Raw genomic sequence first — 72,089 nt, 5'->3', positions numbered from 1 at the left:
TCTAGTATGATAGCAGCCATGGCTAATCTATTGAATTACGATGTTTATGACCTTGAACTAACTGCTGTCAAGGATAACACTGAGCTGCGGAAGCTATTGATTGAGACATCCAATAAATCTATCATTGTAATCGAAGATATTGATTGTTCGCTCGATCTTACTGGGCAAAGGAAGAAGAAACCAGAGAAAGAAGAAACGGAAGAACTAGACCCATTGCAGAAAAAAGCTAAAGAAGAGAGCAGTACCAAGGACAGCAAGGTTACTCTCTCTGGGTTACTGAATTTCATTGATGGGTTATGGTCAGCGTCTGGAGGAGAGCGACTCATTGTGTTTACTACTAACCATGTGGAGCAGCTAGACCCAGCTCTAATTCGAAGAGGACGAATGGACAAGCACATTGAATTGTCGTACTGCAGCTTTGAAGGGTTCAAGGTCTTGGCCAAAAATTATCTGGACATTGAGTCCCACCATCTGTTTGGAGTCATTGAACAACTTCTAGGTGAAACCCAAATGACTCCTGCTGATGTAGCTGAAAATCTGATGCTGACAACTCTTACCAGGAATACTGAAACTTGCTTGGAGAACCTAATCCTGGCTCTCAAGGATGTGAAGGTGCAAACAAGTTTGAAGGCAGAGGAAGAAGCAAAAGAGAAAGAACAGACAAGGTTGAAGGCTGAGAAAAAGGCCAAAGAGAAGGAGGCCGAGCTGCAAAGCAAGGATGAAGCGAAACAGGATAAGTTAGCGAGCAAAGACGATGACAATGAAGTTAATAAAGTATGATACATTATTCAGCATAGAAGGTCATTTGATTCTGTCATGGCCCCTTGGATTATAAGAAAAGGAGTTGATGGAATTTTGTAATATTTAGATGGTGTAATTAAATTAAGATGTAATTCAGTCTCACTTTGGCACTTGGCTAAATCACAGAAAACCACTCTTTTAATTGGTACCAAACTTAGTTTAATTAGCTGAAGTGTTTCTTTTCAGCTAGTAAGTGTTCATCAAAGTGGATAAGGCCAATCTCAATTCATTAACTAAACGAAACTCATCCAACACGGACAGGCAGAACAACCTAAACACCCGTTCAACCTTTCTTAAGCCTTAAACTCAATCTACAACTAATGCTCTTTGGGATCACATTATTGGACAAGAAAAGATCTCAGCAGTTAATGATGATTCCATGCAAAGAAATTAATATCAGTCTTAAAAAGTTGAGTTCGTTTTCAGAAAAGTAGTGAGCAAATATACAAACTTTAGTGCATGATGATGTGATTATGGATTTATGGGGAACATCTAATACTACATGTGGAAAATTGGAAACGACAAGATGATCATAATCTTTTGCTTTTCGAAAAGAAAAAACTAGAAAAGTATGGCTGGAATTGCCCACCGTATCTGGTTTGAGGTGTGACCTACTCAATTAAATATTTGAATGGCTTTGATGAGGGAATTGGTCATCAGATATATTGAAATCACTGATTAATAAGGCGCTGGGAAAAAGTCACTCTCACCTTTATGTTTTGTTTGTACACCAACATAAACGCCAGAGTTGAGTTCAGTCCACGTTTGCAGACAAATGAAAAGAGAAAACCATGAAGTTGTTGCGATAAGTTCGTCCCATAACAAATATTTAGTGCTTTGTAGTATATTGAGATCTCTCGTGTCATATCCTGTTTTTTGCGCTTTATAAACGGAGAAAATAAGTGCAGATTAAGTCCAAACAGACAAAACACACATCCAAAACATTTAGCACTTGAGTAAGAGTTGCAGCAGTTTCACAGAGAACCAAAATGCCGAGTACTTTAGGAGAGATGTGGGCAAGTTTGGGAACGACCCTTGCTAGCTTCATGTTCATGTGGGCAATGATTCGCCAGTATTTGCCTTACGACCTACACCGATACATAGAGAAGTACGCTCACAGATTGTTCAGCTTCACTAACTCTCACATTACAATTTCAGTTCATGAGTTCACCGGAGACCGTCTCAAGCGCAGTGAAGCTTATGCCACGGTTGAGGCCTACTTAAGTGCCAATTCATCCAGAAGTGCATTTAGGCTCAAGGCTGAGTTGGGAAGAAACAGCAATCTTGTACTCAGTATGGATGATCATGAGAGGTTGGCAGATGAGTTTCAAGGTGTGAGGGTTTGGTGGTCTTTGAGCAAGACAGGTTCATCATTTGGGTCCATGTTTCACCATCCAGAACCGGAGAGGAGATACTACAGCCTGGCTTTTCATAAGCATTATCGTGAGCTCATCACTGACTCTTACTTGGGATATGTAATGAGGGAAGGAAAGGCAAGCAGAGTGAGGAACAGGCAAAGGAAGCTCCACACCAACAGCCCTGGCTATAAGTGGCCAAGCTATAAGCACAGTATGTGGAGCCACATTGTGTTTGAGCACCCTGCAACTTTCCAGACACTTGCTATGGATCCTATAAAGAAGACCGAGATTGTCAATGATCTCCTGACTTTCAGCAAGAGCAAGGACTACTACACAAAGATAGGAAAGGCATGGAAACGAGGATACCTTCTCTATGGTCCGCCTGGAACTGGAAAATCGACCATGATTGCTGCAATAGCCAAACTCCTTGATTATGATGTTTACGACCTTGAGCTCACAGCTGTGAAGGACAACACAGAATTACGCAAGCTTCTGATTGAAATACCGAACAAATCAATCCTTGTGATAGAAGACATTGACTGCTCACTTGATCTCACCGGCCAGCGCAAAAAAAAAAAGGAGAACTCCTTGGATGATGATGATGACAAAGAAGAGAAGAAGAACCCCATAGCAAGAGAAGTCAAGGATGAGAGCAGCAGCAGAGTTACCCTCTCAGGTCTTCTAAATTTCATTGATGGACTCTGGTCAGCCTGTGGAGGTGAGCGACTCATTGTCTTCACCACAAACTATGTGGAGAAGCTGGATCCAGCTCTTATAAGAAGGGGTCGCATGGACAAGTACATTGAATTATCATACTGCAGCTTCGAGGCGTTCAAAGTACTTGCCAGAAACTACCTGGAGATAGACTCCCACCCCCTTTTCGAGACCATTCACCAGCTGATTGATGAGACTAGAATAACTCCTGCGGATGTGGCTGAGAGCCTGATGCCAAAGTCCATTTCAGAGGATGCAGAGACATGCCTGCTAAACCTGGTTCAAATTCTCAAGGAAGCAAATGAAGAAGCAACAAGGTCAATGGATAAAAAAGAACCAAAAGAGGACGAGTCTGTCAAACAAGACACCAACTCAGTTTATTGAGAACAAACAAACTCAAAGCTGGTGAGTCATCAGGTACTAGGAAGGAGCACGGCCAAAATTATTGTAACTTCTGCAAAATGTTAACCAAAAAGAGTTTTTTATGACAATATATGCCAGTAAACTGGTAGTCTTTTTTTCTCTCTCTTTTTGACTGATGCTGTGGTTGGAGGTATTACTTCTATGTAGTTCTTAGAAAATAAAAGGTATTCACTACTCAGGTCAAATTCAAATACTGCGGATCCCCTTGTGTACTAAAACATAAATTTGAAGCTTAGCTAACAACGTGATAAACTTAGAACCAAAGAAACAAACCAAAAGTGGCATACAAAAGTTGATAGTTTGCCAAAAGTCAAGAGCAAAAAAAGGAATGAAAGAAAAGATGTGTCAGTAAGTAGCCACCAAACTTTTTGAACTCCAAAAATTACAGTCTGTTAACATCCACTGAGAAAACACTGTCAGTCATCAAAGGAAGATTTCCGAGTGCTATAGGCATTTGAATTGCTAGCATCAAAAGGTGCCTATTCCAACTGCTAATTGCTAACAGTAATAACAGTTTCAACAAGCAAATTAAGAACTTACTGCATAACAATCCAGATGGCCAAAATCCAATTTCTTCCTAATAATGACACAGGCTGTATTCAGGGAGGATCATGCAGGCAGATGTATTCTTGAAATTAGTCATGCTGCCCCCTGACGAAAGAGTCATTTTGAAGCAGATCAGCTCAAGGAACCTGCATGCAGAAGAAAAGAGAAAAAAAAAAAAACAGGACCCAAGAATTTACAAGCCATTATTCCCAGAGTTAAATTATGAAAATTTAATGGTAGTTTACAATTGCTAATCAACTTATGAAAACTAGGATGGAAGTCTCTATGTATTCTTATCCAACAGTAACAGTGTCTGCAAATACAATACAATGAAATAACTACAGTATCTACACAATACTCAGCATTTTTCATTAGTTGACGCTTCGGAAATTAACTAAATACATTACAGTGGAGAGGCTTCTCGTATCATCCATGGAAGGAGAACTCAATAACCGTAATCCCTTTCATGGGCATATAACAAAATTTAGAAACATTATTATCATACAAACAGCTTCTCTGGGAGGACATAAACCCCATTTTCTACAATAAATAAAGTGTTCCCATAGATGTAGAACTCGTTCAGGAATTCCTCGTGCATACGAGGCAAATACATACTTTACTTATATGACTTACTAAAAAGTTGTCTGTGCTTTCACCTCAGAATATTGAGTCAGGTCCATCATCAAAACCACAACCAGGAGCAAGCTCATTTAGATCAAGAAAATGTCTTTTCCCCACTACCTCAACTTCTTGATTTGAGCTAGTTGTATTTTCTGCTGGAAGTCTTTGTTCCTGATGAACTGTATCGTTGCATTCTTGAGCAGGTTGGCTGACGTCCATTTCCTGCTCATTGTCATCTCCCGCTAAATCTTGAGAACCAGTCAAATATTCCACAGTATTGCTTGCATCTGAGCACCTGTCTGATGAACTAGATTTTTCAGGTTTCATAGAGTCAGCTTCGGATTCTGAAAGCTCATACTGACGATAATTGATTTGGTTACGAGTGGCCCTCCTACTACGTCTCAAACCCGATTGGAGCTCACCAACAGACCTTAGTTTGGTTTCCCTCCTGCTACTACTAGGGAGTTTCTTAAATCTGCGGGGATCATCAATATCCTCACTACTACTCGAGGAATCATCATCATCATCATCTTCTTCTTCTTCTTGTTCTTCCTCATCTTCAGCATTTTCTTCCTCCCAATGATATTCTTCGTCTCCTTCAGAGCTGCTTACAACCTTCCTCTGTTTCCGGTTTCTCAAATACTCTTCATCATAGATTGCTTCTCCAACAATCTCATCATCACTATCAAAGTCTACGTCATTATCTGAAATAGCTTCTACAAATTCACTTACAGAGTATCTCTGAGGCCTCTGCCTCCGCCGATTGCTACACGCCATTAAGTGATACCAGGACACAGATCAGTTATCACAAAATAAGAAAATCTATATAACAAATTAGGGTGGTGTGGGGCCCCAGAAACCAACCCTAACCTTTGGAACTACTTATAATGCTTATGACGTGGCGGATCTTAGGGCTTATGGGGCGTGGACAGTATAATAAATGGCAACAGGAGTACTGGATCATTGTTTGAAGTCAACAAATGCAGCTGGACTTTTTGGGTGGGCAGTTGGGCTTTTTTCGTCGGGCTTCTGCTGGGGTTTTTTAGTGCCATACGGCACGGGCCAATACTAGTTAAGAAACAAAACAGAAAGGAGATAAATCAAACCTGCGGTCCAGCTGTCCAGGCTTATCCCCTCCATCTGTTTCTTCATCATCACTTGACCTTGGGGATGGGAAATCGTATGAAACATTCTGAGAGGCAGGTGAAGTACCATTCCATCTACCATTACTGGAGGCCTCAAATCTCCCATCGACTTCTTTTCTGACAGCATATTCCGGGGAGGATTGTCTTCGCCTAAGAAATCACAAAACACCGTGAGACCGACTTGAGGCCCCAAAATAAAATTTTGCAAGGAAATACCCTCAGAATACTTGCAATATACAAAAGGAAGTCACAAGGTTGACTTCCTCAATAATATACAAAATGAAAGTAAAAAAAGTTCACATTAAGAAGAATAAGATCCATTACTTTGTTATTTTTATTGCCTCATTGATTGAACGGTCATAATCATCTGCAAAATGTTGAAAGAAACCATCAGTTATACAGAGAGGAAGATCATGTGAGCTAACACGTTATGTAGAGAGCCAAAAGGCTAACTTCATCAGGGGTGTTTAGTTGTACACATGACCATTTATCATATCATGAGCACAATTGGTAAAATGTCACCAACAGTGAGTGACCATTGCACCAGGTTACGTGGGTGTCCAACGAACATTATGTGTTTAAAACATGACTTCAGATATAATAATCTTTCAAATCGATCACACAATTATTTCAGATAGGTCTTTAAAACTTTAACTCTTTATCTTCCAATGGCTATGTCAAAGGCTGGTAGTGTGGTATCATCATATGCTAGGTAAGTTTTCTGTTTACGACCACATGGTAACCGTTTTATAGTCTGTTGTAGTAGCAAAGTGCATGTTGTAGTCAGTATTATGAAATTAAATTCCTTAAAAAATTACAGTTACATTAATACAATAAATGCTTAAGCCTAAGGAAAAGATAACATGGAGAAAAGAACCACGCCAGGGATAAAAGGGAGAACCAACCATAAGAGAAACTGAAGACACAAGAAATTCCTTCATTTTCTACTGCGGTATAATTTAAATAACGGTTTAGTATATTTTTGTGAGAAAGTATCATAACTATGAGAATCTATTGCTGATACAATGCACTTACCAAACGTATAGGTGACAGGCTTTCTGTCGCGAAGTGCACGCCCTCCTGAGGAAAGCCCCTCTGTGGTCAAAAGGTTATCAAGAAGGATGGCTTCTCGGTGCTGTTTTTTTACCAACTTCTCCTTCTTCTGTACAAATAAGAACATCTTCAGTTCATAATCACTCACATCTCTGGAAAATAAGTCCATTTTAAACAGTGAATGATCAACCAAGCTAACAAAACAAGTTCGAGACAATGGTACCTTGTGTATCTTCTCAATTCCTGGAAGCATATCATTTTGTAACTTCTTTCCAAGTGCAGCCTCAGTTCTATTTTTACTGGAGAAAAGTTTCTCCTGTAAGCAAATGGGCAAGTTCAACTAAAGAAGGGTAAACAGGGAGAGAGCAAAATACTATTATCTTCAACTGTTTGGCCAACTGACACAAAGAATTTCCCTTTTTATATAAAAGCACTCACAAACTCAAATTAAATACAAGCAGTAGTAATAAAGACCAAAACAAAATAATTTCCCTTTATACAACGGTAAGGATAAAACAAGAATTCTGAGCCACATTGCTGCCTCTAGATGAATAGGCAAGACTAAATGTAAATCTAACTATAGCCACGATATATTTACTTTAAGAGCGATATTCGGATGCTTCTCAGCAAATACCTATCCAATTTGTTCATAAGGTAAAACTCCCATAGAGTGTTGTCAGTTGTCACCTTAGAAACAAACACCATTTGGGACAAAAATTTGGTACCTTCAAACACCAAAGTTTTGGAAAGTTTGGACAAATCCAAAAGCTAAAACAGCTTGCGAAACTCCGTGAAAATCTTTGATATTATATTGACATTAGAATCACATATCAGGTGTCTAAAGCCTAGCCAATCCATATATAAATCCTGAGGCCTCTCCACTTATAACCAATTGGTTTTAAGTTGGATGCCCACCTTCAATACGGTATCACAATGGGCTATTCCTCCGGCCCAAAGGGCCCATGTTACTCCACATCACCCGTTAAAAAGTTGTTAACGTGTTAGGCTCAAGATTATGCCACAAGTGAGGGAGCGTGTTGAGATTATAATCCCATATCGGGTGTCTAAAGGCCTAGCCAATCAATATATAAATCATGGGGCCTCCCCACTTATAACCCCAATTGGTTTTAAGTTGGACGCCCATCTTCAATATGTTAATTACATCAGCATTCAGGAAAATATCACATGTTTCGTCCTATGGCTGTCACTATCTTCACCTGTCGATTAACTTTCCTCCAAAGCCAAACTAGATGTATGTATTAGACACTATCAACAAACAAATTACAAGAGATAGTAGTTTACAGAAACTTCTTGGAATTCATCAAAGTTGGTTGCAACTGTTTCCCACTGGCAATCAACAGATGGAAGAGATTGAAACCCCTTTGCCTTCACCTTCTTCACCTCCACTTTTCTTATCTCTCGGTACAACCGATGACCACATGCAGCATCATCCTCATACCTACATCCAAGACAGCACATAGGGTATGAATTCATGTTTCAGGAATGATATATACATACAGGAGTAATGCATCACAAATCAATTATTGGAACTAGAGCAAATGATAAAAAATAAAGTAGTGAAAACTGGAAACATAATTAACAAAGGGTTAAAACAAGCTTATTAGATTTACCAGTATGAAATTCCAAGGGAGTTGCCACCAATTCGTTCTTTCCGAAATACAGAAATGTGTACACCATGTTTTAAGTTACCATCAATATAATTCCGAATATCTTCTTGCTGCAAAATGAGTATAGAAGTGAATAAAAGATAAACAAATAAATAAAAAATAAAATAATGTATAAGAAGAAACACAGCTGCTTCAAGTGTAAACAATGCAGATTGTTAGACACCTACTCTGAGGCTTGTTTATAGCGATAAAGCATAGTTACTTTCACTACTATGATATACAGATCATTGATTCCATGCCCTCTCGTAGTCATGCTATAAATAAAATACTTCAGTTTGAACTCCACTGCAATTATTCTCTACCCTAGCTACAAATACCATCCTTCGAACCTCAACACTAAATGGGGTAAACAAATATAACAAATCTAGCAAACATTAAAACAATACATAATAAGCACACCAATACTATGTAAGATGGAGAACAGAATTGCTGCATCAGAAAGTCGATGTGACATCTATTATTCTAAAAGGCCTTATTCATACCACAGAGGTTACGAAATAATGTCACTTCGCACATAATGCCCCAGAAAATGCTACTTGGTTAATATTGGCTAGCAGTGCCAGAAAATAAAGAAGTCGACAAAGCATGATACCTCCACACGAATGTCGCATAGCGCTTTTAGAATCACTAGTCGCGTACCAGGATCAAGTGTCTTATACATTTCAGCCTCCACCCTAACAATTAATATTTACAACAGGTCATTTCAGAAGTTACATCATGAGTGAAATTGAAGTATGCAAAGTAACTGACCCATGCGAGGCAACGATTGGTATTTCACTATCGGCAACCTGCATACATTACAAATATATTGTACAACAGTAAGAAGCCGAATGCACATTCCCACAATTCACAATGAAAGAACCGAGTAGAGCCGGATTACATACCCAATGCCACCAGTCCCTCAACTTCCTGCATAAGACTGTGACCCATGTGGCACGCCCCAACGCCATTCGGGTAACAGGAGGAATCGCCTACACATCACTTAGAGATTAAGGTGAATCTAAGACTCTTTGATGATTATAATAAGCAAGATGCAGTATAGATTTCAGAAACCAAAGGGTCATGTACCATAGTGCAGGCTTGACAATGAGATCATAAAAAACAACATGTTTATCAATAAATATTTGAATCAATTAGAATTTTCTGTTGATGAAACTCTTTAGATGAATATCTCAATAACAAGTGTAAGCAGAACTAAAGATCCAATACAGGAAAACTGCAACATGTAGACACAGCCACAGTAAACCGCTATCAACAATAAGATACCACTATTTTCTCCAAAGAGATAGAATAACTAAATAATCATGCTAATTAGATGGTAACACATGAACCCTATCATTCAACGATTAGCCTATCTGAGACGAAAACTAGGATAGTTCCCCATATATGGGTTCAATTTGCATTGTGAACAACATAGAAAGGGCATATCAAGTTTGTTTGTCAGATGTTCCCGATCTTGGGAGGTCATTCAACCTTTCCACCAACTCGTCGATACGGATATAGTAAATGTTGGTAAGATATCGTCTTACCAACACATTAGATTTGGAGGTAACAGGAATGGATATATCTGGACATCCACGCAATCTGTAAGCAGTCAAAACCATGATCAACTGCTGAGACACTAGCCAATGCTACAGAAATGAATAACTTTTTTTCTGGTACTTGTGATGGTATACAGACTTTGACTCCAGCACCCAATCAAAATGGTTTTAGTCAGACCTGCAAAGGAAGGCACCTCTGTTGCATGGGTATGCCCTAATTTCCTCTGTATCGCGTACCCGTGTCCTACGGACACGGACACCCGGACACAAGCAAAACAGTACCCTAATTCTCAGATCTCGCCGTGTCCAAATTGTTGTACCCGTGTCCAAACCAGACACTCCGTCCCGTACCCATGCAACAAAGGAAGGCACGTACTTGTTTTACACTGACCAAGGTTTAGGAACTTAGGAACACATGGATAGAGTTTGAAAACGAAGAAGGTGACAGTCTAGAGCTGAAAGAGTACATCATACATCATACGGTACATTATTGTGCTCTCCCAAGTTCAACCTCAAGTTAAAAAGGGTATCCATCACCTCAAGAAAGAATAAATGAATATGCCACGTAGCCTAAAACAGGATAGAGACTCCAACTGTTTTTCTTGTAGGACCTGGTGATCCATTCTCATAGTGTGGAATTGTGAAATGAGCCTGATTGGATCTGACGTGGGCAAGACACCCAAATTGGTAAATCCTAGGGTGGGAGTGATAGCAAGCTCTCCCTCTTTCCCTCTCTCTCTTTCCCTCTATCCTTCTTTTAAGTGATAGAAAAAGGCGTTCATGAAGAATTCAAATTCAAATTTCCCCTTCTTTGAATTATAAACTTTTCAGTAGCTGAGAATTAATTCCTGTATCACCTAAATTATGCAACTACATCAATATGAAGATTGAACCTACTGACCTTAATTACTATACACCCTAGGATCCTCACATCGTAGCTCATATCACGTGCTTGACGCAATATAGTCAATCAACTATCGTCCAACTAAGTGATTTTTTTAAAAAACAACTTTACATAGATTCAGTATCACTAAAATGAACCAAATTCAAAGAAAGATAAGCAATATCATGGATTCCAAATTACACCAACAATTTTAAATTACCTCACATAATCACATTCTTTCAATAATTAAGGAAAAAGTGTCACATTAAAATTAGTTTAAACATGCAAAAGAACGAAGAAAAACAGTATTGAACTCGAAACAGCTTCAGTTAACTTAAACTATCAACCATTACAGTGCAAAACATAGACGGCATTGCTCTTCCACAATAAGACATAAAACATTGCATACACATATACTTTAGAATTCAAATGGCAAGTGTGTCTATCAACATAAAACATTACTTTGGAATATAAAGTAGAGAAATAAACAACCTTTTTCACTACAAAACAACACTAACCTTCAAAAGTGGAATATGTATGTCATCCAAAGTACTATTTGGTGTAATCAAAGCAGTCTCAAGCTCTTCAGCTGAAAACTCCACACGAATATTCAAAAGTGGCCTAAAAACCTTCAAAACCAAAAAACCAAAAAACCAACAAATATTTTCAGCTCAAATTCTAAAACACAACATATATAAACAAACCACATTACTCAAAAAACAAAACTTCAAAAACTACTCACATTCAAGAAATTAAGTAGTGCAGCTAACTCCCCCATTGCACGAAGATTCTGCCTCGGCAATAACAAAGGCGAAGCCAGTGTAGAATCAATAAGTGGTGTAATAATCTTATTATTACTAGTACTACTACTACTACATTGTAGTAACTGTAAACTTTTCTCCACTTGTTCAACTTGTTCTTCCTTCTTAACAAGACTCTTTTCTCTAACAATGGGTGTAGTGGAATAAAGCTGTGGAGATGAAGTAGAAAAAGGACGACTAGTACAAGCGCGACGCGGTCTCTCTACATAGTTACTAGCTTTATCAAACTTCTTCTTGCCCTTCTTCTTCACTCTCTCTTCTTTCACTCCATTGCTTTGGCTATTGTTGTAGTTGTCATGGTTTTGAGACTGAGACTGACGTTCTTGTGAAGATCCTTCATTTGGGGATGGGTATGAATCTTCTGACATTTCCAAGAGCTTAAAAAAGCTGGGCAGGTTTGAAATTTGAGCTAATGCTTCAACTTTGAAGTAAAAAGATCAAGAGAGAAGAGTGTTTAAGGAATTGGAGTTGGAAAAGAAGAAAAGGGGTTGTTTAGAAGTGATAAAGTTCCGATTTTTAAGTGGAGAGAGCATGATTTGAAGCTTGGAACAGTGATTTTGGAGGTAATCTGATGAGTTTTGTATGAAAAAATGGAGAAGAAGAAGATGAAAAGAGGAGAGAGAAAGACAGAGAGTTGGGAAAAAAGAGGGACAAGAAATTGGAATGTGGTCTGGGGTGTGGTCAATAATAATTTCTTTTGAAGGTTATTTCGTTGTTGTTAGAGTTTGTTGTTGTTAGGACTTTTCAGGTGCCCTAGCTGTGAAGGAGCATGGGTGCCCGTATGAATGTTGTTGGGTGCTATAATAGTGAATTATGAGCCGATTTGATTAGAGGTGTCAATAAAATTATTCGGAAAAAAATAATTGTTTTTGGATCTATTATTATTAAAGTGAAGAAAAACATTGTTAGTATTATCACTATTCACTAGTAAACAATCAACTCGACATTAGTATGGCAGAGGAGACGAACAAGAAAAGACAGACACATGTTATGTCAAGAAGGAGATAGTGAAGGGAGAATAAGGAGGCAGGAGAAGAAGAGGTAGGCGATAGGCAAGAAGTAGCGACGTACAATCAAGTTGGTTTTAACCCCTAAACCAAAACACATATTAACGTATTAGGATTGTAGTTTCAGATTGTCACTAACAATAGTGAAAGTTCATCTTTGAAAATCATTATTAGTAGATTTTAGTTACAAGTGTGGCTTTGAGGGATAGTTTCCCTAGCTAGGCAAGCCTAGGACCCCATATTTAGGTCCACAAAAAAGGCCCCTCACAAGCTACTAAGCACTTATATACATATGTTCTCCAAGCCCGATAATAAACTCCATTAAATTAAACAGTGGATTTAAAACTATTCATGCCCCCCCTCCCCTTTTTTTTTCAAGAAATTGGTCTCGAGGCCCAATTTCAATTCAAAACAACTATAGAGGACAGTGTTTTGTGATAATCACTCACAAGGATAAATTTCGGGTGAAAATAACCCTGAAAACCAATTTTCGCGTGAAAATAACCCTCAAGGACAAATGACCCGAATTTGAAATAAATATTTTCTAATTTTACCCTTTTTGTCATTTTACTATGAACAATGAGTGTTCATACCTTCTGCTGATGTATGAACAATGATTGTTCATACCCAAATAGGTGAACATACCTTATACAATATATTGATGTATGTACAATGATTATTAATAAATCATGCATGTTAAGGTATAAACGGTGATTGTTCATACTCCAATAGGTATTCTTACTAATCATACATTATGTTGAGGTATGAACATTGATTGTTCATACACCAAATATGTATGAACAATGATTGTTCATTGTTCATACTTCAATATGTGTTCTTATTGATTATACAATATATTTATGAACAATAATTGTTCATGGGGTATGAACAATTATAATTGTTCATACCCTAATATATGTATGAACAATGATTTTTCATAGCTCATGTTGATGTATGAACAATGACCCAAAATATGTATGAACAATTATTGTTCATACTCCAATAAGTGTTCTTATTGATTATACATTATATTTAAGTATGAACACGTATTGTTCATATCTGTTTTAGGTATAAACATTTATTGTTCATATCTGCTTTGAGTTCATGTTTTTTTGTTGGTATGAACACGTATTGTTCATACCTAAAGTAGGTATGAACATTAATTGTTCATATATGTTTTGGGTATGAACAATCAATGTTCATATCTGTTTTGGGTTCATGTTTTTTTTTGTATGAACAATCAATGTCCATACCTGTTTTGGGTATGAACATTTATCTGTTTTGTTCATAGTCCTAAAGAAGGTATCATATCTGTTTTGTGCATAGTCCAATATGTATGAACACTCATTGTTCATAGCTAATGTTCATAATTGGGGGTATAAACAATGATTGTTCATATTTGTTTTGGGTATGAACAGTTATTGTTCATATCTATTTTGGGTTCATGTTTTCATAGCCACAATCAATGTTCATAGCTGATGTTCAACATGGGTAGGTATGAACAATCAATGTTTATACCTATTGTGGGTATGAACAATCAATGTTTATAACTAGATCAATGTTCATACATGAATATGTATGAACAATGTGTCACACCCCGATTTTCGACAAAATTGGAAAAACTATATTTGCTCCCAACTTTTCGACTTTCGAGGTGTGAAACCATTTCTAACTTTTTTTCATAACACACACCACCGTTTTAAATTCAAAACATTGTAAACCAAATAATAATTTTCCATTAAAATAAAAACTCTTATTACAATAATTCACATCTATGAGTAAATTACAAACTTCCTTCAATAATTCTTCACTGAACGTAAACCACCATCCACACAGCAAACAACTTTCCTCAACATCAATCCTGTAGAGACTTATCGACTATGTTCATATATAGGAATGCATCCGATAAGCAAACATGCAAATATGATCAACATTATAAAAATACTGGTGTGAGTAGTCTAAAAACATATACCCGCATATATATAGTCCATACGACATTTAGTTCTTCAACTGAGGCGCTTTAACTCCCAATAATAAAAATCATATCGATATGTACATACAACATGTAAGGCAGTTAGTTCCTCCACTGAGGCGTCTTAACTTCCCACTAACCACACAACAAACCATACACATAATAAATAAGGCATGTAGTTCCTCCATTGAGGCGCCTTAGCTTCCCAACAATAATACAAAGGCATTTAGTTCCTCCACTAAGGTGCCTTAGGTTCTAAATAAACTAATAACCAGCCAAGCATATTTTATAATTACCGCATTGCATGCTCAATTACAGAGTGGGTCGTCTCTGCACAAGTAATTAGTTTGACCCACCCTTCTACAAAACCATATACAATCATATATTTAAAGATATATCATTAAGCAACATATTACCCTAATTATATTATTTGAGGCTTTCTTTGTGTGTCCCTAGAATCACGTCATATCTATGTCTTACCTAGTTTCCCTAGCTACCACAATCGCTACCCAACGCCGAACATGTACATCCACTTGTCTCCCCTCACATAGTGGACCATTCCGTGAGCAATTATCCTGAGCGGGATGCCACACACCAGCTAACCCTCACACAGACTCCATTACATGAGTAATGCCACTATTCGGCATAAAATATCACGCGTCTCGTTCTGAATTTGCGAACAAGATAATCAAGCCAATATTCGGCTACGCCAGAAGGGCCATTCAAATTCACTGAAACGCCAGAAGGGTCAATCAAATTACTTACGCCAGAAGGGCCATTCAGATTTACTGAAATGCTAGAAGGGCCAATCAAATTACTTACGCCACAAGGGCCATTCACATGAGTTGTGGTAGCTAGGTTTCAGGATTTTCGTTACGTAATTTATTTGAGTATCATACGTTCATGTCTCATAATAATTCTTGTTCTATCTCATGCCAGTATACTTAATTGTACTGAAGCTAAACGTTTCTCATTATAATAAAATCCACATTATCACGTACCAACACTATTCATTGCACGATATCCAAGCATCTCTATATCAAATCTCAAAACTTATTATTTCACGTGCCAATCATATATTGCACTACACCATATGGAATATCTCAAGCTTTCATAAATGCTACAACTCATTTAAGTAGCAACTCATCATAGTAATCAATCATATAATGTATTCGTTCAATATATTTATGTGAACTCAATTCTCCATCAAAGGCACGCATTACTTCCGTTTGTGCACAATAGAAATAGTAAATAAATAATCAAAATATATGTCCATTCTACCAATGTCAAAATGAAACGACTTTAAAAAAAAAGAACAACTCAAGTCCAAATATCATGCATAATTATTCGAGTCCAAATCACAAGTCAAGTCAAACTGATCAACCGTCAAAAGCTCAATACTAAAGTCCATGAATCTAAGTCCGTATGTAGTTTAATTCTCATAAAAATGTATATATCTAAGTCTTATAAGAATTCCCCTCTTGTTACGTGCCAATATTTATATGTTTTACACACTACTCACGTCAAATCTTAATTAGATAATGACAAACAAGGTTATACAAATTTTCGACAACATTTTATTATTACATTTGTCCATAAAATTAAATATGTGAGAATCTAGAAAAAATCAACATTCCATAGTGAACGGTCAACGGTCAATGGTCAACGGTCAATGTCAAAGTCAACATGTCATTTCCAAGTTCAACAGGTTCATGGTTATAGCCATGGTTCATGGCTAAGGTTATAGTTCATGTCATGGCTCAGGTAAATGTGCATGGCTCATGGGCTCATGGCTAAGGCCATGGTTAAGGTCATGGTTCGGACCCAACTAGCCAAGCCCATGACTCAAACAAAAGATTCAAATAATGTTAGCTGGATCCACATAACTAAACATAAAAGCCAAACCAGAAACCGGCCTAAAAACAGATTTAGCCCAACTAGAAATATCTAATAGAAACAGATCCACTTGAAACAATAATGAACCAGCCCACAAAAATAAAAGGAAACCGGCCCATGTAAACAAAATTAGAACTGGTCCCAACAAACAAAAAAATAGAACTGGCCTAAACTCAAAAGAAAAAGAACTGGCCAACAACAAACTAATGTTTAGGCCCAAAAACAAAATAATAGATTTTTGGCCCAAAGCCCAACTAAGGGAACAGAGTCACTGTCTTCCTCACCAGCGCTCTCCTCCTCCACCAGCTCGAGTTCCGGCCACCAACACTCCTCTTCCTCCCCTCTCTTCCCAACGGTTTTGATCCTGATGAAAAATCCCACCACTTTAATACACACAAAACTCTAATACATAAACTTCGGAAATCACCCCCCAACCAAGATCCGACTGCCATTAACGCCTCCTTCCAGCTTTCAATCAACACTCAAACCTCCACCACCACCAATCATCCATCAACCAACCCATAACACAATACAACAGTTCAAATATACTATACACATACAACAACAATATTACAGTTCAAAATAGTATACAATGACAGAACGATGTTTGGGGATCGCGCCTCCATTGACGCTCCTTCAAACTTCAACAACCCCATCCAATCGACTAACAACCAATATCAAACGTTTAACCCCCGACATTAACCAACAAATTCAAAACCATAACCAATAAGAGTTCAAACAAAACACACAAGGGACGATTTCTTTATTTTGGGCTCACAACGCCATTAACACACATATCCGAGTTTCAGCAGTTCAAAGTTTAGAGTTTCAACAGTTTCGTTCAGCAAATCAATATAGCAATAGTGAACCATTTTTTTAACTATTCGACAGTACCGCAGAATAACTACAGAAGAAATAAACAGAGAAAAATACAAAGCGAAAATCTTTGACAGAAAAGCTATTTCGGACACACGTGAAATAGAAAAACAAAATAACTACTCACATTTATTAAAAGCTCCACGAATCCCTCATAGTCCGAATCGTTGCGCTCCAACTCTCTAGCAAGTTAGTTTTTTTTTTTATCTCCGCCTCTATTTTATTTTATTTTTCACCAAAAAACCTATTCTCTGGAAAAATATGAATATATATACTTGGGTTTGAAACCTAAACCCAACACAGACTCGGACCTAGAAATCAGGCCCACATATCCCAAATCCAATCCAACAAATTTTAAATAAAAAAAATAAATACATATTAAAAATACGGGCGTTACACAATGCTTGTTCATAGCTCAAATATGTATGAACTCTCATTGTTCATAGCTAATTTCATAATTGTAGGTATGAACAATCAATGTTCATAACCGGGTTGTTTCGGTGGGGTCAGGCCGTTTATTTTTTCTTCAGGGGTATATTTGACCTTTTATATCTACCCGAGCCGTTGTTATTTCGCGTAAAGGGTAAACTTGAACTTTTATCCACCTGGTCCTTGTGAATGATTACAAAAAAAAAAAGGTGTACTCTAGACTTCCTTTTTCAGCCGATTTGTCCTCTAGAATCGCTTTATTTTTTTTTAGCTCGCCTTGGGCCTCCCAAATTCTCAAAACCAGCCCTGATCTTGTCCAAATAATATATAATAGTGAATTGGCTGGATTAAGGGGGGAATAGAGTCAGAGTTGCTACCAAATGTGTAGCTAACACTGCTCGACCCAAAAAACTGACCAACGAGCTTATATGTCTCTCTTCATTAGATTGGAGGATAAATGTGAATCTGGGCTTTGAATACGACGTGTATGTACTTGACCAGATCACTCGGTTTTAGCCCTCCGCCCTCCGTCTCCAAAAAGGGGAAGGGATTGACCTATTGAAAAGACGGAGTCGTACGTGTGGCTGCCTATGTACCCTGCTGAGGGGATCGGATCAAGCCAGACATAGTTCCTCGCGTTAAAGGTATGTTCTATTGATTGTATGGATGTGTAAGGTAGCAGTGGTGATGAATAGACGATGGTGGTGCGCACTTCTTTTTGGAGAAGTCGGTGGCGCAGTCTAGGGCTCTAGCTCACTATGGAAATCCTAAGTATTATGTGTTCTCTTAGAATGAGGAAAAAGATCTTCTCTCAACTTATATACACTCAGCTCTCTTGGCGGTGCACTAAGGATCCTAGATCATGTTTCTCATCTTACGGATGGTGGGACTCCACATGTCACCTTCTGAACTGCGGAGTATGTCCCCTCCTCCTCGGTTATGCTCTTATACTCCGCTGTGCAATCCACTATGGTGTGTCCTCTCTTTCCCTGAGTGACAGTATACATGTCACTTTAGAGTCATTCCTACATAGAAGCTTAATGGTCACAAATATGGCTACAACAAACACAGTAAATGCATCGAACTCAAAAGATGCCATGCAAGCTTTTCAAAACTATATTATGCATATGAGAATATAGGCACAAATATTAAATTGGTATAATATCGATATGTTCTAGAATGTGATTGCCTACTGACACAAGTCTACTATCTATATACTAAAACAGAGACCTTTAAAGGAGGATTTTCTCTCTCCTATGTGGCACTCTAATATGAGAGTTAGATTTTTCTCTATCCTATGTGGCACTATAATATAAAATATAGTATTTTCTAATAGCCTACAATCCTACCTATATTGAACCTCTTTGGAGAGTTTGAATGTATTTCTAATTCTTATATTTGGAGTTCTTTGGAGAGTTTGAGTGTATTTCTAATTCTTATATTTGGAGAGTTTGAGTGTATTATCAATTCTTATATATTTGATAAAATAAAAAAAAATTGCTAAAAAATAGGTAATTTGTAGAATGTAATTTCATATTACGAATCAAACACTTTTATTGTTCTAATTTTCATATATTTGATCAAATAAAAAAATTGCTAAAAAATAAGTGATTTGTAGAAACTAATTCCATATTACAAATCATACAATTTTAGTGTCTATGAGACTATGATAAAACACCGACTTATTTCGAATATATCTTTAACACGTAACAATTATACTAAAAATAACATCACAAAATATATAATAGAAAATGAAAAAAAAAAAAAATAACGACAAAGCAATAACAAGCATTAAACTAATCTTAAAAATTAATTAATAGAAAATCGGAATATGGATACAACTACATTAAACTAACCTCAAAGAATAATTAACAAAAAATCAAAACTTGGATGCAAATACATCAAACTAACATTAAAAAATAATTGTCATAAAATCGAAAACTGGATGCAAATACATTGAGCTAACCCTCACAGATTAAATTAACAGGAAATCGGAAATTGAATACAATTGCATTGAACTAACCTCAAAGAAAAATTAATTATAAATTAGAAACATAATGCAAATGCGTGGAACTAATCTTAAAAAATAATTAACGGGAAATCGGAAACTATATGCAAATACAACTTTATCAAATAATAAACGAGAAATCAGAAACTGGATGCAAATACATTAAATTAATCTCACAAAATAATTAACGGGAAATCAAAAACTGGATGCAAATGCATCGAACTGACCTTGAAGAACAATTAACAGGAAATTGGAAATTGGATGCAAATGTATTAAACTAACAAAAAAATAATTAACGATAAATCAGAAACTGGATGCAACGGCATTGAATTGATCTCAAAAAATAAATAACGAGAATTGCAAATTGGATGCAACTGCATTAAACTAACCTCAAAATATAAATAACGGAAAATCAGAAACTGGATGCAAATGCATTGAACTAACCTCAAAACATAGTTGGGTTATATGTTGTGGGAATGTCTCGATAAATATAGTTTTGTATTTAAAATGGTGTTTATCTTATCTCTTTTCGTATTCAAGTAGCTTCAATATATATGAACTTCGTTTTATTAGGCAATCTCACAAAACATCAATCAAACTTCTATTATTAAACAACAAAATGAAGTTGAAGGATTTTATCAAATGCAAGTTTTTTTTTTTTAATGGAGAGTGAGGTTTTCACGTTATAAGAAATTTGGTTTAGTGATAAATATAATATTAATATATAATAGTTATGCATATTTGCAAATATTTTTCAGAATAATTAATATAACAACACCCGTTCGTAGATAATCTTTGAAGATCGATTCCATATAGTGAGTCATGCATAATTTAAAGAATAATTAATTGGAAATCGAAAACTGAATAATCTTCAATGATCCCACATAGTAAATTAAGCATAATTTACTTTTTATATCATGTTTGCAATGACACTACAGATGGATCAGTAGAACTTGGTATTACACACCACATTAGATAATTATAAGGAAATCGAAAACTGGATTCAAATACATAACTGAGCTCAAAGAGTAATTAACAGGAAATTAGAAACTTTATACAAATTGCATTAAACTAACGACGAGAGAAATAATTAATGGGAAATTAGAAATAATCTCAAAGACTAATTAACTAAACATTGAAAAATAGATGAAACCGACCTGAACTAACCTTAATGAATAATTAACGGAAAATTATAAATTTGATGTAACTGCATTGAACTAACCTCAAAAAATAATTAATGGGAAATCGAAACTTGATGCAAATGCATTGAACTAATCTCAAAAAACAATTAACATAAAATCGAAATCGGATGCAACTGCATTGAACTAACCTCAAAGAATAATTAACGGAAAACCAAAAACTGGATGCAATTGCATTAAACTAAAATCAGAGATTAACTAACGGAAAATAAAAAATTGGATGCAAATGCATTGAAATAACCTCAAAAAATAGTTAACTAGAAATCGGAAGTCGGATGTAACTGCATCGCACTGACCTCAAAGCATAAATGTCAACTTTTTTAGCCTTCTCACATGAATAATTACGAGTAATTAGGAACCCAAAACGAAAGTGAATTTATAAAAACAGACCCTTACATATATGTAAAATGTATAGAAATTGTAAACTATCGAACTAACCTAGAAAAACAATTAATAGGAAATCAGAAACTGGATACAGATGTATTAAACTAACCTCAAAGAGTAATTAACGGGAGATTGGAACATGGATGCAAATACAATGAACTAATCTCAAAGACTAATTAACGAAACATCGAAAATTGGATGCAACTGTACTGAATTAACCTTAATGAATAACTAACTGGAAATCATAAAGTGAATACAATTGCACTGAACTAACCTCAAATAATAATTAACAAATAATTGAAAACTTGATGCAACTGCATTGAACTAGCCTTAAAGAATAATTAATGAAAAATTAGAAACTGGATGCAACGTACTACATTAAACTAATCTCAAAGAATATATAATTAATGAAAAATAAAAAACTTGATGCAAATGCATTGAACTAATAACCCTAAAACATATTTGTATTATATGTAGAGAGAATAAATGTCTCGACAAATATAGTTTTGCATTTTAAATAGTATTTATTATAATTTTTTTTATTGTGATTGAGAATGTCTTGCTATTCAAACAGCTTCAATATTATTTTGGCCACATTGGACATTCTCACAAAACTTTAATCAAACTTATATTATTAAACCTAACAATAAAAAGAAGTCGATGAGTTTTATCAAAGTTTGGTGCTTCCTTTTTATAGAGAATGGTGCAAGAAATTTAAATGAGTAATTAATATAATTTTTATTTTTTTATAGTTATGCATAGTTGCTAATATTTTTTAGAATAATTTAATATAATGACACCCGTTCATAGGACACGTTCATGTGATAAATCTTTTCAAATGAGAGTAGTGTATTTTTTGATGATATGAAAATAATCAATCTGTTTTAGTGATTTGTACACATTAGTACATAAAATTTGAATGATGATTATTCTGACTAAATCACCATAAATCTAATAAAACTATTATACAAAGCTAGATTAAGTTTAAGATAATTCTATTTGAAAATTATGGATTAATATTCTAAACCATAAAGTGAAAAGGTTATCTCAATTTAATTCCTTAGTTTCCAAGTACTTATACACCATAATCATTTGCTCATTAACATATTTCGGTTTTATTTTAAATAAAAATATATTCGATTCAAAATTTGCCGCAAAAATCACTATAAAATCTAAGAAAACTATTATACAAAGCTAGACCGAGTTTAAGATAATTCTATTTAAAATTACAGATTAATATCATAAACCACAAAGTGAATATGCTATCTCAATTTGATCCCTTATTTTGATTTATTTTTAATAAAAATATATTCTGATTTGAAAATTTGTGTGAGACATTTTGTAAAGCTTTTTCAGCACACAAAATATTTAATAGATCCCGGGCGTATGCCCGGGTCCAAAATCTAGTCTATATACTAAAGCAGAGACCTCTAATTGAGGATTTTCTCTTTCCTATGTGGCACTCTAATATGAGAGAGTTAGTTTTTTCTCTCTCCTATGTGACACTCTAATATGAAAGATAGTCTTTTCTAATAGCCTACAATCTCACATACATAGAACCTAGAGTTTGAGTGTATTTCTAATTATTATATTTGGAGAGTTTGAGTGTATTTCCAATTCTTACATATTTTATCAAATAAAAAAAATTGCTAAAAAATAGGTGATTTGTAAAAGGTAATTTCCTATTTTGAATCAAACACTTTTAGTGTTCCAATTCTTATATATTTGATCAAATAAAAAAAAAATAGGTAATTTGTAGAACTCCTTATTACAAATCATACAATTTTAGTGTCTATGATAAAACACCGATTTATTTCGAATATATTCTTAACACGGCCTCAAAACATAGTTAAAAACAATTATACAAAAAATAACATCACAAAATATATAATAGAAAATGAAAAAAAAAAAAAAATAACGGCAAAGCAATAATGACAAATATTTTTAAAAATTGCTAAAAAATAGGTGATTTGTAAAAAGTAATTTTCTATTACAAATCAAACACTTTTAGTGTTCCAATTCTTATATATTTGATCAAATAAAAAAAATTGCTAAAAAATATGTAATTTGTATAAACTAATTCCTTACTACAAATCATACAATTTTAGTGTCTATAATAAAACACCGACTTATTTCGAATATATCCTTAACATGGCCTCAAAACATAGTTAAAAACAATTATACAAAAAATAACATCACAAAATATATAATAGAAAATTAAAAAAAAAAAAAAAAAAAAAAAACAAACAAACAAACAAACGGCAAAGCAATAATGACAAATATTTTAAAATATATATAATACTGAATGAAACTAACGTAAAAAAAAAATAATTAATGGGGAACCGAAAACTGGATGCAAATGTATCGAACTAACCTCAAATAATATTTAACGAAAAATCAGAAACTGGATGCAAATGCAAACATTAAACTAATCTTAAAAAGTAATTAATAGAAAATTGGAATATATATATGGATACAACTGTATTAAACTAACCTCAAAGAATAATTAATGGAAAATCAAAACTTGGATGCAAATACATCAAACTAACATAAAAAAATAATTGTCGGTAAATCGGAAACTGGATGCAAATGCATTGAGCTAACCTTCAAAGATTAAATTAATAGAAAATCAGAAACTTGATGCAATTGCATTGAATTAACATCAAAGAAAAATTAATTATTAATTGGAAACATGATGCAAATGCGTGGAACTAATATTAAAAAATAACTAATGGGAAATCGGAAACCGGATGGAACCTGCACCAACTAATCTCAAAAATAAACCGGATGCAAATGCATTGAACTAACCTCAAGAAATAATTAATGGTAAATAGGAAACTGGATGCAAATTCATTGAACTAATCTCAAACAATATAATAATTAATGAGAAATCGGAAACTAGATGCAAATGTAACTTTATCAAATAATAAACGAAAATCGAAACCGGATGCAAATGCATTAAACTAATCTCACAGAATAATTAATGGGAAATCAGAAACTGGATGCAAATGTATTGAACTGACCTCAAAGAATAATTAACAGGGAATTGGAAATTAGATGCAAATGTATTGAACTAACCTCAAAATATAAATAACGGAAAATCAGAAACCGGATGCAAATACATTAAACTAACCTCAAAACATAGTTGGGTTATATGTTGTGAGAATGTCTCGGTAAGTATAGTTTTGCATTTAAAATGATGTTTATCTTATCTCTTTCCGTATGATTGGGAACTCTTTGCTATTCAAGTAGCTACAATATATATGAACTTCACCTTATTAGGCAATCTCACAAAACTTCAATCAAACTTCTATTATTAAACAACAAAATGAAGTTGAAGGGTTTTATTAAAGGTACATGAGTTTTTTAATGGAGAATAAGGTTTTCAATGTTATAAGAAATTTGGTTGAGTGATCAATATAATATTAATATATAAAAGTTTTGCATATTTACAAATATTTTTCAAAATAATTAATATAACAACACCCGTTAAGTAGATAATCTTTGAAGATTCTACATAGTAAGTCATGCATAATTTAAAGAATAATTAATGGGAAATGGGGAGCTGGTAATCTTCAATGATCCCACATAGTAAATCAAATATAATTTACTTTTATGTCATGTTTGCAAGGACACTTCTGAGATGGATCATTAGAAGTTGGTATTATACACCACATTGGATAATTAAAAGGAAATCGGAAATTGGATTCAAATGCATAACCGAGCTCAAAGAGTAATTAACGGAAATTGGAAACTTTATGCAAATGCAATAAACTAAACTAAAAAGTAATTAACTAGAAATTGAAAACTGGGTGCAATTGCATTAAACTAACGTCGGATAATAACTAAAAGGAAATTAGAAATTGTATACAAATCCTTGAAAAATATTTAATGGGAAAAATCGAAAGCGGTATGCAAATACATCAAACAAACATCGATAATAATTAATAGGGAAAATCGAAACCTGGATGCAAATACATTGAACTAAACTCAAAAAATAATTAACATAAAATAAAAAACCGAATGCAATTGCATTAAACTAACCTCATAGAATAATTGGTAGGAAATCGAAAACTAAATGCAAATGCATTGAAATAATCTCAAAAAATAATTAACGGGAAATCAGAAACCAGATATAATTGCATCGAACTAACCTCAAAGCATAAATAATCAGAGACTAGATGCAGATGTATTAAACTAACCTTAAAGAGTTATTAATGGGAAATCGAAAACTAGATCCAAATGCAATGAACTAATCGCAAAGACTAATTAACGAAACATTGAAAAATGGGTGAAACTACACTGAACTAACCTAAATGAATAATTATCGGGAAATTATAAATGTGATGTAACTGCATTGAACTAACCTAAAAAAATAATTAACGGGAAATCGAAAACTTGATGCAAATGTATTGAACTAACCTCAAAGAACAATTAACATAAATTCGGAAATTGGATGCAACTGCATTGAACTAACCTCAAAGAATAATTAACAAAAAACCAAAAACTAGATGCAACTGCATTAAACTAAAATAAGATATTAACTAACGGGAAATAAGAAATTGGATGCAAATGCATTGAAATATCCTCAAAAAATAGTTAACTGAAAATTGAAAGTCGAATGTAATTGCATCGCACTAACCTCAAAGCATAAATGTCGGTTTTTTTAGCCTTCTCACATGAGTAATTACGAGTAATTAGGAACCCAAAATGAAAGTGAGTTTAAAAAAACAGACTCTTACATGTATGCAAACTGTATAGAAATTGTAAACTATCGAACTAACCTAGAAAAACAATTAACAGAAATCGAAAATTGGATCTTGCGATGTATTGAACTAACCTCAAAGAGTAATTAATGAGAGATTAGAACACGGATGCAAATTCAATAAACTAATCTCAAATACTAATTAACTAAACATAAAAAACTGGATACAACTGTGTCTTGAATTAACCTTAATGAATAAATAACGGGATATCATAAAATGGATGCAATTGCACCGAACTAACCTTAAATAATAATTGATGGGAAATCGAAACTTGATGCAACCGTGCATTGAACTAACCTCAAAGAATAATTAATGAGAATTTGGAAACTGGATGCAACGTCTTTACATTAAACTAACCTCAAAGAATAATTAATGAAAAATCATAAACTTGATGCAAATGCATTCAACTAATAACCCTAAAATATATTTGTATTATATGTAGGGGGAATAAATGTCTCGACAAATATAGTTTTGCATTTTAAGTAATGTTTATCATACTTCTTTTATTGTGATTGGGAATAATGCATTGCTATTCAAGTAGCTTCAATATTATCTTCACCAAATTGGACATTCTCAAAAAACTTCAATCAAACTTCTATTGTTAAAACTAACAATGAAAAGAAGTCGATGAGTTTTATCAAAGTTTGATGCTTCCTTTTTATAGAGAGTGGTGCAAGAAATTTAATTGAGTAATTAATATAATTTTCATATCTCATAGCTATGCATAGTTGCTAATATTTTTTAGAATAATTTAATATAACGGCACCCGTTAAGTAGGACACGCTCATGTGATAAATCTTTTCAAGTGGGAGTAGTGTATTCTTTGAGGATATGGAAACAATCAATCTATTTTAGTGATTTGTACACATTAGTACGCGTAAAAATGGTGATGATTTACCGTTAAATCACCATAAATCTAATAAAACTATTATACAAGCTAGATCGAGTTTAAGATAATTCTATTTGAAAATTACGGATTAATATCCTAAACCACAAAGTGAAGAGGCTATCTCAATTTGATCCCTTAGTTTCCAAGTACTTATACACCATAATTCTTTGCTTTCGGCTATCTCAATTTGATCCCTTAGTTTCCAAGTACTTATGCACTATAATCATTTGCTCATTAACGTATTTAGGTTGATTTTCAATAAAATATATTTTGATTTGAAAATTTGTTGCTAAATCACCATAAATCTAAAAAACTATTATACAAGCTAGATCGAGTTTAAGATAATTTTATTTGAAAATTATGGATTAATATCCTAAACCATAAAGTGAAGATGCTATCTCAATTTGATCTCTTAATTTCTAAGTACTTATGCACCATAATCGCCGCTCATTAACATATTTCAATTTATTTTCAATAAAAATATATTCGATTCACTATATTATGCATGAGACATTTTATAAAGCACAAATTTAAATTGGTATAATATCGATATGTTCTAGAATGTGATTGCCTACTCACACAAGTTGTACTCTAATACAAAATCGAGGAAAAAAAACACTCTGGATCGAGCTTAACGTACAAGACTACATTCAATATCGATCATTTTGCTAAAAATGAATGCTTATATAAGGTAGGAATAACACATAAACAGGTCTCCGTGATCATAATGAGGTTGATAAAATTCTCATTCTCTACACTAGTCTTGGTGTTGAAAAAGCTCTCTCGGAAGTGCCTGGTTTCGATTAGCTTGGTGCAACAATACGACTCTTATGTTTTTATTATGTCTAGTTTCATCATGTCACTTTCCATCATATCAGAACACATATACAAGAAAGCTCACACGAGTGCACATGCAATATAGTTTTTCTACATTTGGAAGGCAAGATCTAAATTGACTCTAAATTTAATTTGTTAGAGACCGCACTCCACAGAACATGCAATCAAAGACGACGATGCCAGATCAACAAGGAGAATGATATAATATGGATATGGATATAGGGTTCTAAGCTCCAACACATGCTCTACTTTTACTATACTCAGAATGATAGGTTTAGTGTTTTCTTTAATTATTTTCAAATTGTACTGAATATTGGTTGTAAATTAATTAACAAAACTCTCAGTGTATTGATACTTCTTTTTTTAATAATAATAATAATAAGAATAAAACATTCAAATGGAGGTATGCAATTAACAGATTTTCTTGAGTTCATCAAGTTTTGTATATATATATATATACAACCTGACTCCTAAAATGACCTTAAATAAGTACAAAATCTAAAACACCCACAACTTCACCTATAAAATGATTTAAAACCTAATTTTTTGTGCATATGATCTACTAACTATAAAGAACATCTATACAAAAAATCAACTCGTTTATATATATATATATATATATATATATATATATATATATATATATATATATATATATATATATTTATTGGTAACTAATTGTTTAGATTTTTTTGTTACAACATTTAAGCTGATATCTAAACAACAAATGATAAAGTGGATTGTCTAATAACATAATAGCTTCAACAGTTAGTTAACTCGCAAAATATCTTAGTATACGTATCTTACAGTTCTTACTAACTAACATTTGATTTTCGAGAATGATATTGATGCTTCGGGAGACACTCTAGTGAATGACAACAACTTTTCACAATTCCTCAATTCAATGTCTACATTTCGCTCAAGCTTATAGGAGTAGCTGATAGTCATTTCTTCAACGTGCTAGCCTTCTCAAGCAAATGTCTCACAATGTCTAACTCGCTCTCATGCCCACTAAATTATGAGATTTCAACTATTTTAAGGTGCTTCAGAGCATCTGCACTAGAAAACTCTTATGATTGCCAATATTTTTCCATTCTGATCATATTTTGGTGTTGAAAAATGGGAAATAGATGGTTGGTTTGGTCATGCAAACTTTCTCACTATTGGACGGCTGTCAAAACCGTCTCACTTATAAGTTTACTGCTTCGGTCCTGTTAGACGGTTTGGTCTGACCAACTTTAAGAAGTGCGGACGGTCCAACAGAACCAACTTCTTTTATTTTCTCCTTCTTTTGTACCCACTATCTTATCTTATATATAATGGGAAAATTTGTCGCCATTTATTAGTCCCCGTATTCTCCATTTTAAACCAATCTTTTAAATCAAAAGGGTACCCGAAAGTTTCACCCCATAAAATTTTCATAGAACTTATGTACAAGGGTAAATTTGTCATTCAACAAAAAAGGAAAAAAAACACGGAGAATTCTACTTTCACAAAAGGCACTGTTTTGACCCCATTTTCCATCTCTCCAACTTCTCCATCTCTGTTTCCTTCTATTCCGAACTCCAATTTTTTCTCATCTCTTTTGTTTGATTTTTATATTCTCTTCTCTTCCTTTTAGTATCTCTATATCCCCAAACTCCACTATTTTCTCTCCCTCTTTTTTGTTGGAATTGCACTGATGCAATGGATGAGGTTAGTTTGAACAATTTTTTTTTTACTTTTTCCATGTCTTCTATTCCTTTTTCTAAGCCAGTTTATATGGACTTCATATTATTCTTCTAATTTTGCTTACTGCCCTTCATCTCTCAGTTTGTGCATTTCGCCTAATTTTATTTTATTTTATTTTTGCGTTTGTTTTTGTGTTTCGACAAACAATAGAGTCGTCCAATCGGGCGTACACAATGAATGACTGATACTCGAAGAAGACATCTGCATAGTCTTAGGGATAGAAATAGACATCAATGGCGGTTTCAAACACCAAATTTGCTCCTCGTGCTGAAGGTATTCACACAACAATTTTGTTTTAGCAATTTCTCTCTCTCTCTTTTTTTTTTTTTTGGCTTCATACTTTGCTTATTGTCATTGATTTGTGTCGATTACTATTTTCCAATTTCAACATCCTGTACACAAACACACCCTACGCATGTGCGTCTTATCAACTTTCATCAACAGGCTAAATACACAAACACACCCTGCGCATGTGCGTCTTATATATCAACTTTCATCGACAGGCTAAATACACAAACACTCCTAACAATCGCATGCAATTAGGTAATTAATTTAAGTTTGATTTTTTATGGTTTATGTTTCTCATTTTTTTTTTCTAACTTTTATAGGATTATGTTTCTATGATCACAATGTGAACACCCCTACGACATCAGCACCGCTTCGATCCCAAAGAATGTCAAGGAGATAAGCACTGGATTTTATAGATGTGCCAGGAATTAAAAAATATCCTCAACAACTATCATAACCCGTTTGTGGGTGTGTTCAGACAACTTGGACAAAGAGATGATTTGCAAAATTGTCGACTTACTATCAAAGAGTTGAGAACTGATCGCCGGGACCATGCATTACTAGCGACATCGCAGGTGGCTGCAATATTGATCGGAGATAATGATCTAAAAGGATTGGAACCAAGAGATATTATTGTTCAAACACAATTAACAGGTCAACTTTGGAAAATCCCAGATACCGCTGGATCTTATGATCCGTTACAGTATCCTTTATTGCTGCCTTTTGATGAATATGGTTGGGACTTGGGTGTGCATCGCAGCAATACAAGAAGAATTAGCTGTCATAATTACTATGCATATCTTTTGCAGGTATGTATAGACTTCATAAAACCAAATAAGTAATTATGTGCTCCACTTTGATATTTGTTTGTGTTGGTTTCAAAAGTGTTGTGTTTTAAAAATACTATGTGTTATATGTTATTGTTGTTTGACAACTATCTTTTAATACTTTCATTTGTGAGTATCCTTCCTGTCGAGAGAGAGACGTTTAATCTGCCTATGTATTGTCGTTTACATTGTACTTAGATATCACGATTTCAAAATGAATACAGCCTTCGCTACAATCACAATTATAACTACAATGTGAATTAGAAGGATTCAAATCAGGAGCTTGGTTCAAAGTATTTTTTTTAGATGCAACACATTGGTTCACCAAAACTTTAAGATGATACATCATTTGATGACTTCACTTTTAAAAAAGAATTAAATCTGTTGCAATTTCATTTTTTTTAAGGTTTATCAATGAAGAAAATAAATTCGCCCGAAAAAGAAGAAGTTTGTGCGTTAATGTTTTTGGAAAAATTGCGATCATTGCCTACAGAGCAAACTCAGTGCCATTCACTAACGAAAAATTACCAAGCTTTGGATCTTCTTCAAACTTTGGAGCAGTTTTGCCAAGCGCCGAACTCATCCACTCAAGCATAAGCATGTTGGTACTTATTTCAATTCCGTTTTCTCAATTTCACCCTATTGTAACATTCACTATTTTCCAATAATATTTTCAACTTCATTACTTCATTTGCTTTACCTTATAATCAGGGAGGTTTCTTTTAGTCAGTTTGTTGTTGTTGATTCACGCCTTGCCAACAACAATTTTCTCCCCAGTAAGAATTCTTTCCAATTGTCTATGTATGCAACCTCTTTTACTAATTAAAAAAAATCATTACTGCCATCTATGTTGCCTTGAACGTCTTCATTTTGGATTGCCTGCGATCCTAGATATTTTGATCTATGTTGCGCTAAACCATAATTACTATAAATTCTACAATGGTCAATCCGTCCATTTCAACTTTCATGCATAGCATACAAGCAACACCCATCACACACCTAGCTAAGAATTATCATCCGCTAATCAATAATTGTCGATTTCTTTCAGGGTATATTCATTGACAAATTTAAGGGTTTTGAGTACGCAGTAACTCTATATGAACTCTTATACATATAGATCAATAATCATGTTGCTTGCTAAACATCTTGCCAAGGTAATTTGTATTTAAATAGATTTCCTCAAGATATTTCTTTCGACTCAAAACTATACTTTAGTTTTGGTAGTCATGCTATTATTATGAAAATCTGATTACTTGGTAAGCTATACTTGAAATACACAGAATGGTGTGAAGGAGAATCCAAGAAACATGCATGAGATGGAGTAGACTATCCTCCAGTTGAGAATTTAAATTCAATCTGCACATGCATGAGCAATGTGGTGTGATGAATAGACCTTAGTTTTGTATTGTTTTTTGTGAGAGATTGAAGTCCCTTGTAAATGAACATGAGAAATTGTGCACTGTACTCTCTGAAAGTTGGACCAAACTCAGCAGGCCGGACCACAGACTCTCGATCACGGTTTACTTTGATTATATTGTTTGCTCAATCACTTTGTTTTGAATTTGGTTGAATGAACGCGTTGTGGGTTTCTGTAGTGGCAAGACCTTTACCATATATATTTCTTTTGAATGGAATTGATTGTATGTGACCTTCGCTATATGCCAAAAACTAAACTATGCAAATTTGTTACTCCCTTCATTTTTTATTTTTTTATATAATATTTTGATTGCATTTAGTAATATTTATTTTGGTTCGTCGTGGTTAAATTTTGCAGAATGCAAAAAAGAAACACAAGGTTAAAAAACATCCTACACGATGCTTAAACCAATGCTATGAAAGATGCAAAAGCATAAGTTGACAATGAATTGAATGCCTTGTAATGCTTAAGAATGAGGGATGGAAATTTCTATCAAAAGGGGACTACATCAATCCATTTTCAATGACCATATGCGAGAGTTCTCATCTTATTGTAGTGAAGGTATTGATTTATCCTTAATTATCCAGGTTTATATGTCATCTTTCCTATTTGAGTTCTTCATTGTTGTCATCTGTTTAATAAATTAGAGGGTGTACTTAACACTTGCTATAGCTAAATTGAAAGATGATAAAGAAAAACAAATGACTGAGTACTCATTACTTTGATACTTTTATGACTATGACAACTTTGCTTAACAATCAGTGATAGATAGACTGCTTTGTTATCTGCTATTCCCATTTGTAATATTCATCACGTATTCAATTTTGGTTTATGTCTAATTTAGAGGGTTCTCAGTTTAGAGAATCCTTGCCTTTTGAGGTTCTTCAAAATTAAATTTAGACCGTGTTTAAAGTACATAGACAATGTTTACACCATTGGTATTTCAAATCGGAAGTAGTAAGTTGTTGAAAATATCATAGCCTACCATCAAATAATGTTGTCTCATTTTCCTATATATTTGTGCCTTATGGAATGTCTTGATCAGTACTATTCAACAAACCACGTTCTAGTTTTCATTTTAAAAAGCATTTTGAGAAATTTAATGGGTATTTTTTTTTCAGAATTTCTGTAGATGCTTACCAAGAATCACCACTTTTAATCTTATGATTTATATACTTTTCAAAGTGTTGGATGAATATATTTCTTTTGTAAAGTTTGCCTTCTTATTATTGGCTTGGACGTACTTTCTCCAAATATTCAAAGTGTTGGATGAACATCGTTTTATTGTGTTATCATTCAGTTCAAGTACCATGGAAGTCATGGGTTAATAGTCAAGTCCAATTTATCCTGAATTATTTGTGATGTTGTACACCCTCCATATCGTTACCACATAATTGCTAATGAGCTTATTTCTTGAAGTGATTTATACTTTCAAAATGCAGGTTCGGAGCGTAAAAAGAAAAAAAGATTACCGAATGCTACCTCAAATTCACGGCTCAGTTGTCTATTGATCAACTAAATGGATACATCAATTAGTTTTATTTGAGTAAGAACTTCATGCCAGTTTCCAACTGCGCATTTGTATTGAAAACCAGGAGACGATATGCTCTTTGAGAAATTTAGTTATCTTCAACTGATCTTTGATTTTATGTTTGTACCTACAATTTGTTGAAATGTTTGGTGTATCACTGGGTTAATATACTCACCATGACCTAAAATTTTATTTGTTCCAATTACAGTAGTGCATGGTTCACGCAAATCCTTTTTAAAATGTTACATGAATGTTATTGCCATAAATGATTTGTTTTGTAATACAGGTAATATGTGAGGTTTACACATGTTACATTATTTTTAAATTGGCTCTACTCCGTCAAGGTTGTTTTTTCACTCAATTCAATCCTTCATCAACTTTCAATATAAATATAAACTTTTGATACCAACTCAACATTTTTTTTTTAACATAGAGCAATAGCGTTTTTGCTAGAATGTTTTCTTTATTGAAGTACTATATTAGAAAATAAGATATTATGTTTTGTAGCCATTGTACTTGCAGGCGCAACGCGCGTGCCCGTTTACTTGTATATATAAGGGATTATAGAGAGAGAAAACATAACTTTTTCTTTGTGATAGAGTTAAAATAATTTTTCTAAGGTTTATTTGAGAGAGAACTAAAAAGAGATTTGTGAGAGCATTCTTTATGAGTGATTGAGAGCTTCTCTTGTAATATTCTTGTTTATCTAGTGAAACCATCGATCTCGCCGAACCACCTTAAATCTTGTGTGTCATTGTGTATGTGTGTTATTTACTTTCTCTTTACTTATTTTATGCTTTGCTAGTTGATATTGGTTATTGGGTTGTGTTTGGGTACGTATTGTTAAAACACTTGTCTTGATTAAAGGTCACACCTTTCTGGTTGATCTTGTTGTTGAACACTTGTTTCCACATGCATTTAGTCACAACAATTGGTATCAAAGCTTTGGGTTGAGACCTAGGGAGCATTGAGTTTGAGTTTTGGCTTAAATCCTGAGGTGCTCAAATTTGTGAAGACAAAGTGCTTGTTAAAATTTCCAACTAAATTTTCTTGTGAGTTACTTTTTGTGACTTATAGAAATGGCTCCCAAGATTTCTAGTGTAAAATTTGAAGAAGAGAAGTTTGATAAAGAAGCACAAGAATTAACGGAAAAAGTGAGGTCGAATGAGAAGACTTCCACAAGCAAGTGGAAGTGTAGTTCTAAGAAACCTTTAAAACATGTACGGTGCTATAATTGCAAGGAAAAAAGGGCATTACCTAAGTGATTGCCCTAGCATGAAAAAGAGTAACAAGATAAGTGATAAGTTGGAAAATGAGGATAATGTTGGTGAAGCAAGTCTTGCTTCCAGCTTCGATGGGGATGATGTAAGTCTTTTGATGTTTACACAAGACGACCACATGACCAATAGGTAGATTCTTGATTCCGGGTGTTCTTACCACATGTGTCCAAATAGGAAGTGGTTTGCTACCAATGAGAACTTGAGTGGAGGTTCCATTTTGATGGGTAATGATGTTGCTTATAAGACGGTAGGGATTGGAACTATATGGGTCAAGATGAATGATGGTGTGATGAGGACTTTAACCGATGTGAGACATGCTCCCGAATTAAAGAAGAACATAATTTCTCTTGGTACCTTGGATTCCAAAGGCCATAAGTTTGTGGGAAATGGAGGAGTCCTAAAGATCTTTAGTAGCTCTTTAGTCATTATGAAGGGTCAAAGATATGGAAACTTGTATACTTTGTTGGGTAGTACAGTGACATACGATGTAGCAGTAGATACATGCGGTGACAATTCTGAGTGCACAAAATTATGGCATATGTGCCTTGGGCATATGAGTCAAAAAGGATTGTTTGAGTTTTACAAGCGAATGCTACTAAAAGAGTTGTAGAAACCAAGTATGGAATTCTGTGAGCATTGTGTCTATGACAAACAGTGCAAAGTCAAGTTCGGTACAAACAAGCATAAGACGAGAGGCATGTTGGATTATGTGCATTCGGATGTGTGGGGACCCTCCAAAGTGGCTTCTAAGGGAGGTAACTGGTATTATGTTTCTTTCATCGATGATTATATACGCTATGTGTGGGTATATATCTTGAAGTCCAAGGAAGAAGTTTTCGAGACATTTAAAAAGTGAAAAGCAATGGTTAATAATCACACAAAAAGAAAGGTGAAGACTTTGTGGTATGATAATGGTACTGAGTATACCTACGATTCTTTCAAGGAGTTCTGTGCGCAACAGGTTATTGCTAGATACTGGACAGTGAGGGACACGCCGCAGCAAAATGGGTTAGCAGAAAGAATGAATCGCACATTGCTTGAGAAAGCTAGGTATTTGCTTTCCAATGCCAATCTTGGCAAAGAGTTCTGGACAGATGCAATGGCCATGGCGTGTTACTTGTACAATAGATCACCAGTTCTGGTGATAGACTGCAAGACACCTTATGAGGTGTGGACAGGAAAACCAGCTGATTATGATATTTTGTGCTGCGTGCTTTTGGATCTAGTGATTACTACCACATGAATGATAGTAAGTTTGATTCTAAAGCTAAGAAAATTATATTCTTGGGATATGCAAAGGGAGGAAAGGGATACGAATTGAATTGTGGTGTCTTGAGAACCATATATAAGTTCTTGGTCAATAATGAGGTTACCTTTTATGAGACTTCGGTGCTACATTTTAGCAGGCCGGAGAAGGCTGGGGATAGTGGTGATTCTATAGAACTTCAAGTGATTGAGATGGAAGCTTCAGAGGATGCTATAGAGAGCGAGGTTCTTAATGAAAGAACTATTCAACAAGAAGTAGAGCTACAACAACCTGAGCAGCAAGTTTTGGCTAGATCAAAGCCAAAGAGAAGTGTGAAACAAGTTACAAAATGTGGGCATGATAAGCCAGTGAAGTATTATGGTCGACCGGACTCGGTTGCATACGCACTGAATATCGAGGGTGATGAGCCAAACGACTTCAAAGAAGTTGTTAGAGATGGTCATTGCAAAAATTGGTCGGTGGATATGCAGGAAATAGTGGAGGCTCATGACACATTTTGTACTTGGGAATCTGTTTCTTTGCCTAAGGGCAAGAAGGCTTTGGGTTGTAGAAGGTTCTTTATGGAGTTGAGTTCCAACATTGGTTGAAGGTACTCCACTTCTTGCATTGTTGATTGATGTCTTTCATAGGCATGAACTTTTGTGGGCGTTATTGCTCTTTGTGAGCATGACTCTTTGTGAACATAGCTCTTTGTGAGCATAGCTTTTTATGGGCACGATCCTTCAGGGCAGTTGACAGCAATTTCGAGATGTGGTTTGAATACTAGTGATTTTTAGTGGATAGTATGATTGTGTTCGGCTCGATTTTATGTGTTAAAACCTCACCGAGGTAGATGACCTTGCCTCTTTTTGTGTGTGGAGATGGTATATGGATGATGTAGATAGATGATGGTCGTTGAACAAAACAGAAGCGTATCAAAACCTAATTATCCCTCAATAAGTAAAGGATGAGTAGGATATCGTTCTACTTTTAAGTGTATGTTTATATGAAGGACATGATTGGAAAGGGGGTTTGAGGGATTAAAAACTATGATTATAGATATTATAGATTCTTAAACTAAACTAAACTAAACTAAACTAAACTATTGAGAATTTATAAGAAAGGGAATTCAAGAGATTAGAATCCACCAATACTTTTGATTCAATGACCTTTTGCTTCATGGTTGTTCTCACAAGTAGACTACAATTAGGCAATCGAAATGAAAGTTTGATGCCTCTTGGATGAAACATCGTTAACAATTAACTCTACTTAAGGTTGTTCCTATGTTCATGTTACTAGTATCTTCTTTCTTTTTATGTGAGCTTGGGCAGCTATTCAATGAATCACCATCTAAGGCAAACACAAGGAATACTTCCCTTACTCTAAAACACTACACAACTAGAAGAAAAGTAGAGAATAATAGTATAATTCAATTACAATAAATAAAATCCTATTCTAGCTTTGTATTCAATTGTAATAAATAAAAGCATGTTACTAACAAATATTCAATTGCAATAAATACAACCCTAAACTAGCATGATATTCGATTCGCAATAAATAAAACCTTTTAATCTATACTTCCATCCCCAGTGCGGGCAATGAAACTAATAACTAAAAAACATAAAGAACTAACCTGATTGAAGAACACCATGAACCGAAAAATCATTAAACCTTAAGCACCGGCATTCATCTTCCCTTGAAGGAGAAGATTAGCCTTCCATAAAGAAGGAAAGAACACGAAGAACGAGAAGAAGAAGAGTCGAAGAACATAAGACTAGAAAGACTAATTTATTAAGACTCAGCTAGTTAAAATCGATCTTTTATTATTAATCTCTCTATGCCTCAAGTTATGGAGACAAGAGTACAAGTGAATTGGCAAATTACATGAGGCACTTAGGTCCTCTATTTATAGAGGTTACAATGAGCTCTAGAAGCATTCTAAACCATCATTTGTTTCCTAATACAAATAGACTTCTTTCATAGTCCAACTTCGTCTCCAAAACTGAGAAGAAATTGGCTACAGTGTCGATGCATCCATGCATATTCATGCGTCTATTCATGCGCCTCGACGATAAATGCGTCTGGGGCCGATCGATCCATCCCCAGACGTGTTAGCCGATTTTGTCTCTTCTGCTCTATCCTTCTATCCTCTTTTGCGGGCTTTGGTCCAAGCAACGAATCCTTTGGACTTGGGCTTCTAAATAGGCTTTAAAATAGGTCCAAGTCGCATCTTTAATAGCTCTAATTCCTTGGCCTTCTCCATGATTGTCCACGGGCCTCCCATGTGATCCTTAATGCTCCGAATTGCTCCGTTTTACCCATTTTTCTCTAATATTCTACAAAACTATCTTTTTCACCTGTAGAATCTTAAAACACAACTTATAAACACTATTAGTCCACTAAGATGGCTAAACAAGTGATATAATCGAGGGTTAAATATCACTTTTTGAACACTTATCAGTAGAGAATGTTGAAAAATAGGAAATAGATGGTTGGTTTGGTTATGCCAACTTTCCCACTATTGGACGACCCGTCAAAACCGTCTCACTTCTAAGTTTACTACTTCGGCCCTGTTTCGAAGACGGTCTGGTCTAACCAACTTTTAGAAGTGCGGACGGTCCAGTAGAACCAACTTCTTTTATTTTCTCCTTCTTTTGTACCCAATATATAAGGGATTATATAGAGAGAAAACATAACTTTTTCTTTGTGGGAGAGTTAAAAGAACTTTTCTAGGGTTTCTTTGAGAGAGAACTAAAAAGAGATTTGTGAGAGCATTCTTTGTGAGTGATTGAGTAATTCATTCTTTGTGAGTGATTGAGAGCTCCTCTTGTAATCTTTGTGTTCGTCTAGTGAAACCATCGATCTTGCCGTGTGTACGTGGACGTAAGCATCTCGCCAAACCACCTTAAATCTTGTGTGTCCATTGTGTATGTGTGTTATTTACTTTCTCTTTACTTGTTTTATGTTTTACTAGTTGATATTGGTTATTGAGTTGTGCTTGGTTGTTAGAACACTTGTCTTGATTAAAGTTCACACATTTATGATTGATCTTGTTGTTAAACACTTGTTTCCGCATTTAGTCGCAACATTTAGGATGGCATGCAGGTCTTCCTAAAATTCTAAAGTTCTTCAATTAAAGAAGCAATTATGTATAAGATACATATTTAAAAACATATAAATGACTTACAAAAATTATACGAGTACCTCAATAGCCCCAACTATGTGCAACGAATGCAAGTTGGGAAACCTGAATAATATTAAAGCTAAGCTATCACATGTACACAGTTTTTGGTAGGGCTATCACGTGTAAATCTTGATCTCTGGGGGAGGTTCTGAAATACAAATAAAGCATTATTGCAGATGTTGGCTTTTGCTTAAGGTAAGTGTTCTAGGGACATATACAATATTATAAAATCACTGAAACAAACTCTCCCTGGTTAGGGCATTTCAAAGTTTTGAATTAAACTAATTATTTATATATATGACCTCCAAACCATTTTAAACATTTTCACAAAAATTTATTGGAATCAGAAACTTCTACCCCATTGAATATGGTCAACAAATTGAGAACTGTAGAGCATTTCATTTTCACGGTAATTGAAACTATATTTGGCAAGGTTATAAATTTCCAAACACTCTAATTTTTTGTGACAATGTTTGAAACAGTTTAGTGTTTTTTTTTAAGACATACCTACAATGTTCAAAACAGTTAAGAGCTCATATCCACAAAAAATTAGGCTACTCTAAAATATAGAAATTCTCTAACGATCATTAGATTGTTTACATTTTTTTTTTGATATATAATCTATATCCCTAGAACCCTTCACTTTACTTAATATATAAAAATATTATTAGTACTATATAATAGAAAAATGAATCTTACCTCAATAAAACTCGGAGTCAATTCTAGTTAGGTCAACCACATTCTGTAGTCCCATAAGAATCTTACTTGGAGAGATATAGCACACATTACTATTAGAATCAGTATCCATCAATGAAAATCCAAAACAAGCACTTACCAAGGACGAAAGGGTCAAATCAATGTTTTGAAAACCGAACCGGTGATCGAACCGATATTTTGTTGAAATAGTTCAACCAGGTTCAACCATAGTTCGACTCGGGCGGACCAATTGATGCTTATTTAGCAAAAATTTTAATAATTACAATAATAAAATAAATAAATACATGTTTCAATTCAATATTAATTGGTATTATAAATCAAAATGAATCTTTTGTACAAGAAACACATAATAGCATATTGGTTTGGAACTTAGACTATCTTGTTTAGATGTTAGGTTCAACTCCCTACATTATCAATTTTTCAAAAAAAAGTTATAGTAAGAGTGGTCTAGTTTGTTTGTTTGTTTTTTTTTTTTTTTTTTTAGAACTGAACCAGTTTGCCGGTTCAACCACGGTTTAGTTTAGACTGAGGGTCCAACCAAAAACTCCAATTCCAGACATACCTTAGTTCAACCACCGATCCGGTTCAGTTTTCTAAACACTTGTTCTTGATAATATTTGGTGGTCCATCACATTCGTAACGAATTTTTCTAAGATATATATGGGGTGGAGATATTTGCTTGAAACTCATCACTAGCATATATTGTGAATGACTTGAGGGTATAACTAGAGTTGGAAAGATTGAGTTTGAACCTTATCAAAATCACACACGGTCAATTTTCAAACCCTCAAACACAGGACAGGAACAGCTTGAAAGCAAGGCCCAAAATATCGATATCAATAAATATATCGGTGTACCCAAAAACCGATATATATCGGATATATCCATTTTTTTAGTGACCAGTCCAAACTATTTAAAATATCGGAAATATCGGATATATCGAAAATATATTGGAAATATCAGATTTACATTAAAAAATGGTCAAAAAGTCAACTGATATATATCGTAAATATTGGATATATCAATTATATCGGCGATATTAAGTTTTATATCAGAAATTCCGATATATATCGGGAAAAAAAGTTCTATATTCAGTGGATATATATCGGAAATATCGATATCGGTGTACCAAAATACCGATATATATCGGCGATAAATCGGATATATCGGCGATATTTTGGTCCATGCTTGAAAGTAGTTTGGTACTTACATCTTCATTAAAAAACTTAACCGCTCCAAGTGTCAATCTTTTGAGCATTGGAAATCTAGTGTAACACCCCAATAATTATTTAATATCTAAATTGTTTATTTTATAATTATTAATATATTATTAATTATGTCTTAAATAGTCAATTGATTTGAATGCAATTAATAAGTTTGACTTTTCTAAATAATAGGAGGGAAAAATAATTGGATGATTTTAAAATTTGTTTAAATAGTAAAAGTTTAATTTTGGAAAAATTGGTTAGAGATTTGACTAGAAAAGAAAGTTTTGAGTTTTGAAAACATTGCTTGTGTAGAGATTTTGTATGTAAGGAAATATTCTTCTGTGAGGTATCAATTTCTTAATTTAAGGGAGAGAATATAGAAAGTTTTTATTATAAATGAATTATACCTAATTGAGAAGAGAGATTTTAAATTATAGAAAATAGTTTTATTTGTATAAGAAAATAAATGTGTAAAGAATTAATTGATATGGATTGGGGTGTTCAAGGTTCGGTTCGGTTCCTAATAAAATTTCAACCCAAACCGAAATCCCCAGTTCCTAAAATCGAGAACCGAAACCGAACTTATAACACTTGAAAACCGGATTTAAACCGCACCAATATTTCGGCTCAGTTTCGGTTTTAAATCGGTTTTTCACAGCTACCGAATCCGGTAATCCTTAGATATATATTATAGTTGTACCCTCTTGGCTATATTTTTTGAGCTTTTAGAGAGTGTCCATGTCATACAACTAATTACTAAAAAATCAGAGCAAAAAATCGGAAGTTTCGAAAACGTACGACGAAAAAATAGAAATAGGAGAGCAAAAGAGAAGTTTACGTAGACCTTAACCCAAAAAACCAACTTCGTCACAAATAAATAAAAAAATATACTAAAAATTCAGAAAAACCCAAACATCGGTGCATAACTAAAACTCTAAAGTTAACTCTGTGCACGCCGTGCCGTATTGCAGAACAAGGGTATTCCTTAAACCCTTGGCGAACGGAACAAGGCCGAATACCCTTTCTAGGTATAACTACTCGATTTGTTGGTTGGTTTAAATGGATTTCTCTGTTTTCTATAAATCTAGGTGTTGGGTTTGTTTGTTGTTGTTGTTGTTTTTGTTTTTTTTTGTTTTGTTTTTGTTTTTGTTTTTTTTTTTTTTTTTAAATTTTTTTTTATAATATTGATTACTTTTACCAACAATTCAAATTTGGGTATGACAGTTAGATTGGTGGCAATAGTAGTTTAGTGAAATCTATTTTGTTGTTTAATCGAGTGTATAATGTATAATAGGTCTATAAGCTTAAATGTTATAGAGATTTTGTTGGAGTGAAGAGTCGAAGATAACCTAAGTCCTCAAATTCTACTCAGTTTTAGATACGTTTAGACCAGCAAGTTATGTTTAGGTTGTGCGTCGACCTGGGTACCCAATACAGTTAAGTTTATATGATGCCATATGGTGAAACTTATTTGTATCGAAACCTCGAGTAGGGGTGTCTTCGGATCGGATCGGATCGGATTAACCTCTTTCGGAATTTTTCCAAATTTTTTTCGGAACCTAATATGCTAGCCAAATCCGATCCAATTTTTTTTCGGATTCAAAATATATTTCCAATTTCGGAACTTTCGAAATTTCGGAATAACTTCGGAAATTTCGAATACTTGGTAAATTTTCAAAGATCTCTTTACTTTCAATTATTTTTGGAATATCATACGCCAATGTTCATTGTAGGGAGAGAAAACCATGTCCACAACACCAATGTACCAACAACAATACGCACTTGTTTACTGAGAAAACCCATTTTCATTCAAACAAGTGATCCAAGAAAAAACGAGAAAAAGAACCTGCAGCCACCAATAGCAAGCATTGCATTCTGTTGAGGTCTGGGTATTTGTAATGTTTCAATCTTTTTTCGTGTGTGGAAATTGAAGCGTGAAGTGTCTGCATAAATAATGGATTATGGTCTTGGACTCTAAGTAGCTTTACATAATATTCTATCTATTGGAATTTGGCTTTTGGATTGGTCTGGAAGTCATTGTATGACTCAATGACATTTTTTTTCATATCATTGTTGTTATGGCCGGGCGGTGTAATGACATTAAAGAGTGGTCCAATTCAAATGGGGAAGTAGCAGGCTAGGTTATGCTTTTGTTTTGTTTTGAAGTAAAAACTAGAAAATGAATGAACGGTCGAGATCTAATCAAGTGGATAGTGAGAGAAGTATATATTTTCGAAATAAATTGGCAATAATATCGGAAATTTCGGAATTTTCGGATCGGATCGGATTTTAGAATTATATCCAAATCCGATCCAATTTTTTTTTCGGAATTTTCGGAAATCGGAAAATCGGCCCATGAAAACTACACCCAGAGCCAGACCAATTTCGGGTCGGATTTCGGAAAAATCGGAAATTCGGCAAAAAGAGACACCCCTAACCTCGAGGCATTGGTGTGCATAGTTAATATATTTAAAGCATGTTTAGTGATTTTTTTTTGCATAAGTGTATGTTACAGTTGAGGAAACGTAAAACTTCAATTGCTTTGATGTGTGCTATCTGTAATCACATTAACTGGAATAATTGCATTAATTTGTACCAATTAGTAGGGTTAAATTTTACGAACTATCTCTTACTTTTGATTATTGCGAGATTGTCATGATGTAGTATACATAAGGACCACGATATTGTATACTTTTGAGTAGCCTAATTTTTTGATTACTATGGTATATGGTTATATTACATATGGAATTGTTGATTATTAACGACAAGTTATTATTATTGATTTTTCGTTTGAATTGAGCAGCTCTTCTTGTAGGCCCCAAAAAGAGGTGCAAAAGCTCCAGCACCAGCAAAGAAGAAGGCTGTTGTAAGTTTTACTTCCATTGTTGAGTATTATTGATAGACATTCAAATGGGTTTTGGGTCATGTATATCTTCAGCATATAAGAATCATTAAATGAGGATTTTGTATCTGTGCTCTCTACTGGAGTAACGTTTACTGGATTAGCTTTTAAATATTGTAATTGAAGAGGATGTATATTTGTTCCAGGTCACCAATCCTTTGTTTGAGAAGCGCGCAAAGCGGTTTGGGATTGGTGGTGCCTTGCCACCAAAGAAGGATTTGCACAGGTTTGTTAAATGGCCAAAGGTTGTTCGTATCCAGAGGCAACAAAGAATTCTCAAGCAGCGTTTGAAGGTTCCTCTTGCATTGAATCAGTTTACAAAAACACTTGACAAGAATCTTGGTAAAGCAGTCATAGTAATTATTTGCAACTTTTACTTAAATAAAGAACTTAAAAAAGTAAGGGTACTTATCAAGTTAAAATTTCAAAATGTCTTAATGGTGCAACAACAAACTTATTTAAGATGCTACTTAAATACTGACCTGAAGATAAGGATGCTAAAAAGGAAAGACTTCTGAAAAGGGCACAAGCTGAAGCAGAGGGAAAAACTGTTGAATTGAAGAAACCATTGTTGTCAAATACGGTCTTAACCACATCACATACCTCATTGAACAGGTTTAGGTCATCACTTGGGGAGTTTAATTAGACTGAGTTCTAATTTTATTGATGTTGTAGAAAAGAGAAGGCTCAAGGAGAAATGGAGAAGCTGGAGGCAAATATTTGCTTTAGGTAAAAATAATGCCTACTCCATGCATATGTTCTTTACTTTGTCTTTTATGGTCCTGACTTTCTTTTTACTGGTTAATGCCAGCTCTGCGAATGGAGTTGGATATTCAGAGCTTTATGCAAAACCATGATCAGCAGCAGTTCGAGTTTCAACATTTTCCTACGTCATATCTTCGGCTTGCTGCTCACCGTGTCGCTCAACATTATGGGTTGCAGTCTATGGTAGCTGATAAAGTCTCTCATTTGATCTCGAGGCAGCAGACGACCCGATCTATTCCCTTGATTTTTTGCTTGATAGATTTGAGGGTTAGTTCTTTCTTCCCCTTTCCATTCCATCAACTATCAATTTTGCGTTTTTCAAAGTTCAATATTGCAGGTTTAGGTCATCACTTGGGGAGTTTAATTAGACTGAGTTCTAATTTTATTGATGTTGTAGAAAAGAGAAGGCTCAAGGAGAAATGGAGAAGCTGGAGGCAAATCTTTGCTTTGGGTAAAAATACTTCCTACTCCATGCATATGTTCTTTATTTTGTCTTTTTTGGTCCTGATTTTCTTTTTACTGGTTAATGCCAGTTTTGCGAATGGAGTTGGATATTCAAATCTTTATGTAAAACCATGATCAGCAGCAGTTCGAGTTTCATCATTTTCCTACGTCGTATCTTTGGTTTGCTGCTCGCCGTGTCGCTCAACATTATGGGTTGCAGTCTATGGTAGTTGATAATTTTGTGGATGGCCTGAGAGCCAGAATCGTGCGTGGTGAGGAAAACTTCCGAAAGCAGATACCCTGCTATTTATCTATCAATTAACTTTTGAACAGTTAGGAGAATCAGGTAAGTCTTTTCACTACTCAGAGTCAGTTAAATCTGCACATAACTAAATCTGCACAAAACTTTGTTTCTGAACAACAAATAACTGCTTACCTATCTAGAATACAAAGGGGTGGTACTATTCAACATTTTGGTTGTATGCTTGTTGTTCAAGAACGTTCTTTAACTGTTATTGCTTATAGTGAGAATAACATTTCTTTGTTGGATCTTGATACTCAAGTTTTTAGTGACTCTTTACTTAGTCTTGATGTCCGGTTACTGTTTACTTCTGCGTCTGGGGCGTCGTTGGTGGCTGCTTCGAGGGAGATTTTGCTGGTAAACCCGATTTGGGTTCATTCTAGGAATACCCAAAAACCGTTTTATGCTATATTACATAGGATTGATGTGGGTATTGTGGTAGATTTTGAGCCAGCACGTTCTGGTGACCCTGCATTTACAATTGTTGGGGTTGTACAGTCGCAAAAACTCGCTGTGAGGGTGATTTCTAGGCTACAATCACTCCCTGGGGGAGATATTGGTGAGTTGTGCGATACAGTGGTGGAAAAAGTGTATATTTTTGCTACTTATAAGTGTCAAATCCATCATTGGAATAGCTAGATCATACTTAGATAACTTCAAATTGGACACTGCTGGCGCTCTTTGTGGCTTCAATGATTGCTTTTGCTGTTTAGTATGCCTATTTTACTTTATATATTTCAATATTTGTATTTTCTTGCCTACATGAATGCTTACAGATACAGAGTTAGATACTTACATAAATGAGTTTTTAGGAAATTTTGTACCATAAAGATGTTTTATCGCCTTTAATAATAACCATGTACCATGGGTTGATCTTCCATACTACAGTCTAATTAATATTGGAGTCTATGAGTTTTTTTCTTAAGAGTTGAATCAGATTCAACAGTTTGGTTTTACCCCACTGTTGCATCTGCTTAGTTGTCGTGAAATTAAGCATGTGTGTTCATTGTTAATGTCTAATACTCTCTGTGTTCTTTTTTGCTCATTGAATATTGACTTGATTTAATTGATCTTTATTAATACTCCATTGTTTTCGGTAGGATGATAAGCCCTTTCTTGACTCTTAAGACAACAAGTTTATTTTTGCAAGCCATTGAGATTTGCTGATAACCTTTTCAAGTTGGTCTTGAATTATTTTTCTTATTGTATTACAGCGAAGTCGAATCTGGATCAAGACATCAAGTCAAATTTATAAATCCTCGTTCAGTTTTGATGCAATCTCTTGCAATCTCTTTCAGAAAGCGGATGATTTGGTGTTGGTGGAGATGGTGGGTAGAGGGTTCATGCCTCGGAGATTTACTTTCAATCGAGTTGTGATGCCTGATGGTCAGTTCAGAACCTGAGGCCTTACTCCTTAGCATGTAATGTAACTTAAGTGTGATTGTACTGATATTAGTCATTTGTAACTTAATATCTGTTTTACCTAAAACAAGAATAATTAGCAAGAGAAGCAAGAGTGCTCCATTTGTTACTTAATTGAAAACATGAGAAAGTTTAAATATTTCACATCGATGTGCTCAGAAAGACCTGACGTGTTAACTAATGTAGACAGGACTGTGCAAGCAGTGCAGACATGATTCACAGGAGTTTGGTCTGAGAATGCTAATAAGGACGCATGTAATTAAAAATAGGAGATGACGTTTTTAAACTTCATAATTAGGGTATCACCAGAGCAACACAGGTGGACATGTGGTGAGTTGAAGGCGAACGCTACACTAGGTGCGGGGGAGCTGTTTGATAGGATGACATGATGTAGTAGATAGAAGGGCAAGAGAGCAGATGCTGCACTGGCTGGCACTACATGTTGTGCTTAGGTGGTCTTGCTGCCAAGTTTACGTTTAAGATGATGCAAAACTGAAAAATATAATTTGACAGAAATTTGCATCCATGCCATGCCTTTGAGTGAAATCCATATTAAGATACCAGAATATAAGCAACACTGTCCTCTCAAAGCTCAACGTTTAATGAGAATATGTTAGAATCCAACAAAATGTAATTTTGCAAATTCATGCTTAATATGTATAACTCGAACTAAATTCAATGAATTTATTGATTTTTATCCAGCTAGCTAAATAAAAAGTACATGTTTACCCAAAACTAACATACGGCTATCGAATAACAAACCACTGAGAAAATATAAACATATCAAACCATCAACTATTCTGGCTATAAACAAAGCATTCAAATTCTCGAGATGTTAGCCAATAGCATCTTTGTGAAGTTAGCCAATATACAATCACAATTGACAACCAAGCCTTGATAATCCATGCACAAGACAATCATAAGAGCTCTGAGATCTTCATCTGAGTAGGCAACTTCTCCCACGATAGGGGAGCAGTGTATCATATCATCTCTTTTATCAGTATGGTGGTGGTGGTGGATATGATCCTGAGTATGGGTCTGCAAAAGAACAATCAGAAAAATTAGCAATACAAACTAAGAGACAAACATTAGTGGCGGCAGTAAAAAGACAACCACAAGAAGGATCATGTGAAATATGTCATATTTCACAGGCTTTAGGGTCCAAAGAAAATGTCGCTGCACCCTCCTCACTCTCATCTGCAGTTTTTTATACTTCTCCTCTGGTATTGAAGGGACACATTCAAATAATGTTTATTTTCCTGATAAGAATATTAGAGTGCAGTCCATCACTAAACCTCTTAAGAGCTCTTCAAAGTAGAAACTGAAGTGAAATAGAGGCAAGGCACAGTGGGTTCGAAGAGTATAATTATTCCCCACTCAAAATGGTCTTGAATATGATTAAGAAGACACTAGCTGGTGAGAGGAACAGAACACTGCCAAATTAGAAGGTGAACTTGACTAGGGCCCAATTATGAAAGACTTTCTTATTATGATTATTGTACTTTTAATGTAGGAAGCAATTAAATACATCAGTCTATGGGGAAGTGAATGCATGCCCATTAGATAAGACTAGGAGTATTCAACAGGATGTCGCAAATCTTTTAAACAAAAAAAAATTAATCATAAAAACAGTTGTATTATTGGAGCCTTCAACAGGATGTCCCCTATCTGGACCAACTATGTGCGACAGACCATTTAGAAATTTTTGTAGGCGCAAAGAATTCATACGGGTAAATCGGTAACATGGGAAGGATTGACAACTACTGAGAACGTATATAGATATATTAGGAAGAGAAAAGAACCTTGCCTCTGTATTTTTCAACGAAGCAAGTGTTACACAAGCTCTAGAAAGCAGGAAATCTCCTGCTAGAACAGCTAGCTGCATCAGATGAAAAAAGGTTTAAGCTAGAAAGCATCCTTATTACAACAGCTTTGACCAAAACTGAAAGATACTTAATACACTTGGATTAAGAAAACACAGACAAAAGATATTTGAAATTAGTTGCAAATATGGGCATGTGCTATACAAGTCTTTCCAAGTATTAGGGATGACACGGAGGAACTTTATATGTATATCACTCTCCCTAAACCACATCATACTACATTCTTACACCAGAAATATATCTTAGCTTTTGATGATACTTTCTGATATGAAAATACACAACCTCAAATGATTAAATCCTTTCTGAGAACATTCAACATCAAACAAAATTCATCCATGAGGAGGCAAATGCAGGTTGGGCACTAAACACATACACAGGGAAGCTATTATAAAATATAAACATATAATAATAGAAAGTACAATATTTCATAGTAAAGTAACACAAGAGTTTTTTATTGTTATATATATCATCCCTGGCTCTGAACCTACCTACAGATATAGCATGTGGTGTCAAGATCATCAAACGTCAAAGAGGGACAAGGTATTAGGTAGAAGGTAATACAACCACATCCACGTGACAGCTTGAGGCTCATATGTGTGAATTTTCCAGAGAATAAACAATAAATATGTTTTCATCCATAAGGAATTACTATAGCTAGATAAAACAATATGAAAGAGAAAAAAACAAAAGGTAAATGTATAGCTAGCACACATATATCTAATAAAAAAATTCCATCTCGCTCACCTCATCATGCCATATAGAAAAAGCATTCTCAAAGAGCACAAAATAGGCTACGGTTGTCAAAATTAATGAATGGAAATGCAAAACAGTAAACAGAAGAGCACAAATCCTTTATTAGAAACGCAGAATAGTCAAACTTGGCAGCAGTAATTTTGCGTTATAGTGAACTCAATGTGTTTAACGAGGCATGGAAATTTATGGCTCACCAAGCAGTCAAGAAAATATCTACAGCAACAAAATTTCATGCTGTGATAGTGGTTATATGAAAATTTTGAGTGAAATTGGTTTAGGCCTACTTTTTCAGATCTAAGTTAAACTAATATTCCAACTCGCAGAGTAAAATATACTACATCATGAGATACAAAGCAAGTACATCAACTTTGATAGCAGTCAATGCAGCTTAAAAAGCTCCCAGATAGGTGACACCAAAACCATGTCAAGTTGTCTAAGATAAGTGTAATGTAGCATGTAATAAAGTACCAGTTGCAATAAACTCAACGTAAGAATTGCCCATATCAGCAAACAAACGAGTAATGGCCTTCACATTGTATATTGTGTCGTATGCTTCAGTGTAAAAATTCAACTCAGGAAGTCATATAGGGGTGTCAATATAGCCTGACCTATATACACAAACAAAATAATATACACTCAAGTCCCAAAGATTGAAGGAATCTTTCCTATGTTGTCAGAGGCATTCATTTTTATCACATATTATATCAGAAAGTATCTGAACAAGGGTATAAGCCTAGGCCGATCAAGAGGTGTGAAATGTTCAAGCAATTAAGCACGACCGTTGAATAGAAAACTGCGTGGATAACATAATTCTCATGGAAGAAGAGAAACTGGGAGGGCTACGTTCTTTAGGCTATAAACCTTTTCTTGTAAAGCAGTCAAAATCAATAAGAAATTGCAACGCAAGCTTTTATCCTACAACTCAGAGGAAACTATAAAGTTCGGCAAGCTAATTTGTAATCTAAGGAACCTATCCAGCACCTTGGAATCCGCATCCTAAGATTCGAAGAAAGATTCACTTATTGTTAAGATTAGATATGTCAACAGATAGATGGGCGGGGACGATTTCATGAAATTGCAAAATTTGAAAGACAGACAAATGGGTAAAAATTAAAGAGCAATACATTTATTCGGCAAAGTGAACTTTTCAATCCAACAAGATGACTAGATGTCAAAGTAATGCTTGACTGGGGATTCAGACCATTTGGGAGATTATGCACAAGACCTACAGCATCTTGACTTGCCAAAAGGCTCCACACTCCTTGCAATAAAAATCCCACAAGATTAACTACTACCTAATAAATAACATGTATTCCATAGCGTCAAGAGACTACATCAAATAGAACACATAAGTTCCAAATAAAACCACAATAATTGATACAAAAGAATCAAACAAAACCAACCAATCCTTACATACCTGTGCCAATCTCCCCAATGTAGAGGCTGACATTTCACTAAGCTGTGTATCTGGAGATTGAAGCATCTCAACAACACAAACACTTCTACTCACAACAATACTATTAACATTAAAAATAACTGCTATTGTTCTTTAAGTATGCAATCTGAATCTGTACCAGCAAACTGCCCAAGTAACAAAGCTGCCTCCCATTTGCCTCTCCGAACAACAGTACATGAAAGAAAAAACATCCAATGAACACAAAGTGTTCTACTGTGTTCATTACACATCCTTCTTGAGATACCTTCTTGAGATATGTATGCAATAAGAACATATAATAAGGATTTCAAGGCCTGCAATGACGAAGTACCTTAGTAATCCAATTACAGGTTGTAAAGCTCCGGCAACTAGAACATCCTTCTTTATGTTTGGGGATGAGTGGACCAAATTCCCAATCACACCAACCTGACATGCACAAAAGCCTTCTCATAATAAACTATAAAATTACAAATTATGATTCCAACATAACAATTTTGATGGTAATTGGGGTTGTTTTAAAGTCGATTTGATTGAAAAACGTGTTAATTAAGCCTCTATTAGTCTGCCTCACAAGAAACAAGAAGTGTGGGAAATGTTAAAACAAGTAAAGAAATGTGATGAGATATAGCCAAAATGTTAACACTTGAAGAATACGAAATTAAGAGATTCAGACGTGAAATCAAGTGGTATGTTGAAATAACCGATCTCAAACATGAAAAAGAAAAAAAAATCCTCAAGTCTATTCGTGAAAAATATAATGGGCTTAAGCCCAAGTTAAAGACACCAAACTATATTTGCGACATTAGCCGAATAGTACAATTATAGATATATATGAAGTTAGAATAATATACAAACTAAACATCTAATAAAATAGGTAAGCCTAATCAATTTAAACCTATAAATACACCACAACAATACCTCAAGTAAAATAATTTTAAGAAAACTTATCATCATAAACAAGGATTCAGAGCTACTACAAAAAAAAAGTACACATTCCAATAATTTTTTTTTTCAATCTTATTAGATTTTTTAATAATATTAGTTAACATGTGTTATTTTAATCCATGAATTCAGCATAAATATTCGAACAGATAGTTGTATGCTGAATTTCAGCCCATGACCAGAACTAACAACCACAAGCCTAAGCATCCTATCAACAAGTCATAATTCCTTACACATGAACCCAATCCGGTACTTCCCAATCAAACTGCTGCAAAGGCAACTCAGCCATAATCTCCTATCAAAACTCAAAACAAAAGCACCATTCGCAATAGGTTGAACCAATTGCACCATTGATATTCTATCCGTAGGTAAAAACAAAATGGCAGGAATACCAGTGATAGCGTAATAAGCAGAAAATAAAACAGTCATACCCAAATCTTTAAACTACCAGTATCACTAATCCCACAATATTTAACCAATAAATCATTCATACTCAATGTTTCGTTGCCATACCTTTCAACCTAAAACAAATTAGAATTAGCTTCAAAGGCACTAACAATATGGTCACCCATTCATTTTTACTCCAAATGCTACATCCATAAGGCAGAGTAGTTTTACCAATACATGAATCAAATAAAGTTTTCCAATATTACCTATCAAATTTTTTTAATTCTTCCATATCATGTCTAATAAGTTGATATATTGTTCTCAATATGGATCTACAAGAAGCATAAAAGGTACAATTTTTTAAAACAAGTATATATATATATTTTTTTTTTATGTGTATTGCTACATTTAGTTATTTCGATTAAAAAAATAATCTTCTACTTACTACAATGTGAACATAACATTCTTTCTTGTCTATCTTATACAAAAAACAGAAAAAGATCACTATGGAGATGAGAATAGAACAATATTCAAGAGGGATTGAAGTGTCATTCAAACCCATGCTGGAAGAAATAACGAAAGATCTAAATCTGGATCAACCTTTTTACGAAAATTCAATACATAACGGAATGTACAATGCAAGCGTCAGGGTGAGAAATGATGTAGTTGGTGTGGAAGGTGCGTCTGAAATCATAAGTTTTAAAGGAGTACCATCAAAATCCATTGAAGAGACTGAAAACACTGCAGCAAGACGGGCTATTGAATTTACACAAAAAGTTAATGAATTCAAAGTTGTTGACTACAACTTCAAGGAGTTGAAAATCAAGCGAAAGTTCTTCAACGAATAACAAGAAAGAATCGAATTCCTCGAAAAATCAATGAATATCAAACAACGAACAGAGGCAAGTTTTTTTTATTTAATATGATTTTTCATATGTTATATATCACTAACTTTTTAAAGTTTAGGTTGGAAGAATTGAAGCACGTCGCGGAATATCCAGTACAGATATTAGAAGTATTATTTTAGATATTGATTATCTGAAGGTAATTATAAAGAGGAAATGGTAGAGTTATGATTCTCTCTACATAATTATCTGTTCAATCTTGGAGATGAGATGACTTATCAGACATTTTTAGCCAAGGTTTTGTGTACAAATGGAATTTAAGAGCTATCCCCAATCATCAAACCACGGGGAAAGAATGACAGGTATCTTTGAACAGATAAATTGCTCTACTCATGTATATTACAGAAAAAAAAAAAAAAAATTGCGTTGCCACTTGCCAGTATGACATAATCAAAAGTGCTAGATTTAAAATATTAATTCTAACATAATCAGAAGTGATGGGTTTAAAATATTAATTCTAAACCAATTATGCAAAGTGCGAAAAGCTGGAAAGCATAGCGCACAATGTTTTCTTTGTGCGTTGTTACAACTCATTTTTCTGTTTCATATAACATGACGAAATTGAAAGTAAGCAGATACCAAATCAATATATCATAACACATTTAAAATCCCATTTGAAAGCTCATAGACAAGTGAGAAGCAAATGCAAGAAAAAGATCCCAGTAGCTATGTAAGCAGTAAGCTAAGGGGTTCACAATGTTCCGTGCTTGAAGAAACCTCTGCATTGCCAAATTCAGAGCAGAAGCATAGAATTAAAGGAGGATGCCACGCACAAAGCATAAATAATCAGAAACTAAATACAGATGCAGAAAGGGGTTCTAAAATTGCAGATAATGTACTTTAGAAGTAAACTAGACTTCCAAGAGTAATCATTTGTTCAAGTACATTGTTTTGGCAGTAAACTGCTTCAACACAACGAGAGCAATGGTAAATAACGCACTAAGAAACAGAGGAATTTGATGTTGGGGGAGATGAAACTGAACCAAATAATGGCTACCTACGTACCCAAGATCTATTCTCTAGGGATCAAGTTTCAACGTAGTTCCTTATGAAAAATAGTTTGGTATTTATATAGGTAGAGTAGAGAATCCTTGTAACTCAAGTAATATTGTTGCTTGAGTAATTGTGATAGAATATAACTGTCAACTGATAATTATCTTTTTGATAAGAAATGAATCTGGACATAAATCAATGTACATTAGTGGCAAGCCATGTGGCTAAGGTTCAGCCTTAGACACATGAGTTAATGGGCCCTGTACATTGATCCATAATATTGCGAATGGGCTTTAGCCCCGTTGATTAAATGAATAAAATAGAGACCCCTACTAATGGACGTTTGCCACTTAGGTGGGGGTCGAAACCCTCTTTGTCATGCGAACAAAGTTCACATGGCAAAGAAGAAAAGAAAAATCAAGGAAAACTTGGAATAAGAAAAGAGTAAGCGTAGTGTATAACGAAGTATCATGCGAAAGGAAATGATAGAAAAATGGAATGTCGAGAAAAAGGCCTGAAATATTGTGTGTTAAATAATTTTAAACTAATTTATATGAGGCTGCAATGTAATTAATTGATAGAGGGTGAAGCGAGAATTAAAATAGGTGACAAAAAATTGATAAAGAAATTAAAACCAATTTGTAATCAGGATATATCAACCTTAGCATTAATAGAAATATGCAAAAAGATAAAATCTATTCAAAATAGTGATGGGGCTATACTGGCAGACCCATTAGTTGGTGAGCGGAGTAAAAGAGGGTCGAGTCTCTAGTTTTCAAAGATTGTCAAAATTGGGTAACTAGGTCGGTCCAGTATGGGGAAACCGGGGTCACATTAGATTCACACGAGTGACAAAAATAGTTGGGGTCACATGATGACAAAAAGAGATAATGATGGTTGGGTTCGCATTAGATTCATAATTTGACAAAAAGAGATTATATTCACATGGCATGAGGACCGATTGGATCAACATAAAGACAAATTCCTTGTCAAACAAAAATGTACACTTGTGCACGTGATACGGACGGAATTGAACACCAAAGATTTGAAAAGGAGACGGAGATAATATATTAAGAGCTGGAAACGTGTGATGGGAACTAATAACAAAATAAACTCAATCGAAAAACAGTAAGAGAGAAGTCTAGGCCTAGCACAAATCTTAGAGAAGAAACGAGAAAAAAGAAGTCACGATCTAGTACTGATAAACACGAAAACAAAAGTCCGTAACGTGCCTTCGTTGGTTTCAACGAAGCGGGTAGATGAAGTATTATCGTGTTTGCTGTTAAACCGATTCATGGCATTATCGTGTTCTCTTTTCCTTGTCAGATGAAGCAGAGCGTGGTTTTACAATGAAGTCTCTTGGAATTTCTCTTTATTACGAGATGTTGGTAATTTCAAATTGGATATGCAACTAAAGATTGACCTACATAATCTAGGTCAAGATTGATCAGTTTCAAATTGGATCTGCTAGGATATTAAGTTCAAATTGTTGGGTTTCGATCAAAATTGAATTTGGACTGCCGAAGAAGACGGAGAATGTCAAAGAAGACAGAGAAAAGTCCAGAGAATATGAAAAAAACTGTGTCAAAGAGTTGTGTCAGCATAAAACAGGTATGTTAGTATTTTTTTTATCAGTTATCTTAAAATTTTGGTTAAGTCTAAAAGACTGACGAAAAGTTTAATTTTGTCGTCGCAGGTAGAAACGGCGGAATTACGAGCAAAAGATATTGACGAGAAATATCGAGCGGAAAGATTTTAACGCCTTAGAAAAAAAAAAAAAAAAAAAACTGAAGAAAGGTTTTGCTCAGGGTGACCGCGCCGCAATGCCGTAAAAGAAAATAAAAAAATAATAATAATAAAGAAGCTGAATAAAGTTTTCGCTTAGAAAGTTAACGTAATGCGAATTTTTGCCGCACGGAGAAACGACGGTTGTACGAGCCTCGGAAAGTTTCGCTCAGAAAGTTCGGCTTAATGCCTTAGAAAAAAAATAAAAAAATAAAAAAATAATGACGTTGACGAAAATTTTCGTTCGGAAAATTTATCGTAGAAAGATCTGCAGAATGCCTTAGAAAAAATAACGATATTGACGAAAATTTTCGCTCGGAAAATTTTTCGTAGAAAGATCGGCACAATGTCTTAGAAAAATAATGAAAGTTTGAAAAAAATTTTCGCCGGAAAATTTTTAAAGAAAAGATCGACACAATGCCTTAGAAAAAATAATGAAGTTGAAGAAAATTTTCGCTCGGAAAATTTTTCGTAGAAAGGTCGGCACAGTGCCTTAGAAAAAATAATGAAGTTGACGAAAAGTTTAACTCGGAAAATTTTTCGTAGAAAGATCGGCACAATGCCTTAGAAAAAATAATGAAGTTGACGAAAATTTTCGCTCGGAAAATTTTTCGTAGAAAGATCGGCACAATGCCTTTGAAAAAATAATGAAGCTGACGAAAATTTTCGCTCGGAAAATTTTTCGTATAAAGATCGGCACAATGCCTTTGAAAAAATAATGAAGCTGACGAAAATTTTCGCTCGGAAATTTTTTCGTAGAAAGGTCGGCACAATGCCTTAGAAAAAATAATGAAGTTGACGAAAAGTTTAACTCGGAAAATTTTTCGTAGAAATATCGGCACAATGCCTTGGACAAAATAATGAAGTTGATGAAAATTTTCGCTCGGAAAATTTTTCGTAGAAAGATCGGCACAATGCCTTAGAAAAAATAATTACTGCGGAAAATAGTTAACCGAAAACGCTAAGCGAAGCGAACGCAGATTTCGAAGAAGAAAATGAAGATTTAATCGAACAACCGTAAGACAATTGACAGAGATAATTGATTAGGTAATTGTGTGAATATAATACCATAGAGCTAAAACTTCTTTTGATGAAAAATAAAAATAAAGATGGGTTTGTTATTGAATAGTGTTGTTGTGTCAGATAACATACCTGTGGAAAACTGACAATGTTGTAGATTTATGCAGTTGAAATGAAATAGAACGAGACGCCCCCAATGCGTACTTAACTTTGCAAAATTAGGCTAAGCGAGCATAAAATCGTTCAAACGTAGGCTGACGAAGCTAAACGTGGTAACCTCGTCAGATTTTGTCGGAACAATAGTAATGGACTAAGCGAGCATAAAAGCGTTCAAACTTAGACTGGCGAAGTTAAACGTAGTAACTTCGTCAGATTTTGTCGTAATGATAGTAATGAACTAAGCGAGCGTAAAAGCATTCAAATTTAAGCTGACGAAGCTAAATGTGGTAACTTCGATTTTTTCGTAATGATAGTAATGAACTAAAGCGAAAAAAGCATTCAAACTTAAACCGACGGGTAAATGTGGTAACTCCGTCAGATTTTTTCGTAATGAGAATAACGAACTAAGCGAGCGTAAAAATGTTCAAACTTAGACTGACGAAAAGATGACTGCAAAAGTGATGTGTCTTGACCCTTCGCTTCTAACGGCGGCGGAGAGATAAGCCAATGAATCGGCATGACGTAAGTCATTTCGGGGTCTTTGAGTGATAGAGATGCAATCAAATTGTCGAACAAGACTATGTATGAAACTAAGATAAGCTGCCATATGCTCATCTCTTGCTTCAAAAGACCCACCAAACTGATTGGCAACAAGGCGAGAATCCGTATATAACTGGAGCTTTCGCGCCCCAGTGTCAAAGTTGTTCTCAAGGCACAAATGGTAGCCTCATACTCGGCTTCATTATTTGAAGTGGCGAAGCCAAGTCGCACAAATTTCCCAATCTTTTCTCCGTCGGGTTTAACAAAAAATGCATCCAATTCCAGACCCAGATTTACTATGGGAGCCATCTGAGTAAACAATCCATAGGTCAATGGGATTAGGAATTGAGTTTTCATGTTGGTCTTCGTCGCCCCCAGTTATTGGCGGCAGAATGTCTTCCATAGATTCTTCATTCAGGTCTGACTGGAGATTGTCTTTTTTTTTGCGTGTAACCAGCCTATCTAGGTCGGTAGTTTGTTTGGGATTGTGGTCTTCTCTCTAGTTGTTTCTGTGACACCTTCTCTCCTGCGGCAGTGGACACATGCGGGATGGCGCTTTTCTCAAATCTGCGAGGTCGGCCTTCCCTGTCAGGTCGGTCCAGTCTAGGATGAAGGTTTCTCTTATACTTTCTTCCGTGACACCTTCTTTCCCTATCTGGTCGGACTTGTCTAGGATGGCGATTTTCCTCAAATCTGCGAGGTCGGCCTTCCCTGTCAGTTCGGTCCAGTCTGGGATGAAGGTTTTCCTTATACTGTCTTCCGTGACGCCTTCTTTCCCTGCCTGGTCGGACCTGTCTAGGATGACGATTTTCCTCAAATCTTCGAGGTCGGCCTTCCTTGTCAGGTCGGTCCAGTCTGGGATGAAGGTTTTCCTTATACTGTCTTCCGTGACGCCTTCTTTCCCTGCATGGTCGGACCTGTCTAGGATGACGATTTTCCTCAAATCTGCGAGGTCGGCCTTCCCTGTCAGGTCGGTCCAGTCTGGGATGAAGGTTTTCCTTATACTATCTTCCGTGACGCCTTCTTTTGGAGGCGTTTGTACCGCCGTTTGCAGTAGCGTCGGCGGCAGTGCTGCTACCTTCCGGAACCTAGTAACAAAAGTACGTAATTTTTCGTCACGTATTTGCTTGATGTTCAGAAGTGAGTCGACATCCTTTGGCGTCTTGCAATTGTGGCAGAAATGATTAACAAACTAATTTTCTAGTTCATTGAATTGGTGAATTGATCTTGAAGGCAACTAACTAAACCAGCATAATGTTTCTCCCTTTAGAGTTGATGGAAAGAGTTTACACATGAGCGGATCATCTCCACCCCATAACACCAACTTATTTTTGAACGATAGAACATGCAAGCCAGGATCTCCTTCCGACTCATCATAAAGTTCAAAATCGGTTTGTTTGAAGTCGGGATGGTGGTAAGCTTCTTGAATGTTGAGCAAAAACTTATCAAGTATGCCATCATTGACTGTCAAGTTTTTCATTCTTACATCCCTTGACTCTCCATTGTTAAGTTCTTTTGCAATCAACTCTTTCAACTGTTGTTCTGTTAGAGTTAAAGTATTGGCTCGAACAACTGGACGCCCCCGGTCGTGCCCATGTGGAGAAGGATACCTTCCATTATCTCTTATTGGAGTTAGAGATCTTTTGGCAAGACGCGCGATCATCCGACCGGTGATTGTCTTTGTCTATCCCTGTAACCAGCTTGTCTAGGCCGGTAGTCACCCTTGGCCGGGTGGTCGGTATAATTATACCACTTCTCCATGTTTTGTTGCTCTTGTTTGGGATGCCCGCCTTCCCAGTCATATCGGACATATCTCGGATGGCGGTCTTCCCTGAAATTGCTTCTCAGAGGTAAATCTTCCATTTGAGATTGGACATGTCTAGGGTAGTAGTTATCCCTGCCAATCCGATTCTCCTCATAAGTACGGGTAATAGGGTCATTACTCTTAGAGTGTGCACTGGTTGATTGTGTTTGAGAAATAACATGTTGTTGAGGACGATGGAGTGGATTTTCAAGACGGTTCCATACACTGGAATGGCCTGCGTCCCTTCGTGGTCGCCTTGATGTTGTTGAATTTGCAGCATCGTCCACCGGCCTTTGCCTCTTTGCCAGCTTCTTTCTCAAGTTCCTATTTTAAATTTTTGACTCGTCGTAACTCACGCTCAACCGTATTAGGAGTGGCGGTAGCGAGGAAGTGGTGGTCGCCGCTACTTCTGACGGTTGGTCATTGAGAATTGATCCTACCACTAGGAGCAACTTGATTGTTCAACGGTTCTTATATTGGCCGATTTGAATTTCGAGGGTTGCGAGTCCTATTAGCAGGAGGAATATGTCGACTATTTGGTCTGCTTCTTGTGCTTACCGTCTAGATTGTTTCACGTGATAATGAATTCTAGGTTCCCCACAGACGGTGCCAATTATGTTTTGGCTGTAAGCTGCTTCAACACAACGAGAGCAATGGTAAAGAACGCACTAAGAAACAGAGGAATTTGATGTTGGGGGAGATGAAACTGAACCAAATAATGGCTGCCTACGTACCCAAGATCTATTCTCTAGGGATCAAGTTTCAACGTAGTTCCTTATGAAAAATAGTTTGGTATTTATATAGGTAGAGTAGAGAATCCTTGTAACTCAAGTAATCTTGTTGCTTGAGTAATTGTGATAGAATATAACTGTCAACTGATAATTATCTTTTGATAAGAAATGAATTGGACATAAATCAATGTACATTAGTGGCAAGCCATGTGGCTAAGGTTCACCTTAGACACATGAGTTAATGGGCTTTGTACATTGATCCATGATATTGCGAATTGGGCTTTAGCCCTGTTGATTAAATGAATAAAATAGAGACCCCTACTAATGGACATTTGCCACGTAAGTGGGGGTCGAAACATACATTTACTTGAATATGAAGGAGTTCCCAATCATCCTTCTCATATGAGTAATTACGAGTAATTAGGAACCCAAAACAAAAGTGAGTTTATAAAAACATACTCTTACATGTATGAAAAATGTATAGAAATTGTAAACTATCAAACTAACCTAGAAAAACATTTAACAGGAAATCATAAACTGGATGCAAATGCAATTAACTAAATAGGAAACTTAATGCAAATGCATTGAATTCACCACAAAGAACAATTAACATAAAATCAGGAATTGGATGCAACTACATTAAACTAACTTCAAAGAATAATTAACGGAAAATCATGGAAAATCATAAACTGGATGCAACGACAGTAAACTATAATCATAAATTAACTAATGGGTTTTATCAATGTCTATTGCTTCCTTTTTATAGATAGTACAAGAAATTTTCATATCTCATAGCTATGCATAGTTGCTAATATTTTTTAGAATAATTTAATATAACGACTCCCGTTCGTAGGACGGGTTCAAAAACTAGTGAATTTGGAAGCCCGAGCCCAAAGCCCAATCCGCATTTAGACAAGCCCAGCTCCACAAATATGATTAGCTGCAAGTCAATCTTTTATAAGGGCTTATAATCTTTCTTCCCTATTAGCACAAGATGTGGGACTAAAACAACTCCCAACCCATGTCTTCAGTATAGATGTATAGTATGTATGGATCCCCAACTACTTTAACACTTCAATCACTCACCATTGGAGATCAAGAAAAGATCCAATTCTCTCTAGTTCCACTTTATCTTAATAATCACCACATTTCTCTTGTCTTCATTTCACACTTTATTTATCCAGGTAGAGATTGTTTCTTCTTAAAAGTTTTCATTCTTTCTATGATATCACTTTGAAAAAAGTGAATATGTATAATTTTTATGTTTGCAATTGAAACATTTTAAGTTGTTTCTACATCAAGGAAACACTACTTCTCAGTTAATTGGATCAAAATTCAAGAGATAGGGGTCTATGTGGAGAAAGAAATCTATGTTAAGGATCCTTATTAGTTGTTTCAATATGCATATGTATCTGCATCTCTCAAAATTGTTATGATAACCAGTAAAACTTATGGGGTTTTTTTGGATTGATTGCAACGATTGTATTAAATTTGTTTTGTTAAATAATGGGGTCTTTTGAATTTGGTGATAAGTAGTCAAGTTTATGGGTAGAGGAGTTAGAACTTATGACTTGGTGGAATGGGTTACTCGATCTTTCATTGCAGAGTCAAGGATTTAGTCCCACGTCATCAAGGAAAATGAAGAACCATTAAACCGGAGTCCTTATAAGTTGGCTTGTTTGTTTTTTGTGCTGGCACATGGTCTGAGCCCTTATGTCTCATCACAATAGTGTTGGACGCTTGGTAATAATTGTTTCTGAGCCCAGCAAATTTAGTATACTTAAATATTTATAAACGGTCCGGTTTATCTCGATTAACCGAAGGATCAAATTGTGAGCCGAACTGATTGGATTCGGTTTTGCTTTTGTAAACTGAGAACCGAATCGAGACATTTGAAAACCAAAAATGTGGCCGGTTCAGTGCAATTCGGTTCGGTTTTTCGGTTCTCTGGTTTTTATGAACAACCCTAATATGGAATGGTATTTAGGTTAATTTTAGGATCTAAAAGAAAATGATTTGCTTATAATGTAAAGAAACAAAACAATAGAAAAAGTAGAAGAATAAAGAAATAATGAGATAATGAAAACAAAAGAAGAATAAAAAGAATAAGGCAAAAGAAGAAGAAGGGAAAAAAAATGAGAATATAAGAAAATGGTTTTCAATACTTAGTGTTTCTTTGAGATTTTCGTATGGAGTATTATTATTGTTTGGTGTTGCTTTGATTATACGTGGAGTTTTCTTGGATTATATTTGGAGTATTTTATTGTTTGCTGATATTGGACTTGATGTGGAGTATGCCTTTCTTGTTCTATGATTATTCTTTCGCGTAAACTATAGGTGAGTAGACCTCACTTATGATTATTTTCAACTAGGGATTGTCGATTAATTTTGTTTGTATGAAACGATTGAATATGAGGAGATGTATAATTATGCGGTTTAAATTTTAAGAGATTTTTTTTTTTTGCTAAGTGGATTAGAATTGTATTAATGACGAAAAGAAAAAGAAAAAATGTACAGGTATATAGTAGTAGAGAGGCCTCCCTAACTACTTCAAATCAAGCTCAGTCAAACCTATAGTAGGCTAGATTCGGAACCTCTCATTTATATAGCCATGGGGGTTTTCCTTCACACAAAAAGTTGGTGTTGTTAACTAAGTTAATCCCATAATTTGCCGCCATATCAGCTGCCAAGTTAACCTCATGCCACGTGCTGGTAAATGAGACCAAAGTTAATTTGGTCTCGAGTGCCCTCCATCTCGCTTTCAGTTGCCAGGGTATGTTCTTGGTGTTGTAGGCAGCAACAACAGCTTTAGAATCAGACTCAACCCAGATAGTTGTATGTCCTTTGCTCACTGCTATTTCAATGCCTTCCAGTATTGCGATACATTCTGAAACATAGCTCGTTGTCACACCAATGTTTCTGCAGTACACGAATTCAAAACTTCCACCTGAATTCCTTGTAGAGACACCCACAACAGCAGGTCCATGATTTCCTTTAGAAGCTCCATCGGTGTTGAGTTTAAGCACTCCATTATCAGGTAGAGTCTACCAACACGGTTAGATTCTAGGTGCCCATCTCAATTTCCTTTCAATGCCCCAGTTGTTTAATACATCCTTGTCTTGCAAGTTGCTGAAGCTCTTTGAAAGCGAAGTAGTGGTTAACACCTGTGAGGTGACGAAAGACTTGCAGAGCTTGAGGTTGCTCCGAAAATCTTCATGAAACACTTTGTTTCTATGTTTTCATAGACTGACAGCACCACCAAGGACAGCAGATAGCCATAAATCTCGCAATCTAGGACTTAGGCATGTTCCCACATTGATGGCCTAGGTGAAAGATGCAAAGGTTGCTTCAACCTGGAATTTATCTGCTATCCATTTCCAAAGGTCATGTGCAAAGTCACAATTCCATAACAAGTGATCCAAATCTTCACTATTACATCTGCACACACAGCATCTAGATGCTAATTGGACCACTTTCTTCTTCACCGATTCTTGAGTGGCAGCACACTTATGAACCAACTTCCATGCAATTGCTGACAATTGTGGATGTATTGAATTCTTCCACACAACTTTGCTCCAACATGTTGTGGCTAAAGTACTCCGAATCTCGCCAAATGTAGATTTGACAGTAAACTTTCCTTTAAGCTCAGGAGTCCACACTCTCTCATCCGCCGCTGAACTGTTGGGCTTTTCAAGGGAATGGATATCAATCCCATGCTCATCCAACAAAAATTGAAGTTCCTCTAGGATTCTCCATTCATCATTGTGTATAATCATATCAAGGGTTGTTGTACATCATTTCAAAATATCACTACTCAAGTTCATGATATGCTGTAAGGATTGACCATGAAGCCAGCAGTCTCTCCAAAGATCTATATTCTTTCCATTGCCTATGATCCAGTGAGTTCGTGGCAGTACTTCAGCTAGTGCCAATTTGATCCCAGACCATATGGTACTTGGTTTGTGAAAAGCAAAAGTTTCTCCTTCCTTGTTGAAATATTTTCTTCTCATGAATTCTGGAAAGTCACCCTCATCATTAAGAATACTCCAAGCCATCTTCATAAGCATTGCTAGATTTGTATCTCTCAGTCTCTTGATGCCCAAGCCCCCTTCATTCAGCGGTGTACACACCTTGTTCCCGTTCACTGTAGTTAATTTTTTCTCATTAGGATCTCCTGACCACAAGATGTTTCTAATGATCTTCTCTGCTTCTTTAATGGCACTGATCGGCCATTTATAAACAGCCATGTTGTAGATTGGGATACTACATAAGACAAAGTTCACCATGACAATTCTACCTTGAAAGGAGAGACATTTCCCTTTCCAAGCAGTAATTTTTCTCTTGATTTTGTCAATTAGTGGGGCAACTGCTTCTCTAGTTACTATCCCCTTGATGAGAGGTACACCTAGATATCGTTCAGGTAGGCAGCCAATGCCAATTCCCAGCTCTTCTTGAATGAGTTCCTGTCTCCCAGAAGGTATGCCCCCCATAAACAGCTTACACTTGTCTTTGTTCACAAATTGCCCTAAAATCATGGCATATATATGGAGCAAATCATTAATGCATCTTAGGCTCCTCATGTCACCCTTTGAGAAAATGATAATGTCATCTGCAAAGAGCAAATGGCTTGGTCCAGGACATCCTCTAACAGCAACCATAGGCTTTATGAGGCCATTGGTCCTACACCAATTTAGTGCTCTACTAAGAGGATCCTCAGCAAGAGCAAAAAGGAGTGGAGCAAGAGGGTCACCTTGACGAAGTCCTCTACCCACACTAAAAAACCCACATGGGCCACCATTGATAAGAACTGAAAGTTTGGCTGACATAATGATCTTTATAACCTAAGCAATCCATCTTGTTCCAAAACCAAATCTCAATAGAACTCTTTCCAAATACTGCCAGCTCATAGTATCATAAGCTTGAGCAATGTCTATCTTGAGTGCCACATTTCCTGCATATCTCTTCGTATTCAGCTCATTTACCATCTCAGATGCCAAACCAATGTTGGCTTGTGCACTTCTTCCAGTAATGAACCCGCTTTGTTCTTTACTTACCAACTTCTCAATGATAGTCTTCAATCTAAGTTGCATGACCTTAGATAAAATTTTGATGAAGAAATTCGCCATACATATAGGTCTATACTGCTTGATCTTCTTTGCTTCATTATCTTTGGGAATCAAGGTTATAAAGTTTGAGTTCATGCCCTCAGGTATGTGGCAATCTCTAAAGAAAGATTTCACTGCTTCACAGAAGTCCCTCCTTACAATATGCCAGCAAGAGTGGAAAAAATGACCTTGAAATCCGTCTGGCCCAGGTGAGTTGTCCACATCCATAGCAAAAATATCCCTTTCAATCTCAATATTCCCTGGAATAGTAAGTAACATGTTGTTGTCTTCTTCAGTTACTACTTTAGGAATGAAGTCCAGTATCTGGTCTTCCGCTATTACAACAGACTCTTTGAATTTCTGCTTGAAATGCTCAACAATATAATCCTTGAGAGCTTCATTGTATGTAATAATAGAATCATCCTCTTTTTGAATTTCAGCTAGAAGCGATTTCCCTTGCCTGAACTTGCAAGTTGCATGAAAAAATGCTGTGTTTCTGGCCCCTTGAGTCCTCCACTTCAGTCTTGATTTATGGTGCCAAATCTCTGCTTTTAGTTCTAGAGCTTTTTGCACAACTTGCTCTTTATGGTACATATGAATAAGTATGAGCTAGAAGATGGTAGCATATATTAATATTTCGATTTAATTGTATTTGCATGAAATTTATTATCATTACTTTGTTCTTATAAATATAATGATGTATAACCTATATGAGAATAAAAATGGGTGCGTCTTGTCATTGTGGATTGAACCATTATGTTAGGATTTTAGAATAAGCAATTTAGTGTTTGTTGGGTTGAAATAATAGATTTTTTTGAATTAATTGTGAAATACTTATTAAGTGAGATGGGTAATATTGTTATTGATTTCGATGACATGTGATATATGTAGCAATATATGAAGAATATTGTAACGGAAAATTTATTTGTTGTTAAGATGTGCTTGGCGTTTAAAGGGTGTTTGGAATGGATTAGAAAATAATTTAGATATGGATCAAAGTGTATATATATTTTTGGTGTAACATGACATTTTTGAAATGCTATGGATCTATTTCTTCTTTTTGATATGTGATAAATTCATATTGTAGCGTATTGTTGGGTATTGTAGCGCAATGTTCAGTGCTATAGCGCTACTGTTTGGTACTATAGCATTTATGTAAATGTTGTAGCATATTGTTGGGTAGCGTTACTGTTTGGTAATGTAGTATTATGTAAATGTTGTATTACTACCTGCAACAATTTTAAGACAATTTACAGTATTTAGTGAAAACTATAATTGTGTTAATAATTATTAGAACTATTTTTGCAGCATTTTTGATGAATCATTCACGACATTTTATAGGTGCTATTATTGTGATGATCAATGCAATGATTTGTGATATAGTATGCTCTTATCTATTATGACTTCTTTTATAAATTATATCATTGTGAGGTTTGATTTTTAAGGTGGTGTTGTCTATTACGCAACATTTTTGGAGAAATGATTACGTAATAAAATTGGCATTATGTTTGTTTCGGCAGTAATCTGCTTCAACACAACGAGAGCAATGGTAAAGAACGCACTAAGAAACAGAGGAATTTGATGTTGGGGGAGATGAAACTGAACCAAAAAATGGCTGCCTACGTACCCAAGATCTATTCTCTAGGGATCAAGTTTCAACGTAGTTCACATTATGAGAATAAGTAAATTTTATATGAATGAAGAGATTGAGTCCTACGAGGATTGTGTTTGTTTTTGTCAAAAGAATTCTTATCCCTTTGAACCTCTATCCTTATATTGTACAATAATGAACCTGGACATATTCTTACATAGATCAGTTATTAGGTGTAGCTAGGATTAAGCACTTGGGCTTAATTGATTTGGGTTGGATCCGTGGGCTTAATGAGCCACAAAGTGGGGGTCTATACATCACCCTCTCTTTGGTGGATGGGCAAAGAAGTTAATATAGAAAAAAGAATAGAAGAACATCAATTTAAAATAAAAAAACATAAAATAGAATAAATGTTACCAAGTATTGGCGTGTGTAGTCGCATTGTCAATGGCGACAATAGGCGATGACAGTAGGCGAAAATTATTGGTGACAAAAGACGAAAATAATTGGTGAAAATTATTAGAGAAAATAATTAGCGAAAATTATTGGCTGAAGTTATTTGCGAAAACTATTAGCAGAAGTTTATTGGCGGAAGATATTTGCGAAAGTAGGCGGAAATAATTTACAAAAATTATGGACGGAAATAATTTGCGAAAATGATTGGCGGAAGGGCAGAAGTTATTAGCGGAAATAATTGGCGGAAGTTATTGGCGGAAATAATTGGCGAAAGTAATTGGCGAAAATAATTGGCGGAAGGGCGGAAGTTATTGGCGGAAAGGCGGAAGTTATTGGCGGAAATAATTGGTGGAAGTTATCGGCGGAAATAATTGGCGGAAGTTATTGGCGGAAATAATTTTTAACTTAATTAATTGTGTGAGGTCGGCTAAAAAGTTAAGAATAATAAAGCTGTAAAAGTAATAATATGGGTTTGAAACTTGTTTGGTTATAAGAAAAAACAAATGAAATAGGTAAAAGAGTAGTAAGACCGGGCTAGATGATTTGTTTTGTGTACTCTTATTTGACCGGCCTTGATAAGTAAAAGTGAGTAGAATAGGAATAGAACCATTGAAAAAGTTGGAGTGCTAATAAAACAAAAAAGAATTGGTATTGGTATTGGTATGGTAGGACCGGCTTTATGACAAAATATTTGTTGGAAGAGGAGTTATATTACGCAAGACCGGCTTTAATTAGTAAAAAGGGCTAACAGATTGCCCATGTGAAAAGAGCATGTCCGGGACCCATGTGAAAAGAGAATGAAAAAAACAATAGGAATAGAACCCATGTGAAAGTGTAGGGCCGGCTTACCATGCGAATTTCTTGACTGAAGTTGATGTAGAAGTTGGTGTTGGCGAAATATTGAGATTGGCAATAAAAACAAAACAAGGAAGTGAATAAAAACAAAACAAGGAAGGTAATGTATGAAAGGGGGGGTTCCACGCTGAGGAGTCCTAATACACAAGGGGATAGTATTTAGAATTGTTGTTTAACTAAACTATCAGAACCCACTATAAATACAACACACTAGGTGGGTTGGAGAACCAAACTAAATAGAAAGAAAGAGAAAAAAAATTGAGAACGAAACTGGTAATAAGGATTATTATTATTATTTGTTGGAAGCGAAAATTTGAAACGGTAATGGCGAGAATTCAACTTCAACGAAGATGGACCAAAACAAAATGTACTCTATACATACGAGGTCAACCAAGGAAGACTTCAATAACGGAGATGAAGAAACGGTTTGCATTACAAGAATTCAATGTGGACAGTGTGAAAAGTGTTTTACAAAAAGCCAAAGAAGATGAAGTAGTAGCAACATGGCACCAATTATCATATGGTTTGAAATTTCCCTTGGATAATACTGTTGCAAGGATCTTAGAATGGTGTCATGTTACACCTGCACAGATGCTAGTTCCATTTTGGTTAATAGTCTCAAGGATGCGAAGATTACAATTACGATACAAACGAAGATTTGGGTGTCAAGAGCTTTACGCAATTGCAAGGCCTCGTGTCACTCCGAAAGACAATTTCATAATGCTCGGCGTGCACTTTAAAAATAGAAGGGAGAGGTTTAGTGGTCTTCCGGATAGCTACAAGCATTGGGAAGATTATCCGTATCGCATACGAGGGAAGTAGAACACGACAGGAAGGGACGTTCCAAATAAATTTACTGGTAAGTAACTGTATTGTGTTTACGTATAGGTGATACTATGTTTGTGTTAGGAAAGGAAGATTTTGCAATAACTTAATTACTAATTGTGTTTCTGTTGTTGGTGGTATTTGTAGAGGAAAATCCGCCGATTGATATGGTAGACATGGATAGCAAAACACAGGATAACTTAAAATTTTACTTCCATGGGAAAATACCATCTGAAGTATATAACCTAAGTTTCCCAGATGATATTGTGGACTTCCTATGTGAGGTGGAGGAAGAAGCGGAAAAAGAGGATGAGAGTGAAGGGCAAGAGAGTGAAGAAAAAAATGACGAGGGAGAAGAAGAAGGAAGTGTTGAAGGAGAGGATGAAGATAAGAGTTGTAAAGTTGTAGGAAGGAAAAATAATAAAAAAGGTGTGGAGAAAAAGCAAACTAAAGAATTTGAAGTTATGAGTGGACAATTAATTAGACAAAATAAGATCAAAGACCAAAACAATATTATTAGGAATAAGCGAATAATCGTAGAAGATGAAGGTAGTAATAGTGATACAGAGGAACGGGTGAATACTTCAAAAAAGAAGAGAACGTTAAGAAGAAAAGATTATGAGTTACCGTTGAAGGACGACGGTGAAACCTATAAATTTTTAGAAGATGATTATGGGAGAGAAGAGAGCATAAAAGAAAAGGAGAAAACTATGGTTAAAAATTTAGAGAAGAAAGACGATACTGTACAGGTTGGAGTTGACATTTTAGCACTGAAGGAAAATCACAAAACGCAAGGTGAATCCAACAATTTAATCCAAGTGACAACTAGCATGCAACGAGAGAAAAGGAACGAGGTAAATTATTTGTTCTATTTGTTCTATTTGTTTATTTATTTAACTGTAATATGCATTTTAAGGTTATGTTAATGTTTCAGGTAGTGAGAATAATGGAAGAATTAAATGAGATGGAAGAACAGGAGCGGAACGCCGCTGTAAGGACCGAAGAATTAGAAGATTTGAAAGCCCGGGTGAAAACACAAAAAGAAGAAAACGAAAAGATGATTGCAAAAGTGTTGGGGTTAGAAAAAGAATTAAGTGCTACTAAGAAAGAGAATGTGGAAAACAAGAAATTGTTAACACAAGCTTCCCTAGAGATAGGAAATAAGGAGATGGAAAGGATGCAAGCAGTTAGGCAAACCGCAGATGTTCTGGAAGAGAATGAAGAGAGAAAGAAGACCTATAATAAATTATATCTAATGTATATGGAGATTGTTAAAGTTGCTCCGAAAGGTGTGCCTTTTTCAGAGAGAACTTAATAGACAGTTGATTTTGAAATAAATGTAGTAAAAATACTACCAACCTTGAATGAACATGCATTGTCGGCAATAACTTGATAATAATATATCATCTCGCTGTTGATCTTGCGTGCTGTGCTACATGTCGATACGTAGTATGGATAGAAAAATATGATAGCGATATAACGAGGGGAATGCAGACGCCCCCAATATAAAATCCATTGGAGAAAGTGTGATTGAAAGGCAAAGGGGCCATGATCGTCCTCAATGAATGTAGCTATTCAGGCGTCAAAATAGTTGTACCGAACATTAGGCAAGGCCTGACAACTGTCAGAGTTTCCACAGGTGCAAGGCCGTCACCCTTGCACTGGGACCAAACTAAAACACAACGTCATTGCCTTAGTAGTAGAATTTGTATGGATATTGTAATTTGGGAGTATTACAATAATTGTACCGAGCAAGAATAACCATCTTATTGACTCGGATTTCCTTCAAGTAGGCATGAATGTGACTGACTTGAACCAAAGAAGGCATAATATGGATGACCTCTCTGGAATTAAAGTTAATGAATGACATTGTTGAAAGGAAGAGTACAGAAAAATAGAGTCATGTAAAATGACAACCAAACATATGAGAATGGAAATTGAATGTCTTTATTGATGGATAAAATAGAACGAACTACATAGATGGATAGATTTGTTATTAATGGAGTAAATGCAAAAATGCAAAAGATTTCCTAACGGTAAAACTTGCGGAGGTGGTAAACATTCCATGGTTTCTCTATCATTTTTCCAAGAACAGTACGGAGGAAATATGACCCCTTAGATGCTGGACGATCTATGATGTAGGGTCCTTGCCAATTTTCTCCAAACTTTCCCGATTCTATAAGCTTTGGGTTTAAACAAACAGACGCCCCCGGTTGAGCCTATGTAGAGGATGCCACTTGCCATTATCTCTTACAAGAGTTGGAGATTTTAGGCGGTACACACATTCAGATCCGCCTGGAGACTGCCTTTTTCTTTGCGTGTAACCAGCCTATCTAAGCCGGTAGCTTGTTTGGGATCATGATCTTCCCTCTAGTTGCTTCTGTGACACCTTCCTTCCCAATCGGATCAGACCTGTTTAGGATGGCGATTTTCCTCTAGTCAACGAGGTCGGCCTTCCCTATCAAGTCGGTCTCGTTTGGGATATTGTTCTTCCTTATATTTTTTTCCATGACACCTTCTTTCCCTGTCTGGTCAGACCTGCTTGGGATGACAATTTTTCTCAAATCTGCGAGGTCAGCCTTCCCTGTCAGGTCGGTCCGGCCTGGGATGATGGTCTTTCTTATACTTTCTTTCGTGACACCTTCTTTCCCTGCCTGTCTGGTCGGACCCGTCTAGGATGGTGATTTTCCTCAAATCTGCGAGGTCGGCCTTCCCTGTCAGATCCGTCCGGTCTAGGATGATGGTCTTCTTTATAGTTTTTTCTATGATGATATTTTTTTTGTTAGGTCAGACCTGTCTG

The 72,089-nt window shown here is 35.3% G+C and overlaps 5 protein-coding genes and 2 pseudogenes across 12 annotated transcripts in view; 4 read left to right on the top strand and 3 right to left on the bottom strand.

Moving 5' to 3' along the window:
* LOC147522923 (AAA-ATPase ASD, mitochondrial-like) overlaps positions 1–954 on the top strand; it is a 1,803-nt gene extending 849 nt beyond the window's left edge. Inside the window, exon 1 of the mRNA XM_086596044.1 lies at positions 1–954. This exon is cut by the window's left edge and continues 849 nt beyond it. Coding sequence (XP_086452170.1) covers positions 1–780 — 780 coding nt within the window. The 3' untranslated portion in view covers positions 781–954.
* A 661-nt stretch (positions 955–1,615) lies between these two features.
* LOC147522921 (DDT domain-containing protein DDR4-like) lies at positions 1,616–12,295 on the bottom strand. Of its 3 annotated transcripts, XR_015215192.1 has the most exons (14): positions 11,516–12,246; positions 11,292–11,402; positions 9,234–9,320; positions 9,100–9,137; positions 8,942–9,023; positions 8,293–8,399; positions 7,964–8,120; positions 6,885–6,977; positions 6,644–6,770; positions 5,933–5,975; positions 5,570–5,758; positions 4,499–5,229; positions 2,526–3,988; positions 1,616–2,430 (listed from the first exon to the last, which is right to left on the bottom strand). XR_015215192.1 is itself a non-coding variant. In XM_086596029.1 (13 exons), the coding sequence occupies exons 1-12, from the start codon at positions 11,960–11,962 to the stop codon at positions 4,500–4,502; spliced, it is 2,211 nt and encodes a 736-aa protein (XP_086452155.1). In that variant the 5' UTR covers positions 11,963–12,102; the 3' UTR covers positions 3,855–3,947; position 4,499. The 3 variants fall into 3 exon arrangements, 2 of the variants coding, with proteins under 2 accessions (XP_086452155.1, XP_086452146.1); XM_086596029.1 differs by lacking the exon at positions 1,616–2,430 and having other exon boundaries at positions 3,855–3,947; positions 11,516–12,102; XM_086596020.1 differs by lacking the exons at positions 1,616–2,430; positions 2,526–3,988 and having other exon boundaries at positions 4,189–5,229; positions 11,516–12,295.
* On the top strand, positions 1,791–3,491 carry LOC147522922 (AAA-ATPase At3g28580 pseudogene; annotated as a pseudogene). The gene has a single exon (XR_015215195.1). The product of XR_015215195.1 is annotated as an AAA-ATPase At3g28580 pseudogene (transcript).
* A 23,875-nt stretch (positions 12,296–36,170) lies between the features above and the next one.
* On the top strand, positions 36,171–47,261 carry LOC147522919 (uncharacterized). Its single transcript, XM_086569013.1, has 8 exons — positions 36,171–36,422; positions 44,102–44,152; positions 44,335–44,530; positions 44,864–44,917; positions 45,000–45,220; positions 45,351–45,404; positions 45,487–45,743; positions 46,913–47,261. The coding sequence occupies exons 1-7, from the start codon at positions 36,171–36,173 to the stop codon at positions 45,625–45,627; spliced, it is 969 nt and encodes a 322-aa protein (XP_086425139.1). The 3' UTR covers positions 45,628–45,743; positions 46,913–47,261.
* Positions 45,722–46,898, top strand: LOC147522920 (phytochrome E pseudogene; annotated as a pseudogene).
* Positions 47,262–47,780: 519 nt separating the features above from the next.
* On the bottom strand, positions 47,781–51,971 carry LOC147522918 (uncharacterized). Of its 5 annotated transcripts, none has more exons than XR_015215191.1 (4): positions 51,523–51,971; positions 51,174–51,223; positions 48,928–51,017; positions 47,781–48,158 (listed from the first exon to the last, which is right to left on the bottom strand). XR_015215191.1 is itself a non-coding variant. In XM_086595993.1 (4 exons), exons 1-4 carry the CDS (start codon positions 51,440–51,442, stop codon positions 47,940–47,942), a joined length of 453 nt encoding a protein of 150 aa, XP_086452119.1. In that variant the 5' UTR covers positions 51,443–51,953; the 3' UTR covers positions 47,781–47,939. The 5 variants fall into 5 exon arrangements, 1 of the variants encoding a protein (XP_086452119.1); XR_015215190.1 differs by having other exon boundaries at positions 51,331–51,969; XR_015215189.1 differs by having other exon boundaries at positions 48,928–48,999; positions 50,881–51,017; positions 51,174–51,960.
* Positions 51,972–63,054: 11,083 nt separating this feature from the next.
* Positions 63,055–64,233, bottom strand: LOC147522917 (uncharacterized). Its single transcript, XM_086568999.1, has 2 exons — positions 63,811–64,233; positions 63,055–63,501 (listed from the first exon to the last, which is right to left on the bottom strand). The coding sequence occupies exons 1-2, from the start codon at positions 64,231–64,233 to the stop codon at positions 63,055–63,057; spliced, it is 870 nt and encodes a 289-aa protein (XP_086425125.1).
* Positions 64,234–72,089: the final 7,856 nt, after the last annotated feature.

The sequence above is a fragment of the Coptis chinensis genome, chromosome 1 (assembly GCF_015680905.1).
Source record: "Coptis chinensis isolate HL-2020 chromosome 1, ASM1568090v1, whole genome shotgun sequence".
Lineage (NCBI taxonomy): Eukaryota > Viridiplantae > Streptophyta > Magnoliopsida > Ranunculales > Ranunculaceae > Coptis > Coptis chinensis.
Note: the sequence above shows the minus strand (reverse complement) of the source record. Positions and strands in the feature narration are given on the sequence as shown.

What these genes read in the sequence shown, in the direction of transcription:
- LOC147522921 (XM_086596020.1), bottom strand. Translation starts at nt 11,962, where the DNA reads ATGTCAGAAGATTCATACCCATCCCCAAATGAAGGATCTTCACAAGAA. An exon ending in TACATATTCCACTTTTGAAG is followed by an intron (nt 9,321 to 11,291) that starts GTTAGTGTTGTT and finishes AGTGATGTGTAG; the next exon opens with GCGATTCCTCCTGTTACCCG. An exon ending in GAGGCAATAAAAATAACAAA is followed by an intron (nt 5,759 to 5,932) that starts GTAATGGATCTT and finishes GTGATTTCTTAG; the next exon opens with GCGAAGACAATCCTCCCCGG.
- LOC147522919 (XM_086569013.1), top strand. Translation starts at nt 36,171, where the DNA reads ATGAATGATAGTAAGTTTGATTCTAAAGCTAAGAAAATTATATTCTTG. An exon ending in AGGATGCTATAGAGAGCGAG is followed by an intron (nt 36,423 to 44,101) that starts GTTCTTAATGAA and finishes CTCTTCTTGTAG; the next exon opens with GCCCCAAAAAGAGGTGCAAA. An exon ending in GAGGCAAATCTTTGCTTTGG is followed by an intron (nt 45,405 to 45,486) that starts GTAAAAATACTT and finishes GGTTAATGCCAG; the next exon opens with TTTTGCGAATGGAGTTGGAT.
- LOC147522918 (XM_086595993.1), bottom strand. Translation starts at nt 51,442, where the DNA reads ATGTGTAATGAACACAGTAGAACACTTTGTGTTCATTGGATGTTTTTT. An exon ending in GTTACTTGGGCAGTTTGCTG is followed by an intron (nt 51,224 to 51,330) that starts GTACAGATTCAG and finishes TTCAATCTCCAG; the next exon opens with ATACACAGCTTAGTGAAATG. An exon ending in CATTGGGGAGATTGGCACAG is followed by an intron (nt 49,000 to 51,173) that starts GTATGTAAGGAT and finishes CATCTGATGCAG; the next exon opens with CTAGCTGTTCTAGCAGGAGA.
- LOC147522917 (XM_086568999.1), bottom strand. Translation starts at nt 64,233, where the DNA reads ATGATTATACACAATGATGAATGGAGAATCCTAGAGGAACTTCAATTT. An exon ending in GGATAGCAGATAAATTCCAG is followed by an intron (nt 63,502 to 63,810) that starts GTTGAAGCAACC and finishes CCGTGTTGGTAG; the next exon opens with ACTCTACCTGATAATGGAGT.